Source organism: Hyperoodon ampullatus, assembly GCF_949752795.1.
Source record: "Hyperoodon ampullatus genome assembly, chromosome: 1".
NCBI classification, from domain to species: Eukaryota; Metazoa; Chordata; class Mammalia; order Artiodactyla; family Ziphiidae; genus Hyperoodon; species Hyperoodon ampullatus.
The window spans coordinates 57679945-57741969 of record NC_136914.1 but is presented as its reverse complement, the minus strand read 5'-3'; the positions used below and the strand labels follow the sequence as shown (position 1 = coordinate 57741969).

Genomic DNA, 62025 nt, shown 5'->3' with positions numbered 1-62025 from the left:
ATGGCATTTTTTACGGAACTAGAACAAAAAATCTTAAAATTTGTATGGAGACACAAAAGACCCCGAATAGCCAAAGCAATCTGGAGGGAAAAAAACAGAGCTGGAGGAATCAGACTCCCTGACTTCAGACCATAGTATAAAGCTACAGTAATCAAGACAATATGGTACTGGCACAAAAACAGAAACATAGATCAATGGAAAAAGATAGAAAGCCCAGAGATAAACCCATGCACCTATGGTCAACTAATCTATGACAAAGGAGGCAGGGATATACAATGGAGAAAAGACACTCTCTTCAATAAGTGGTGCTGGGAAAACTGGACAGCTACATGTAAAAGAATGAAATTAGAACACTCCCTAACACCATACACAAAAATAAACTCAAAATGGATTAGAGACCTAAATATAAGACCAGACACTATAAAACTCTTGGAGGAAAACATAGGAAGAACACTCTTTGACATAAATCACAACAAGATCTTTTTTGATCCATCTCCTAGAGTAATGGAAATAAAAACAAAAATAAACAAATGGGACCTAATGAAACTTCAAAGCTTTTGCACAGCAAAGGAAACCATAAACAAGACGAAAAAACAACTCTCAGAATGGGAGAAAATATTTGCAAACGAATCAATGAACAAAGGATTAATCTCCAAAATACATAAACAGCTCATGCAGCTCAATATTAAAGAAACAAACAACCCAATCCAAAAATGGGCGGAAGACATAAACAGAGATTTCTCCAAAGAAGACATACAGATGGCCAAGAAGCACATGAAAAGCTGCTCAACATCACTAATTATTAGAGAAATGCAAATCAAAGCTACAGTGAGGTATCACCTCATGCCAGTTAGAATGGGCATCATCAGGGCTTCCCTGGTGGCTCAGTGGTTGAGAGTCTGCCTGCCGATGCAGGCGACATGGGTTCGTGCTCTGGTCTAGGAACATCCCACATGCCATGGAGCGGCTGGGCCCGTGAGCCATGGCCGCTGAGCCTGCGCGTCTGGAGCCTGTGCTCCGCAATGGGAGAGGCCAAAACAGTGAGAGGCCTGCGTACCGCAAAAAGAAAAAAAAAAAAAAAAAGAATGGGCATCATCAGAAAATCTACAAACAACAAATGCTGGAGAGGGTGTGGAGAAAAGGGAACCCTCTTACACTATTGGTGGGAATGTAAATTGATACAGCCGCTATGGAGAACAGTATGGAGGTTCCTTAAAAAACTAGAAATAGAATTACCATATGATCCAGCAACTCCACTACTGAGCATATACCCAGAGAAAACCATAATTCAAAAAGACACATGCACCCCAATGTTCATTTCAGCACTATTTACAATAGCCAGGTCATGGAAGCAACCTAGATGCCCATCGACAGATGAATGGATAAAGAAGAAGTGGTACATATATACAATGGAATATTACTCAGCCATAAAAAGGAATGAAATTGGGTCATTTGTTGAGACGTGAATGGATCTAGAGACTGTCATATAGAGTGAAGTAAGTCAGAAAGAGAAAAACAAATATCGTATATTAATGCATATATGTAGAACTTAGAAAAATGGTACAGATGAACCGGTTTTCAGGGCAGAAATTGAGACACAGATGTAGAGAACAAACGTATGGACACCAAGGGGGGAAGGCGGCGGGTGGTGGGTGTGGTGGTGTGATGAATTGGGAGATTGGGATTGACATGGATACACTGATGTGTATAAAATAGAAGACTAATAAGAACCTGCTGTATAAAAAAATAAATAAAATAAAATTCAAAAATTCAAAAAAATAAAAATAAAAAAGAGCGACCGTATAACATGGGAAGTTTACTCAACACTCTGTAATAACCTACATGGGAAGAGGATCTGTAGATGAAGAGATATGTATATGTACAAATGAATCAGATTGTATACTCCTAGAACAAGCAATATTGTAATCAAATTACTCTGATAAAAAATTAAAAATAAAAAAAGTGAAAAATAAGTCATGAGACATTAAAAAAAAAAAGAATTGCAGGTGTATTAGTGAGGGTTCTCCAGAGAAATAGAACCAATAAGATTTGTGTGTGGATAGAGACAGAGATAGATATAGAGATAGGTAGAGAGAGAAAGAAAGAGAGAGAGAGAGAGAGAGAGAGAAATATATATATATATATACATATATATATATATATATATATAGAGAGAGAGAGAGAGAGAGAGAGAGAGAGAGAGAGAACAAAAAAAATTTTGTTCTATGTGTATGTAGTGCCCATTAAAAAAATAAAATTTAAAATAAAATTTAAATTCAAATTCAGGGTTAAACCACATTTGTCATTGTTTTCCAGTGTTTCCTTCCTTCAAATGCACACAGCCACCAGATTTAATCTTCATAAAACTTCACTTTTAACATGTCACATGCTTGAGAAACTACAGCAGTTCCCTGTTACCTCCACACTCGCTCAGGGTTCTTGGCCTGATCATCAAGGCTCTCCACATTCTGGCCCAGGTCTCATCTTCAACACTAGTCTTAAAGGCTTTTCTATTCAACACATTCTGCTGTAAAGTTGTTTTCCTCACCTTTCCCTGAACATGCTATGGACATTTTCATCTCTCTTCGACAGCTTTTGCATTTTTCCCCTACCTCCTTTTTTCCATGTAATTTGTGAATGCGTCTATGAATTTCTTTTAAATTTTCCCTCAAAACCACACAATTTAGCATTTGATTATGTAATGTGCTAAAGCTTAATTTGAGTTAATCTTGCGTTCTCAATGAAATTAATTTTCTGGTATGTGAGGTGTGGTGATTAAAGCATAGTCCTATTCAAGGAATAAGGAGCAGGGTTCAGCATTGTTTCCATTGCACTGTGATTCCTGTAAGCAAGGGATCGCTCAGAAGAGACAACAATTGGACCTGCCAGTGGCCAAGACCCCTGTGAGAGGGGAAGCTCTGCGATGGCAGGATTCATTTCGTTCTTCTTTGTCCAACCCACTGCACAGTGTTAGCTGCTTCGCAGGGTGAATAAATTGGCTTATTACATGCAGTAGAGCATGCAACAAACCAAACCAAACCAACTGAAGAACAAATTCTTGAATAGGGCCCTCTGAATTGTCATCTCTACTAAGTCAGTAAATAGCTATGTGATGTTTGGTGTTTTGTAGTTTTTACTGACTTATTTTTTTATATCTTTATTGGATTATAATTGCTTTACAGTGTTGTTAGTTTCTGCTGTACAACAAAGTGAATCAGCTATATGTATACATATATCCCCATATCACCTCCCTCTTGCGTCTCCCTCCCACCCTCCCTATTCCACCCCTCTAGGGGGTCACAAAGCATCAAGCTGATCTCCCTGTGCTATGCAGCAGCTTCCCACTATCCGTCCATTTTACATTTGGTAGTGTATACATGAACTGACTTGTTTTTTATTGCTTTTTTCTTATTACTCGAATATTATATGTTTATCTTAGCAAATGTAGATAAGCAAAAAGAATGAAATATAAATATAAAAATAGGTGACCCTGTTACCTAGTGACAATTGGTCTAATTTGGTGTATATGCTTTTGCATATTTTATAAATATACATACCATATACAGGTGGTCCCTGACTTACAATGGTTCAATTTAGGATTTTTCAACTTTACAATGGTGTAGAAGAGATAACGCATACAGTAGAAACCGTACTTTGAACTTTGAATTTGGATCTTTTCCCAGGCTAGCGACATGTGGTATGATACTCAATAAGTATTTAATAAGTTACATGAAATATTCAACACTTTATTATAAAATAGGCTTCTGTTAGGTGATTTTTCCCAACTGTAGGCTAATGTAAGTGTTTTGAGCACATTTAAGGTAGGCTAGGCTAAGTTATGTTGTTCAGTAATTTAGGTGGGTTAAAAGCATTTTTGACTTAGGATGGGTTTATCGTGTTGTAACCCCACGGTAAGGGGTCGAGGAAGATCTGTATATTTATAAAACAGGAATCATACCATACTTCTAAAACTTAACTTTTATATTTTTTTCCTTTTTAAATTATACCCAATAATGTGCATAAGTCTCAGTGCTCAGTGAATGTTTACAATAATGCATATTGTTTGTAACCTTTTTTTTATCTGACAATGTGTGAACATTTCCCAGGCATTAAATATTTTTCTATATCATTTTAAATGACTACACGGTGTACTACTGTGGATCATTATTTAAATGATTGTTGGGCATTTAATTTTCCTAAAAAATTTTCATTATTGTAACTGTGTTTTGGTAAAGATAACCAGCTGTATCTTTGTACACATTCTTGATTATTATCTTTGCATAAATTCCTAGGTATGGAATTGCCTAGACAACATTATGTAAAATTCTGACTTTTGAAATGCCAATTTCCATTTCAGAAAGAATGTACCAATTTCTTCTGCTGCCAGCAGATTTTTCTTTTAAATATTCATTTATTTATTTGTCTGTGCCAGTTCTTAGTTGCAGCATGTGTGATCTTCATTTTGGCATGCAGGATCTTAGTTGAGGCATGTGGGTTCTAGCTCCCTGACCAGGGATCAGACCCAGGCTCCCTGCACTGGGAGTGCAGAGACTTAGCTACTGAACCACCAGGGAAGTCCCCTGCTGCCAGCAGTTGTTGAATGTGTCTAGGACTCTTTACTAACTTTAATATGCAGAAGGTGAGAACAATATTGGTCTAGGAAAAGAGACTTCCATTGCATTTAATAAAACATGAGTGGCTGCTTTACCAAAATTCCTTTCTTAATCATCTTTCTTTTTTGTTCTTTAGAACAACATCAAGCATTGTCCTGCCTGTTCTCAGGATAGAGAGAAATGGCAGCAAACTTTTTTTTCCTGGGCAGGGTTGTCTAGCGTTCAAGGGATATAACTTTTCTTTTTGATTGTGGTAAAATATATATAACATAAAATTTACCATTTTAATCATTTTAAGTGTACAGTTCAATGGCATTAAGAACATTCACATTGTTGTGCAACCATCACCACCATCCAACTCCAGGACTTTTTTCATCTTCCCAAACTGAAACTCCATACCCATTAAACAGTAACTCCCCATTTGTCCCTCCCCCCAGCCTCATGGTAATCTCTCTTTTTCTTTCTGTCTCTATGAATTTGACTACTCTAGATATCTCATATAAGTGAAACCATACAGAATTTGTCTTTTGTGATTGGTTTATTTCACTTAGCATGTCTTCAAGGTTCATCCATTAGCATGTGTCAGAATTTCCTTCCCTTTTAAGGCTGAATAATATCCCATTGTATGTATATACCACATTTTGTTTATTCTTCTGTTAATGGACGCTTGGGTTGCTTCTACATCTTGGCTATCGTGAATAGTGATGCTATGATCATGGGTGTACAAATATCTGTTTGAGTTCCTTTTTTCAATTCTTTTGGGTATACCAGAAGTGGAATTGCTGGATCATATGGTAATTCTATGTTGAATTTTTTGAGGAATCACCACTGTTTTTCATAGCCGTAACTTCATATCCTTTTAAGGCCATTTGTTAGTTATTCTGGTCAGGATTTTGTGATGCCCAAATGGGCCTCCAAATACCTCAAGGGTTGTGAAATTTCCAAAACAAGATTTGTACTTCATTTTAAAATTCCACACCAAACTTTCAGCAAGAAATGATATATAATGAAGGATCAGTAAAAATGGTACTTCAGTGATTTCTCTTCAGAAATAAACCTTAAAAAAGATGTATATTGGTGAGCTCAATGAAAAAGTTATTTGCGGAGCACAGGCTCCGGACGCACAAGCTCAGCGGCCATGGTTCACAGGCCCAGCTGCTCCGCGGCACGTGGGATCTTCCCGGACCGGGGCACAAACCCGTGTCCCCTGCATGGCAGGGGGACTCTCAACCACTGCACCACCAGGGAAGCCCTGAAAAAGTATTTTTTTAAGGCAATAGTTTATGGAGGCATTTAAAGGGTTAAGGTAGTTAAAATGTATCCCTGACCACTCACTTTCTTCTCTAAATCCTGCATTTCTTGGGGCCACAGTGAACTGAAATACAGGCACCCTGGACCCACCCTAGGCCAGACACACTCCTGAGTGTGGAGAGAGCCAGCCCAGGAGAAATGGCCCAGTGATCAGACCCCAGTCATCATACAGTTCTCCTTCTCACTGGCATATTTTATTTCCTTTGTGACACAAATCACTATTTTAAATAATCCTCTTTGTTTGCATGTGTCTTGTCTGCCTCCCTCTGTCAGAATGTAAGCTCCCTAAAAACAGAGACTTGTTTACCACACCTTTTTCTACAATTGTGCTGAGCATAAAATAGGTCCTCAATAAATATTTATTGAATGAATAGATTGTCAAATGAATACAAATTTGCTTTCTTAGTCTATTTCTTTCTACTCTTAAACTATTTTAAAACTTATGAAATACTCTAAACACTCATAAAAGCACCTACTACTCATATTTAACAAATCCTAAGATTTTACCATAATGCTTCAATTTTTTTCTATCCCTTAAAAAAAATGGAAAAAGATAAAAATATATAGGATATGAAAAGATGGCCAATTTGGGGAGTGTGTAAAAATGGACAGTCTTTGTCAACTCATGAGAGGAATGGTTCATCTACGTCCCTTACATAAATTCAAACTACAGATCCCAGGCAGCACTGCAACAGTTCTGCTCGTGGGCTATTCTTTTCTCTTGTATAAACAGCCAATGAAAGGTAGAGTTTACAAAGGTCTAGGATGACATCTGGTGTGTTGACTGTGGCCAGACTTAAATCTAGTTATTGTCGTTTGGAACGCGCAGCTGTAAACCAGACCTCATAAGGCTTTTCCTGTTAATTCGCAGTTCATTGTGCCTCTTGTTTCAGAGGGAAGAAAAGCTGATTTAGTAATCTAAATGGACGCGATACTGAATTACAGGTTGGAAGATACTGAAGATTACTACACGTTACTGGGATGTGATGAACTGTCTTCGGTAAGGCAGTGAATAATGCTGTTCTTTTTCACAACAGTATTTCAAGTTTTTATTTAAGGTTTTAATTTGGAACTTACGTTGCCTAAAAATCTAATCTTGTATTATTTTAAAGCACTTTTGGCTCAGAGAAAGTTAAGGACTTAAATATGTGCTGGGTCTTTACTTGAATAGTGCTCTTTTTCAGTTTTATGGAAGCTTCTGATTGAATATGTGTATTCTGTCACATGGTCATAGACTATTTCAAATATACTAAAAATACATATTTGAAATTTAATTGTAATTGCTATTGGTAGTGTTTCATAGTATACATAAGCTATATCTTTATTATGGTAATTTACACTGTAATTGAGATGAGATGTAATTTTCTAGTAATTAGTGATTTTAAAATGTTTTATTAAAATATGTAGTTTTATGTGAGCAGTTAAATTATATAAACCAAGAAACATCCTTTTATGTTAATATTTCAAGTTGTGTGAGAGGAATTACTTCTTTAGAGTCTGGCTTCTGAAACAAAGTGTGTGAAAACTCTGTAATTGTTCACTTGATCTATAATGGAACAATGTTTTTAAAGGTCCCCATAGATAATTATAAAGGTTGTAAAAGATTTTTAAATTATGGAAAGCTCATTTATAATTCTACCTCCCAAGGGTAACACTATTAATGTTTGGTATATTAATCACCAGTCTTTTTCCTATATATGTATTTTTGAAGACAAGTTTGCTTTTTATCTGCTAACATTATAAGAAGGATTTCTCCAGGTTACTAAAGATTCTTCATATATATGTTAATGATTGCATATTTCATTTTACTATTGTACCACAATTGGTTATTCTCTTATTGTTAAACACTTCATTTATTTACAGTTTTTTAATGTTTTAAATATTGAGATGAATATGAAATATATTTCAATTATATTATTAAATATATTCATATTATTTTATATTTATATAACAGGTATTAAAATATTTATTTTATTTTATTACTAAAATATAGCTATTAATATTAAAATATTTTAAAGCAAATTATTTTTCTATTCATCTTTGTTTCATAAGGCTGGAGTTAAGTAATAAAATGTACTTCATTTTGTTTGGAGAATAGAATAATATTGGACACAAAGGATTATCTCTAATTTCGTCACCCTGTGGAAGTTATCTTAGGTACCTTGTAGTTAAACACACTTAGAGCAACTGAGAAAGCTTATTATGTGTTATTCATACTTTGGATTATACTCTTGCCAAATAATTTTTGAAGGAACTATTTGAATCAAAGGAACATAATTTAATTTGAAAAGTTTCACGATTTGGATTTATAAAAAATATTGTCATGCTAGGTTATAAAGTAAAGGTTGTAATATCCCCTTAATAAATCTCTTGACCCTTTAGTCGGTCTTTTGTAGTTATGTTATTGTCTTTTCAATCTTTCTACAAAGAAAGATTAGTCTTGAATAGACTAAAAAAAATGATCCTGTTGTTTATTTATGTTTATAACAGTTTCATTTTGTGGTTACCAGTTATAGTCATACTCTCTGTGTATACCGTAGCATATATTAAAAGGAGAATAAAAGCATTGTCTTGACATTCCTTCTTCCGGATGTTATTTTACTAATTCTGTCAATGGCATAGCATGTGTAGGTAACAGTCATTTATTTAAAATGCAATGACCTGTCACAATTTTGCCGATTCTTTTTATATATATCTTCCCCCCTGCCCCGCCTTTTTTTTGTTTGTTTTGGCCACACCGCTTGGCTTGCAGGATCTTAGTTCCCTGACCAGGGATCAAACCCGTGCCCCCTGTAGTGTAAGGGCGGAGTCCTGACCACTGGACTGCCAGGGAATTCCCCTCTCCCCTCTTTTTATATGTATCCTTCTCACTGAAAAATATTTTAATGCCTTTTTTTGAGTATTACTATGACATTTCCTTTACTTAAATTGTGTTGCATGGATTTTCTTTACTTCAAATATTCCTTGATCTGACGCTCTAAAAAATTAACCAGAACTGTTCCTATCCAAGAGCAATTTAGCAGTTATAATTTCAAAGCAGCTTGATATTTTGATTCCACTTACAACAATTGAGTTAGATACACACATAATTCTTTGCTTTAGTATACAGTTCTTACACTTTAAAGCCTGTGTTGGAAATTAGTTAAATGACATATATGAGGCCACGGGAGGATTTCCATGCTGTTGAGTAGGAAACAAATACCCCCTGTTCAAAAACATTTACTGAAATTTGAGCCCAAATCAGTTATCTTTTTCTCCCTATGTCAGATTTTACATAGATGCATGCTATGAAATCTTCTGAAGTCCTTATTGATGCATATACCACACACTAGTGGTGTAAGGCATCCTCTTGGGTGTGGATCTTAATTGATTTTTTAATATCTGGTCAACATTTCAGTAGTAATAAGACTTCCTCATTTCAAGATTTCATGGACTTGAAAACTGAGCATAAACTCAATAAATAGAAACACCTATTTTTTTCTAGTTCTGTTTCTTATTGACTTCAGACCACCTGGGTTTAAATCTTAACCATTTATTGGCTATGTGACCTTGGGAAAATTATTTAACTTTTCTATGGCTAGGTTTCCTAATCTGCAAATGGGGATAGTAATAGTACTCACCTCATGGAGGTGTCGTTGGGATCAAATGAGACATGATACATAAGGTGCTTAGAATGGTGCCTGGCATATAGTAAGTTGTCGTGGTTTAGGGAGTTGTTTTGGCCTCACAGTAACATCGTACACTTGGAACTTCATAAATTCATTCTATTCTATTTTTTTAAAATCAATTAATTTATTTTTGGCTGCATTGGGTCTTCGTTGCTGCATGTGGGCTCTCTCTAGTTGCTGCAGGAGGGGGCTCCTCTTCCTTGTGGTGCACGAGCTTCTCATTGCAGTGGCTTCACTTGTTGTGGAGCACGGGCTCTAGGTGTGCAGGTTTCAGTAGTTGTAGCTCGCGGGCTCTAGAGCAAAGGCTCAGTAGTTGTGGCGCACGGGCTTAGTTGCTCCGCGGCATGTGGGATCTTCCAGGGCTCGAGCTTGTGTCCCCTGCATTGGCAGGCGGATTCTTAACCACTGCACCACCAGGGAAGTCCCCATTCTATTCTGTAATTCACATTATTTTAAAAATATTTTATTTTGAAATGATTTTTAATAGAATTTTTTGAAGAGCAATTTTAGGTTCATAGCAAAATGGAGGGCAAGATACAGAGGCTTCCCATATACCTGCCCCCTCCACTGATGCATAGCTTCTCCCATTATCCACATTCCCACCAGAGTTACAACTGATGAACCTACATTGACACATCATCATCACCCAAAGTCTATAGTTTACATTATGGTTCACTCTTGGGTTTGTACTTTCTGTGGGTTTGGACAAGTGTATAATGACATTTATCCACCTTATCATAGTGTATCATAGAGAGTACTTTCTCTGCTCTAAAAATCCTCTGTGCTCCATCTATATTGGAATAATTTTTGCCTTACAGAAAAGTTGCAGACATAATAGAGTTCTTGTATACACTTCACCCAGCTTCCTTAATGTTAACATCATATTTAATGGTAGTACAATTATCAAAATCAGAAAATTAACATTGGTACAATAGTATTAACTCAACCAATGGTCATCAAGCATTTTTTGTAAAGAACCAGACAGGGTCAGCACTAGGGTGAGGTAAGCAGAGTGCTTATGATGCAAAATTTAAGGAGGCACTAACTCTCAGGGTTTCTGCAAGTGCAGAGACCTGAGAGAGAGTGAGTACTTCCTTAAACCCAGGTGTCCTGCTTGTCTCATCTTTTTTTTTTTTTTTTTTGCGTGTGCGGCAAGCAGGATCTTAGTTCCCTGACCAGGGATCGAACCCGTGTCCCCTGCATTGGGAACGCAGAGTCTTAACTGCTGGACCGCCATGCAAGTCCCTGTGTGTGTCATCTTGGTGCTGACCCTGAGATAACAAATATTTTAGATTTTGCAGGATTTATGGTCTCTGCCACAACCACTCAATTCGGCCATTGTGAGAAAGTAGCTATAGATAACATGTAAATGAATGACCATGGCTGTCTTCCGATAAAACTTTATTTTAAAAACAGATGGGGGCTTCCCTGGTGGTGCAGTGGTTGAGAGTCCACCTGCCGATGACGCAGGTTCGTGCCCCGGTCCGGGAAGATCCCACATGCCGCAGAGCGGCTGGGCTCGTGAGCCATGGCCGCTGAGCCTGCGCGTCCAGAGCCTGTGCTCCGCAACGAGAGAGGCCGCAACAGTGAGAGGCCCGCGTACCTCAAAAACAAACAAACAAACAAAACAACAACAGGTGGTGGGCCAGATGTGGGCTGTGGGCCAGAGTTAGTCAACCCCTGATCTAAAGTATAGGGCTCCTTCCAATTTCATCAATTTTTCTACTAATGCCCTTTTTCTCCTCCAAGATCCAAGCCAGGATCCTTTATTGTACTTAGTTGTCTGGTTCCTTTATTTTCCTCCAAGATCCAAGCCAGGATCCTTTATTGTACTTAGTTGTCTGGTTCCTTTATTTTCCTCCAAAATGACAATTTTTCATATCTTCCTTATCTTTCAAGACCTGGACACTTTGAAGAGTAGTGGTGAATTGTTTTGTAGAATGTCCTTCAATTTTGGTTTGCTTGATCTTTTCCCATGATTAGAGTGAGTTTAGGTGTTTCTGGAAAGAACACCCCAGAGGTGATGGTGTGCCTTTCTCAGTGCATAATTTCAGGGGTCCCTGATGTAGATATGTCTTATTAACCTTGAACATTTGGTTAAGATGTGTCTGTCAGCTTTCTTCTGCCAGGTTTTTGCAGTGTAGGCTTACTATTTTCCCTTTTGTAGTTGACAAATATATTGGTGACAGTTCTTTGAGACCACAGTGTTTCTCCTCAAACGTTCACCCACTGATTTTAGCATCCTTTAGGGAATCTTGCCTATAAGTTACTGTTATGATGTTTGCCTAATGGTGACTTTCTATTTTCCTCATCCATTTACATTTATTACTTGGAATTCTTCTGTAAAGAAAAGCTACCCCTTCTCCCACATTTACTTACTTATTCAACTATTTTTGTCACTGTGGATTAATAGTTATTGTATTTTATGGATTTTAACCCAGTATTACCATTGTATATTTTATGGCTCAAATCACTTCTATAGCTCATGTTACTTAATTATCATTTCATTAGAATGATGTAAGATGATCTCTCATGAAATCTATTTCAGGGATATTACTAATGTCAGGCATTTTGTGGGAAAAATCCAGTTTCAAACTAAGTAAATCGAAATGATGGATGTTAACCCACTTGTTAAAATGGGTCTTGTCTTTTCTGCAACATATTCTGTAGCATATACATTTCCAGAACATGAATCAATGCATTCTTTTAATGAATAAATCACATTTTCAGAACGCTCCTATTACACTACAGTCATGTTATTTGAAGAATACCTGTCAGTCTGTAATCAAGTATTCATTCAACACTTGGCATTGGTCCAGTACTAGACGTGATGGGGGGAGAACAAAACAAAAAAGTGAGACATGGTGCGAGTGTGTAAGGAAATTGGCATCCAGTCGAAGAATCAAAGCTCATACACAGGAAACAATTCCAGGACAAATAAGTACTGTGCTGTGTGGTACTGTTTATAAGTGCAACAGGAATTAAGGAAAGAATATCTGACAAGACTTCAGAGAAGAGATGGGGCATGAAACAATCTTACTTGGTTAAAATTTAAATACATGGAGGGAGAGTCAGAGGGCATTTGTGTGGCCAGGGAAAAGCTGGAGAAGATCCGTTCAAGTGGGAATCAAATTAGTCCTTATTGCACACGAGTATTTCCTGGCACAGAGCAAAATACTGTGCTATTAGGATATGGAAAAGATAAGTTTTTAAGTTTTAAAATTTAATTTCTAAAATTAATATATGTTCAATAAAGAAATGAGGAGTATGAAGAGAGCACAGAGAAAAATGCTTAATGTTTGGGAGTATGACATAGGCATGCCAATTATGCATGCATATACGCTGTATTTATGTATTATGTAATAAGTACATGTGTATATGTATAAATATTTATATGTATATTTTTGTATGCGTTTGGAGTCAGACTGTCTGAGTTGAAATCCTGGCTTTGCCACTTAGTAGCTCTGTGACTTTGGGAAAATTACTTAACTTTCCTATGTCTTGGTTTCCTAATCTGCAAAATGGGAATAATAATAGCACCCACCTCATAGAGTTGCTGTGGGAATTAAATGAGATGCTATATATAAAGTACTTAGAACAGTGCCTGGCACAGAGTAAGTCTCAATAAATCTTAGCTATTATTATCATTATCTTTATTTTACATATACGCATGTTACATAATTCCTTTTGAGAAAACATTAAAGTTTTATACCATACATAATACTTTGTAGCTTACCTTTTCTCATAGAATGCATTATATAAAATTTCTCAGATTATTGTCTTCTACTAAAAGATGATTTTTTTAATGACTGCAAAATATCCCATCTTATAGCTATATTACAATTAACTTTAACAAATATCCTATTACTAGGCACATAGGTTTTTGTTTAAAATGTATAACTTTTTAATTTAATTAATTACTTAATGAATTTATTTTTGGCTGCATTGGGTCTTTGTTGCTGCATGCGGGCTTTCTCTAGTTGCGGCAAGCGGGGGCTACTCTTCGTTGCGGTGCACAGGCTTCTCACTGCGGTGGCTTCTCTTGTTGCAGAGCATGGGCTCTAGGTGCACAGGTTTCCGTATTTGTGGCACGTGGGCTCAGTAGTTGTGGCTCGCCGGCTCTAGAGTTCAGGCTCAGTAGCTGTGGTGCATGGGCTTAATTGCTCCACGGCATGTGGGATCTTCCCTGACCAGGGCTTGAATCTGTGTCCCCTGCATTGTCAGGTGGATTCTTTTTTTTAATTTTTTTAATTTTTTATTTTTGCGGTACGCGGGCCTCTCACTGCTGTGGCCTCTCCCGTTGTGGAGCACACGCTCCGGACGTGCAGGTTCAGTGGCCATGGCTCACGGGCCCAGCCGCTCTGCGCCATGTGGGATCTTCCCGGACCGGGGCATGAACCCGTGTCCCCTGCATTGGCAGGTGGACTCTCAACCACCGCGCCACCAGGGAAGCCCTGGCAGGTGGATTCTTAACCACTGCGTCACCAGGGAAGCCCTAAAGTGTATAAGTTTTAATTAATTGAACTTTCTTATAACTAAATCCATTTCCTACCTCTGATTATCCTCTTAGCCAGAATTGAAATTGTTGAACCAAAGAGTATGAAAAAAATTACAGGATTAAAAAAATTTTTTTTAATTTATTTTGTTGGCTGTGCTATCTGTCTTGTGGGATCTTAGTTCCCCGACCAGGGATCGAACCTGGGCCCTCGGCAGTGAAAGCGTGGAATCCTAACCACTGGACTGCCAGGGAATTCCCAAGGATTTTTATATATGTGTATATCCCAATTGATTTCCAGAAAATCTACACCATTTACGTCCTCACCGGGAAAGCATGAGAGAGTTCATTTCTTTGCACCCTCAGTGACACTGGTCATGATCATCCCGTGGATGTTTTGATTTATTTAATTATGAGTAAAGTTGAACCTTTTTTGTATGTTTATTGGCCAGTAGGGTAGGCAGCTTTCCATACCATTGGACATTGGGTCTGGAAAGCAAGATTCAGTGGACCTTGACATGGAGGGCCTCACTTGTCCATGGGCCACACTTAGCACCAGGCACGTGGGGTGGTGATGCCAGGAGATAAATAGAACAGGCCCAAGACAAACTAAGCCTCTTTACTGGTTAGTTTACCCAGAACCAGCCATACATAGGAGATTTGTGATGAACTTTGTGACAATAAAACTATGAAAAGTAATAAAAGACAGATATGGATTATTCTTAATTTTTAAAGATGGGATAGGAATTAAAAAATAAAACAACAACAAAAACTCCAAACGTTCTACCTTTGATAGATAGGTACAATTTTATCAATTTGTGTTATTAAATCCCCCCAATATATATATATAAATATGTATATAAGTGTGTAAAAATGTGTCTTGAAGGCTTCTGTTATCTTAGGGGAAAAGGAGTAAAGGTTTTTTAAAAAAAATTCTGTATTGATAGAAATTTTTTTCAAAGAGAGTTCGTGAGTATTCATAAATTACTTGTTAATTAAAAATGCTTACTACTAGGGCTTCCCTGGTGGTGCAGTGGTTGAGAGTCCGCCTGCCGATGCAGGTGACACGGGTTTGTGCCCCGGTCCGGGAAGATCCCACATGCCGCGGAGCGGCTGGGCCCATGAGCCATGGCCGCTGAGACTGTGCATCCGGAGCCTGTGCTCCGCAACAGGAGAGTCCACAACAGTGAGAGGCCCGCGTACCACAAAAAAAAAAAAAAAAAAAAAAAAAAAAATGCTTACTACTAGACTCTTTATAATATTTACAATTTCAAAACAAGTCCCAATCTCAATTTTCTTCATTCTATTAGCAGGTTATGGTGACTAAGGGGTAAAGGGAGCACCCAGGAAGAGGAAACATAATTAATTACAGTTCTTACTAGGAAATCTGTCTCTTCCTGTTATTGCAAGTGTTTCCCAGTACATGCTTAACACGGAAAAGAGTAGAGATATCAGTCTGGGCTTTAAACATACTCATATCTAATACAGCCTGTCTTTGATTTTAAAAGTGAAGATTTTTCTATGAGAATTGATTAAGGATGATGTGGAGCTGATAAAAATGTTTCTCCCATGAATCTTATGACAATACGGAGCTGAACTGCTTGAGAATTCATTTCTCAAAAAAGAGGCAATTTGCTTTCATTAAATCATGTATAGTAAATATAGTACTTGATAATAGGTCCCTAAGTCTGAAGAATTCGGCCACATAAAACAGTGGCTACAATTATTGGGTTTGAATTCCATCTGCTTAGTTAACAAAAAATTCAGCTTTTATAGTAATAAGCTAAATGAGTTCAAGTTACTTAACCACTGACATTTAATAATAGCTACTATTATTGAGTTCTTACTGTGATTGGGCTTTGTGTTAAGTGCTCGACTTATTCATGAAACGTAAAGATGAGGAAACCTAGGCACATAGAAATTACACAACTTGCCTAAAGTCTCAGGGCAGAACTGGGATTTAAAACAAAGTAATCAGAATCCAAGAGCCACATAACCACTGTTGTATCCTGCTGTTGACATTGCAATCATAATTAATGAAGCCAAGTCTTGATAATTCATGATAATAAGGATTAGATGGGTGAGTGAAATCAAATAAAATCATAAATGGCCCTCAAACCTCATTTTAGTTTGGGTTGAAGTTTCTGTTTTCCCAATCAAAATCTCTAACCAATCTGTTTATTGGTAACAAAATTATCAGGTTTATCCTTTTTTTTAAAATTGTGAAACATTTCTCCTTCCAATTTTATTGAGATATAATTGACATATAGCACTGTATAAGTTTGAAGTATACAGCATAATGATTTGACTTACATACATCATGAAACGATTACCACAATAAATTTATTGAACACCCATCATCTACATAAATATGAAATTAAAGAAATAGAAATTTTTTTCCTTCTGATGAGAACTCTTAGGATTTACTTTCTTAACACCCTTCATATATAACATATAGTAGTGTTAATTATATTTATCATGTTGTACATTGAATCTCTAGTACTTATTTATTTTATAACTGGAAGTTTGTACCTTTTGACTACATTTATCTAACCCCCTAATTCCCAACTGTGAAATTCTTAATAAAAAAGAAAAGGGCCAAAAGACAGACAGAAGGAACTTTATAATGGGTAATTTATAAACTGGATAGTCTTTTTTTAAATTGATTTTTAAAAATTTAATTAAATTTAATTTTTTTGGCCACACCACATGGCATGCAGGATCTTAGTTCCCCGACCAGGGATTGAACCCATGCCCCCTGCAAAGGAAGCTCAGAGTCTTAATCACTGGAATGCCAAGGAAGTCCCTGGATAGTCATCTTGAATAACGGTTGGTGGCTACGCATCCTTAGAAGAACTTGGATGTGTGAACACACCTTTCATATATCCTTAGGATAAACCTATCTGACCATTTTTGACATTTGAACTCATAGGTGTCTTGGGCCATCATCTAAATACAGTAACAAGTTAAATTGTCATCATAGACTACTATTTGAATAGGAACTTTTATTGGATACTTTCTGAATTTTGTTATTGAGAAAATAATTTCTTAGAGTAAAAAGTCAAAATACAAATATAGGGATAAAAATAAAAAGTTGGGTGATCATGGCTTTTTTGGGAAAAACTGACACCCAACTTCCTCCTTCATTCCATTCAAATTGGATTCCTTATTTTAAACATTGATTTTTGTTTTAGGCTGAACAAATCCTGGCAGAATTTAAGGTCAGGGCCCTGGAATGTCACCCCGACAAGCATCCTGAAAACTCCAAAGCTGGTAAGTATTTAATAATGGCTGTTTCTCATGAAAATGTATAGCATAGAGCTCTAAAAAGGTTTTAATAGTAACTTCAGTTTCTTTTATCTGTTTACACTCAACGTTATTCTTTCATTCAATGACAAAGAATGTTTTTGCACTATCAGATAGAAGGTGAGGAGGGAATTGGGTAGGGTCTTTTTTCCAACAGTAGTCATTTGATATTCATTTATCTTTCTGCTATAATGTTCTGCTTCATGGTTTAAAATTTGTCCAGTTTATGCTTTATTTCACCAGTTCTCAAATGTTAACATGACTTAAATAAGTTTGTAACCAGGTGGTTGTCTTGATGAGAACCTTGCTGTGTTTTCTTCATTTTGAAGACCTGAATAGGTCCATATATATTATATAATAATATATTCGTACATTTGTTCTTTCTTTATCATATTTTACATTTCATGATCATAAATTTATACATAAATGCTTTTGTGTATCTCAGCTTGAAAAAATACAAGCAAACCAATAATCCTTCCTTAACCTGTCACCCTCCTGCTCCTTCCCTATCTCTTGCCTTCCCTTTAGAGCCAAAGTTCCTGAAAAAGAAGTCCACAGTTGGTATCTCTACTTCCCTTTTGCCCTTTTCAATTTATCCCAGTCTGACTTCCTCCTCACCTTTCTAGGAAACAGTTCTTGTAATAGTCACCAAGGACTTCCTGGCTGCCAAATTCAATGGTCCACATTGTAGTCCTTACCTTCCCTGAGCTTGCATCAGAATTTGGCACTATTGACCATGCTCACCTTCTTTTTTTTTTTTTCTTTTTTGTGGTACGCGGGCCTCTCACTGTTGTGGCCTCTCCCGTTGCGGAGCACAAGCTCCGGACGCGCAGGCTCAGCGGCCATGGCTCACGGGCCCAGCCGCTCTGCGGCACGTGGGATCTTCCTGAACCGGGGCACGAATCCGTGTCCCCTCCATCAGCAGGCGGACTCTCAACCACTGCCCCACTAGGGAAGCCCCATGCTCACCTTCTTGACACTCCTTTTTCTTAGCTACCAGGATACATACCCCTTATGCTTTTCCTCCTACTTCTTGGGCTGCTCTTTCTGTCTCCTTTGTGACTTCCTTCCCTTCTGTCCTAAGGTTCCCTTCTAAACTCTCTTCTGGGTTTACTCCCCATTTTTTCTCTGGAGTTTTGTCCAAGTCTGTGGTTTCAATCATCAGCTATTTGTTGATGGCTCTCCAATCTATCCTTAACTCAGTTCTCATTCCTCAGTTTCAGACTGTAGCTTCAACTGCTTCTTGGAAATCTCCTTTTGGAGACAATTCAAAGTCACTCTGTCAAAAACTGGACTCGTTATTCATCCTCCTCTCACCTCTTAAAATCATGCTCATTTTTCTCTGTTTCCCCATCTCAATAAATGGCACCACCATTCATTCAGTTGGTCAGGCAAAACTGTCTCTTTCCTCTGCCTCACATCTACTTCTGATTGACTACCAAATGCTGGTGAGTTGCCTTCCGCATCTCTCTCCTGTAGGACCTCTTCCCTCCATCCTCAGAGCCACTGCAGTAGGTAAGCCACTATCATGTCATGCCTGAATCCTTACAGGACTCCTTTAATTGCTTCACACTGCAAATAGTGGTCTTTCTTTCTAGTTATGGAAAGAAATAAAAGATTTAATATGTACAAAACAGTACAAAGAATACTATAACAAATGTCCATGTATGTATCACACAGCTTAAAACTTTACCAGTGCAGTTGAAATCTCCTGTGTATTCCTACCCTGATTTTACCCTCAGGGTAGGTTGTACTATCTTAAGTTTGATGACTATGTTTACTATATGTGTATACTATAGGTGTGTGTATAGTATGTGTATACATATGATTTTTCTATAAGGAAAATATGATTAAGACCTGTCTATAACTCCATATTTCACAAATGGTATGACCCAACCCCTCTTAAAAAAATTTTTCCCTTATCGTAAATCTCTGAATTAATTTTCTCTAGAAATCATTGATCCCTTTGATTTCTATAAACAAGTCATTTTCCAATGTATGAAGTCATCTTTTGTTAGATACTTAACTATTATTTCTGCTCATTTGACCCTCCTCCTTTTTCTTGGCCACGACACATGGCTTTCAGGATCTTAGTTCCCTGACCAGGGATTGAAGCTGGGCCCCCTGCAGTGGAAGCATGGAATCCTAATCACTGGACCACCAGGGAAGTCCCTCCCCTTTTTTATTAAGGCAATGTGAACAAATCATAAGTGTAAACCTGATAAATGTTTGTCCACATATAACCAGTTTAACCACTGCCCAGATGAAGATGTAGAACATTTCCACCACCCCAGGGAAAGTCCCTTTTCATGCCCTGTTCAATGTCAGCACCTTCTCCCATTTTTGGATCTTTATCACCATTGATTAGTTTTGCCTAGTTTTGAATTTCATGTAAATGGAATCATACAGTATGTATTCTTCTGCATGTAGCTTCTTTCTCTTTACCTTATGTCTGTGATATTTACCCATATTGTACGTGTAGCGATAGTTCATTCTTTGCCATTGCTGGGCCTTTAGGTACAAGCCCCTTCATGCTGTGCTCCCCCACTTATCTCTCTATCCTCATTTTCTCTCCACCACCATGCTTACAACCCCATGTTTCAGCCACTCACAACTACCTTGGTTCCTTGATGTGCCCTGCTCTCCACTCTTTAGACCTTTATACCTATTGCTTTCTCTGCCTGGAACATCCCCGAGGCCTGCCCACCTCCCTGCCCTGCTTTTGATTGGTTGGGTCGTACTGCTGAGTCAGGTCTCAGCTTAGTCATCACTTCCTCTGGGATTTATGTGTGCTCCAGCTACCCGGAGCACCCTACATATACGTCAGGTGGCCAACTGTGTATCATATTGTCCTCTTGTTGACAATTTGCTTATTAGTCATACTGGAAGCTCAGTGAGCCTGGCTTCCTGCTTATCTCATTCAAAGTGATATGCCTTGCACCTAGCACAGCACCTGCATTGGAGGACAGCTACTTTGTGCATATAATTTCTTGAATGAGTGAAAGAATGAATTCTTGAACATTTCAGTAGGAGACAAATGAATTACCTCTCTAAACCAGAGTTAATATTAAGATAGATGCCCTAGCAAAAAGTATAAAAAGGTATAAAAATTTGATAAACACTTAAAAAAACCCACCACCACAGATTATTCTTTAACTGGGTTCCTCTCCAGTGAAGCATGGCTTTGAGTTGTTTTTCTGTCCCCAGCAAACAATTTCTATTCAGGATGCATGATGAATCATTGTGCAATCACTGCCATTCTAGTTGCCATAGTGTTGAGTTTTCATGTACGGACTACCACAAGGCTTCTTGTTCAGAGAGACACTGGACTGTGTAAATATTGTTTAAAATGAAAAGGTACACAGACATCAATATCTTCCCTTGTAAGGCTTGCAGTAGATGATTCAACCTTTGGGTAGAAATTGCTTTGAAATCTGTTTAAGCATCTATTTACTTAATTTGGATTAATATGGCTTTCTGAAAATTTAAGTGGTTCTTTTCACACTTGGAGAAGGGTTAAGGTTACTGATAAAAATATTTTAAAATGTGAAACAAAAATTCACCTTAATGCTGATTTTAGCTTGACTGAAATCCAGAATATATTGGACAGATTTTGAAACATATTTCATTAAGGTGAAAGGTTAAGCCTTTAGAACAACTGCAGGTAGAAGAAATTAAACTTGTATATACACTTTTTTGGTTTGCTAAATGTAGTCTCAACCGTTGCCACTGAAATGACTGATTTGGTAGCATGATGGAGTAGTAGATATGAACACAGGTTTGTCTGTCTGGATTGCTCCTAGCTCCTACTTATGAGCTAGTTGATTTTGGGCAACCTCTTTGAGCCTCAACATACTCCTAGGTAGAATGGGTAGACTAATAGCATATTATTACTTCATGTGTCTGCTGTGAGGATTAAATGATGTATCTTGAATGTAGGAAGAGCTCAATGAATGTTGGCAATTATGAGTCAGTGGACTTTCTTTTCTTGTTTTTATGCAGCATTCCAGGATAAAAATTTAACAAAATGGGATAGTTTTCTTTTTGTAAGTAAACATTAGATCGTTCTCACTCTCATTAAAAAAAATCTAAATCTAAGGCTTTTAGAGATCCTTGCTCTGCAGTTGTGGGTGATGTAGGCAGGACTGGTTGTGCTATAGAAATTGTGTCACTGAGATCAAAAGCCTCTGGCTGGTACTCATGCCAGTCCTATGTGCACATAACAGTAATGGTTTCAGGCCAATGCTTTATTAACTTCTCTTTGAGCCTGAAGAAAGGGATTTCAAACTAAATTAAGGACCCGTGAAATGGTATTTTTGTTATTGATTTGCAGGCTTCAAAGACATTTGAATATTTGAAGAAGGGGAACTCTTTGTCTCTTACTGACTGAAATATTTCAATGTTTCAATGTTTTCCTACTTTAAAATCTCTTTATTGCTTTTTCCCCCTTGGAATAAAAATAACATATAGTGTTAAATAATGTTGAAAGTGAAAGTTTGCTCTTATCTCTTTTTGCTAGAGAACCACTATTAACAGTTGGTGTATTTTCCTCCAGATTGTTTTCAAAGCATGTCCTGATATCATATTATTATTATTATTTCTCAAGTAATTGTAAGTGGACTTTAAATGTAAATTTAAATTTACATTTAAATTGTGGCTATATTAATAACTATTAAAATTATTAATTTAATTATTATTAATAATTATTATTTATAAATTATAATAAATAATTAATATTTATATAATAAAATAATTATATATTATTTATAAATAAATTATTTATAATTTATTTATAAATAATAGAATAATTATATAATAATTATTTAATTATTATTAATAAAATAGTATTAAAAATAATATATTAATAAAAATTATACTATGAAATATGAATTAAAAGAACCTCTGTATTTTCAAAGTAGACCTAGGACTTAAATCAGAATGTCTTTTAAATGTTCCATCATCATTTGCTTGTATAAGCTTATAAAATGAGATCTCTCTTCCCAGAACTGGTATATGTTTATCTTGTATGATTCATTTGATTAGCGGATATATTAAAGGACAAATATAAATCCAAACTCATTTTTATTAAATGTGGTGAAGGGTATGGAACAAGGAAAAGGCCATCTAACAGGAAAGGTAAGGTCTCTTTTGCTTTCTGCTTATCAACTGCTGTTGAGGGATTGATATTAGAATAATTCTTTCATTTTGGAAACTCTGGAAAATGAGGCCAACAATAATGTGCAAACAGAAGGTGAATCATAGATAAAAATGTAAACCTTTACAGCCTCTGCTCTAGTAGTAACTGGAATGTGCATCCATGGTGATAATTTAATGAGCTTTTTATCCTGTTGGAAAAAGTGACACCTCATTTATACATTGGGACATTTACACTGTTGTCAGCAGCAGGAAGGATCACTCACTGGAGCTAGCAGCTATTGCAAGATGTTTTTTATGTGTTTGTTTTCCTTAGCTTTTTGTTTTTTTTGCGGTACACGGGCCTCTCACTGCTGTGGCCTCTCCCGTTGCGGAGCACAGGCTCCGGACGCGCAGGCTCAGTGGCCATGGCTCATGGGCCCAGCCGCTCCGCGGCATGTGGGATCTTCCCGGACCGGGGCGAACCCGCGTCCCCTGCATCGGCAGGCAGACTCTCAACCACTGCGCCACCAGGGAAGCCCTTCCTTAGCTTTTAATATAACCCCATCTTTAGTGTCTTCCCTTTAATCTATTAATTGCTACTACCTCCAGCAGTGATATTAAATATTTAATGACCTATTACGTACCTGTGTTGCCCAGCTTTGGACAGGTTCCTGGAGGTGCCCTGCCATGGTTGGCAGTATCTCTGGCTGCTGGAGGAACACTTGAAGTGGTGGTGTTTGGGGGATTAAAGCTCAGGAACAGCAGGTCTGTACCAACTGAGGTACAGAAGTATTTCAGTAGCTTCACAATTGGTATGGTGGTACCATCAGTATTGACCATACATTTGCCCTAACATCTTCTGTATCAGAGGATATTGACTTCCCATGAGGTATTTTTAAGCACCATCAGGATAATTTAAATTATTTTTCCCATTGATACTATTAAAATGTGCCTAATTCACAAAATGTTTTAAGGGCATGTGTCATTTCTTTGGTGCTTAGAGCTCAGGGAATAGCATTATATGAATATCTTTATATTCACATCCAAATTGGAAGCATTCACTCATTCATTCATTGAACAAATACTTTTTGAGCACCTATGACACTGCTCTAGTACAAGGGATGCTGCAGAAACAAAACAAAGTCTCTGCCTTCATGGGGTTTGTATTCTCATGGAGGAGATAGATCATAAACAAATAACTATATATAATGTCAGGGGTAATATGAAGAAAAGTAAAGCAGGGCAAGGGAGATAAATGAATGGGGGCTGATGGAGTGGGCAGTTATTTTATGTAGCATGGTCAGAGAAAACTCCATCGACAAGATATCTGACCTGACATCTGGAGGAAGTAAGTCATGTGAGTGCTTGGGGTGAAAGTGTTCTTGGTAGAAAGGACAGCAAGTGCCAAGTCCTGCAGCTGGAGTGTGCCTGGTGTACTCAAGGAACATCAGGGAACCTACTATGGCTGTAGCAAGGGAGATGGGAAAAATAGGAGGAATAGGAGGGGACTTCCCTGGTGGTCCAGTGGTTAAGAATCTGCCTTCCAATGCAGGGGACGTGGGTTAGATCCCTGGTTGGGGAACTAAGATCCCACATGCTGTGGGGCAACTAAGCCCACGTGCCACAACCACTGAGCCCGGGCACCAAAACTAGAGAGCCTGAGTGCCACAACTACTGAGCCCATGTGCCACAATTAGAGAGAAGCCTGAGCACTGCAATGAAGAGCCCGTGTGCTGCAATGAAAGATCCTGCATGCTGCAACTAAGACCCGACACAGCCAAAAATAAATAAATAAATAAATATTAAAAAAACTGAGGTCAGAGAAGGAAGAGAGGGGCAGAGGGCAGGCAGAGCATGTCAGACCTAGTAGCCATGGTAAGAATTTTCAATTTAATTCTAAGAGAAATGAAAAGTCAAAATGGAAGTAATTTTGAGCAGAGGAGTGACATTATGTGACTTTTTTTTTTCTTTTTTGGGCCATTCAGCTTGTGGGATCTTAGTTCCCCGACCAGGGATTGAACCCGCACCCCCCCACAGTGAAAGTAGAGTCCTAACCACTGGACCGCTAGGGAATTCCCTATGTGACTTATTTTTAAAAAGATCACTCTGACTGCTGTGTAGAACACAGACTGAGGCAAAGGTAGGGAGATCAGTTGAGAAGCTAGTATAATAATCCAGCCAAGAGAGGATGGTGGCTTGGACCAGAGTGATGGCAGTGGAGGCGGGGACAAGAGGTCAGATCTTGGATACATTTTAAAGTAGAGCCAACAGGACTTGCTAATGAATTAGAAATGAAATGTAAGAGAAAGAGAAGAGTCAAGGATGACTCCAAGTGTTTAGAAAACTAGGACAGTATGTCCTGACTCCCCATGCAGAACCAGTCTTGCTTCTATATTTCTCTTTATCACACTGTACTGAAATGATTTGCTTATATGTCTGCTTCCTTACTAGACTCTGAGTTTCTCAAGGGTACAACCTGGATCTAAGTGATGAATAAGGAAGATTTTTATTATCCCTGGAGATTAAGGAGAAAGTGGAGATTAGAGGGTCATATGTATTGCAGGAAAATGGAAGGGGCAGGAAGGCAGTCAAGTGTAGCCTTCCCAGCTGGGGAGCCTGGCAGGCTTGGGTTTGAATTGTGGCTCCATCCCTTGTAGCTTAGGGACTTGGGGCAAGTTTTATGAACCTCCTTCAGCCTTAGACTATGTAAAATGTGAATAATACTAATAATATCCACCTCATAAAATTGTTGTGAACACAAAAGAAACTCTATATTCATTAGCAATCACTTCCCATTTCCCCCTGCCCAGCCCCTGGCAATCACAAAACTAATTACTGTATAGATTTGTCTATTCTGACTATTTCATATAAATGGCATCACACAGTAAGTGGCCTTTTGTGACTATCTATCTTCTTTCATTTAGCATAATGTTTTCAAGGTTCATCCATGTTGTAGCATGTACCACATTTTGTTTATCCACCTGTTGCTTGACAGACATTTGAGTTGTTTCCACTTTTTACCTAGTATGAATAAAGCTGCTATGGGCATTCATATACAAGTTTTTATATGTATGGACATATGGTTTCAGTTCTCTTGAGTATATACTTAGGGTTGAAATTCTTGGGTCAAATGGTAATTCTATGTTTAACATTTTGAGGAACTACCAAACTGTAGTTCAAAGCAGGAACATTGTTTTACAATCCCACCTGTATGAGGCTTCCAATTTCTCCACATCCTCACCAACACTTGTTATTATCTATCTTTTTTTAAAAAATCAAAAAAAAAATAAAAAATAAAAAAAATCATTCTGGTAGGTGTGAAGTGGTATCTCACTGTGGTTCCGATTTGTACTCCCCCAGTGACTAATGATGTTGAGCAGCTTCCCATGTGCTTATTGGCCATTTGTATATCTTTGGAGAAATGTCTATTCAAGTCCCTTGCCAAGTTTTAAAAGAAGGTATCGGTCTTCTTATTAAGTTGTAAGAGTTTTTTATACATTTTAGATACAACTCCTTCATCAGATCTATGATTTGCAAATATTTTCTCCCAGTCTATGGCTTGTCTTTTCACTTTCTTGATGGTGTTCTTTGAAGCACAAACATTTCGGTTTTGATGAAGTACAATTTTTCATTTTTTCTTTTGCTTCTGTGCTTGTGATTTTGGCATTATATCTAAGGAGCCATTGCCTAATCCAAGGTCACAAAGATTTACTTCTATATTTTTTCTTATAACTTTAGCTCTTACATTTTGATCGTTTTGAGCTAATATTTTTATATGGGATTTAGCTTCATTTTTTAAAAAAATTATTTTTATTTTTGGCTGTGTTGGGTCTTTGTTGCTGCGTGCGGGCTTTCTTTAGTTGCAGCGAGTGGGGGCTACTCTTCATAGCAGTGCGTGGGCTACTCATTGCGGTGGCTTCTCTTGTTGTGGAGCATGGGCTCTAGGCACGTGGGCTTCAGTAGTTGTGGCACGCAGGCTTCAGTAGTTGTGGCACATGAGCTCAGTAGTTGTGGCACATGGGCTTAGTTGCTCCACAGCATGTGGGATCTTCCTGGACCAGGGATTGAACCTGTGTCCCCTGCATTGGCAGGCAGATTCTTAACCAGTGCCCCACCAGGGAAGCCCCAACTTCATTCTTTTGCATGTGGATATCCAGTTGTCCCAGCCTATTTGCAGAAAAGACTGCTCTTTCCCAGTCGAATTGTCTTGGTAGAATTGTAAAAAAACCAATTGACTGTAAATGTGAGGGTTTATTTCTGGACTCTTAATATCCCATTTGTCTACATTTGTCCTTATGGCAATACCACCACACTGTTTTCATTACTATAGCTTTGTAGAAAGTTTTTGATTGGGAAGTGTGAGTTCTTCCACTTTTGTTCTTATTTTTCAAGCCTGTTTTGACTATTCTGGGTCCCTTGTATTTGCATATGGATTGTCAATTTCTGCAAAAAAAGGCAGCTGGGATTTTGATAGAGACTGTGGTGAATCTGTAGATCAGTTTGGGAAATATTATCATCTTAGCAATATTAGATCTTCTGATCCATGAACATGGATGTCTCTCCATTTATTTAGATATTTAATTTCTTTCAACAATGTTTTATAGTTTTCAGTGAACTTTCATTAACATTTCTTAAGTATTTTATTTTTTTGATGCTATTGTAAATGGAATTGTTTCCTTAATTTCATTTTCAGATTGTTCATTGCTAATGTATAGAAACACAATTGATTTTTGTATATTGATCTTGTATCCTGCTCTATAGAAAGTTTTAACTTCACTGAGGAGCAGAAGACATATTGGAAGTGTTTCCAACAGGTCTTGAAAAGTTTCTATTATATGCCATCTGGTCAAATAGATCAGTGACAAAGCTACCATTTATCAACCACCTACCATGTTATTTCCTCCCAGGAGCTTCCCATTGCTCTTACAAGAAAAAACAGACCAGAATCCTTAGCATAACCTCTAAGGTCCTGGGTGACCGGGCCCTTGTCTACTCTACAGGCCCACCCCTCATTGTTCTTCCCCTGACCCGTGTCTTCCTGCCAAATTGGCATCCTCTACTTCCTCTAAATAAACATGCATTTTTTTTTGTCTTAGAGTCTTCATTTACACTGTTCCTCTAGCCTGCTTATCACCCTCTATCACACTACCACTAGAAAAGGTAGTTTTCTTCCTAGTAGACAAGATTGTAATTTTTCCAATGTTTATAAATGTCTATCCTCTGAGGTAGATTATGTCTATTGTTCACATCTGTGTCATCAGCACCGGGGAGAGCACCTGGCACATCACTGGAGCTCAGTAAAGGGAGTGGATAAACAGTGAGCCAGGTACATTACGTACAAAATCTCACTTGTCCTGATGATGCACTTTACAAATGAGGAAACTAAAGCTTCATGAAGTGAACTGGCCCAAGGTTACACAGCTGGTAAATAACAGAGACATATTTCAGTGAGATCAGTTTGATTGTATGGGAGTTTAAAAATAACTCCTCCAGGAAAGTAGTGCTCATTTTAAAATTTGTTTTCTAGTGGAGACTTTTCAGAAACTGCAGAAGGCAAAGGAGATTTTGACTAATGGAGCAAGTCGAGCCCGCTATGACCACTGGCGAAGGAGCCAGATATCGATGCCATTCCAGCAGTGGGAAGCTTTGAGTGACTCGGTGAAAACGGTAGGTTTCTCTCTGGGATTAACTGAATTTATGAAGCTCAGGTTGCCCCTGGATTAGACTCACATAGTAGCTTAAAGAGTCAGCAGACAAGAGGAGAGAGAAGACCAAGAGGTTGGTAGTATCTAGATATAACACTGTGCCCACAAAATCCTGTGAAGGGAAAGTCAGTACATCAGGGCCAGAAGAGCCTCTGACTACAGTTGTCAGTGTCTTTGGCTGTTTGATTCAGTACATGTATATGCTCCCCGTTATCATTTACTGTTTTATACATTCTGATAACTGTGCTTCTCAAGTTGCTCATATAATACTGCCGAATCTTGAACCATTGCAAATTCATATTCTCCATCTTTTCAGTTCATATGAGCCTGTTCTCGTCTCAAGGCTTAATAAAAATTCAATAAAAAATAGGACCTGGGCTTCCCTGGTGGCGCAGTGGTTGGGAGTCCGCCTGCCGATGAAGGGGACGCGGGTTCGTGCCCCGGTCTGGGAAGATCCCACATGCCGCGGAGCGGCTGGGCCCGTGAGCCATGGCCGCTGGGCCTGCACGTCCGGAGCCTGTGCTCCGCAACGGGAGAGGCCACAACAGTGAGAGGCCCGCGTACCGCAAAAAAAAAAAAAAGGACCTAATTAATCAAAGAAAGCTGTAAATTATTTGTAAATTATTCCCATTATTAATTCTGGTGAAAGAATTGTTGGATAGATGCAGAGAGACTTTTTAAACCATTGTGTTATTTTCCTTCATGACATTAAAAAAACTAAATACAAAATAATCTCTGTAATTACTGTGTTATGTATTTATTTTGTTCTTCCATGGACCTTTGTAGATTGTAGAGAAAATGTAATTTTAAAGGTTTTTACATTCTTTTTGCGGTACGCGGCCTTTCACTGTTGTAGCCTCTCCTGCTGCGGAGCACAGGCTCCAGACGCGCAGGCTCAGCGGCCATGGCTCACGGGCCTAGCCGCTCCACGGCACGTGGATCTTCCTCGATCGGGGAATGAACCTGCGTCCCCTGCACCGGCAGGCGGACTCTCAACCACTGCGCCACCAGGGAAGCCCGGTTTTTACATTCTTAGACATGATTTATTATCTGGCTTTTTTTTTTTTTACAGGGACATTTTTCAATAACATGAGACTTAGAATGCATAAGTTACCTTATAAGGAAGTCTTCAGGGACATATTAGAATTAGTGTATAAAGTGATTCACATCTCTTGAATTACAGCCCTTCAAGGTTACATTTAGATTCCTTCTGGATAATTTTTATTTTAAGGAGACTTGAGCAAATTGTTTTGTCACTGATAAAAGACCTGTAACAATGAGGGAGGGTCTTTGAAGTAATGGGGAAGAACAATGAAAAACTCTCAAAGTATGTAGTTAAAGCCACTCTACATAACATGTAAACTGTTTCTTCATCTCATTTTGGAATGCAGTGTATATTCATATGGTTTAAGGTGGGTTAAGTATTTATGAAGGACTAACCATAAGACTGTTGAATATATACACAAAATAACTAGAGAGAATCTCTAAAAAAATAGTGACAGCTTCACATACACAAAAATAAGATTTTTTTCTTTTACATTGTGTATATCCAAAATTCCTTGTTAACCCTGACTAAATAAACATTGTTCTGCCACCTCTACATAACTATATTTCTAGTCTCTTTAGTGTTACACACTGTAACTGCTACTGAATTAGTGACCCTTGTTATTTTAATGCCTTTTGATTTATAGTTCATTTTTCTTGATGATCGACTGGACTCTATTACTTAACTTTAACTGCTAATATCAAGTTAGCTGTGGATTTTTCAAATACTCTTCTCCAAGTCCCTGCTCTAATTTATATTGCAGACGTCTTTCCATTAAATACTAATGTCCTGTCTCCAAACACATCATTTCTGCTTAGAATTTAGCTTAACTATGACCTCTTTGAGGTCTTACAATAATTACATATCAGATCTTACTGGCTGCATCATTAGTCTTGTCAGCAAAGTTGAAATATTATGCTGGGCTAGCATTTCGTTCAGGATTTATTTTTATTAGTGGTACAAAAATGATGAGATGCATATCCTTCTACTTTAAATCAGCAGTGATATTTTTCCTTGCACAGTCTTCTTTGGGCTCAACCTTGTCGTTTCTGACTTACTTTTGTTCTATTCCTCAGTGAACTCTGAAACCCCTATACCAAATTTCATGTGTTTTGTACCTCATTCGATAGACTTTCTGTAACTTCCTTTCATTCCTTTCTGTTCTAATCCTCACAGTGACTTCTGCATGTGAAAACCTCACCTCTCTCTATAACATTTTAGTTGTTTTTTTGTGTGTGTGCATTTCATTTGTCCATCCTTTCACACTCACTACTCTAGAGAAATTAATAACAATTGCCACACCTAGTATTGTTCATCACCTATTAGATCACCATCTTTTTGTAGATAAACATCACCATTAGGGTGTTTGGATTAGGTATATTACATAGGTCATTCTGACAATAAAATGGTTATAATTTAGGATTATAGGTGAAATTTTAGGTGACGTTTATCTAAAACACATCTGCATGTTTGCTTGCCCTAAAAGTGCAGGACAAATCACAATGCACTTTTGCAGCGTCACACAGGTTCGTATTTCAGGAATCTCCTTGGGAGAATTCCTCAATTGAACCATAGCTTCAGGGTGGACACATTTCTATCATCCAAGAGTGATGAAACTCTAACTGGTATTTTTTTTCCCTCACATAAGTCCCTGTCACTTCACTAGCTATTAAGTTTTCTTTTCCATTTTAGAAGTTCCTCCTGATAGTCTAATTTGTAAAAATATTTTAAGAATTCATTCAGGTCAGTGAATATGCTGGAAATTTAAGTCTAGATATGTGATGTTGGTTTAAAAAAAGGGACTATGAAGTGAGGACTTCAGTAACTGTGGCCTTTGGGATCTTGGAATAACTTGAAAACAGACACCTTTCCAGCTCAAAGAATCTTAGAGAAATCATCGTTGTCTTGCTAAATTGTTTTACCCCAAGGGATCCAGGGTATGAATAGCTCTCCCTCTTGCTCCAAAATATATGGCTTTAGGATGGTTGTGGGAAAATGGTTGCAGTCAATATAAAATTCTGAGAAAAAGTTCTCATAAGCCGTTAAAAATGTCCCATGCTGTTCCAATTGCTACAAATGCTTTCAAAGTATTTACTATAGGTCAGTCATTAACCCTCACCACCCATCTAAGGCAGACTGTAGGCACTTTTATCCCAAGAGAAAAGTACTGAGGCAAGAGTTGATACATTGTATACAGGCCACCTAGCTGACCTGTGATACATACATCTAAGGTTTTCAGCTCTCTGGGTCCTGAATTCTTGAATTACTTCCTCTCAGTTTTTCACTAACTTTCTCAATATCTTTACCCCTCCACAAACGAAACCACTGGCCAGCCTCCTCTATTCCGCTCACATGCAAAAAACCCAAGAAACCAAGCAAACAAAACAACAAACCAAACCAAACTAGGTTATATTTTACACCAGCTGAGGCCATTGCCTCTTTTTAAAATTAACATATTTATTTTGATATAAAACCTACAAAAAAAAAGGCTTAAAACCTGCATTTACAGTTTAGCAAGTGGCTGTGAAGTGTATACTCTGTAACCACCCCTCACCCCAGCACACATATTACTGGCACCGAGAAGCTCCTCCTTATATTGATATACTTTGGCAACCATAACTCAATCTAATTTTTAAACTCTAGTTGTACATATATATAATCTTGTCATAGAAAATTTAGAACACACCAAAAAATAAAAAGAAAGAAAAAAGAAAAGAAAAAATAACTTCACAATGCTGCCACGCAATGATAACCCCATTTGTATTTTGGTGCATTTCCTTCCAGTGTTTTCTGCCCTTCATTTGTTAGTGTGAGAGCCGGTTACACTGAATGGTGGCAGTAACTGCTTTATGGGGTCTTTTTTGGGGGAAGAGGATTCAGGATGACGCTCCTTTGCTGTTGGGGAGAGATAGGTTGAATGTGGGAAGAAGTGAGTTCTCAGGTTGGATTAGGGCAGAAGGCTTGAATATACTTAAGGTCTTAGGCTGTGTACAGGCTATATTGCCCTCCAGTCTGTATTTTTTTTTTTTTTTTTTTTTGTGGTACACGGGCCTCTCACTGCTGTGGCCTCTCCCGTTGCGGAGCACAGGCTCCGGACGCGCAGGCTCAGCGGCCATGGCTCACGGGCCCAGCCGCTCCACGGCATGCGGGATCTTCCCGGACCGGGGCACGAACCCATGTCCCCTGCATCGGCAGGCGGACTCCCAACCACTGCGCCACCAGGGAAGCCCCAGTCTGTATATTTTATGTATATGTATCTATCTATATATTTATATATCTATATTTGAATATATCTTTCCAGCTTTTAATTTAGTTGAGATCATGCTATTTGTGATCATATTGGCTATTATTTATAAACACCATGTCATTAACATTTCCCAATTCTCTTAAAAAATGATGATGAAGAGATTTATTTAAAGGAGTCCAAGAAGGCATTTTACCCCTTTGTACTTTCCCTTTCTTCATGGTGAGGTGCTTCTCCTGGCTTCTGCCTGTGCGGCCAGTGTTAATGCTCCTGAGACAGGTGGTAAGAAATTGTGGTATCTCTCTAAGCTCTTTAGATGCTAGTGATCTCTGCCCCTTCCCCGTCGCCCCCCACTTCCCACCTCCCTCCGCCCCACATAGTGAACTTGGCCAAATACACACGTAATGGGCCATCGCCTGCCTACGTTGATTTGTTTAAACTAGCAAATAAAGTGGTGCTCTGGGGAGAAGTTGGCAACCGCAGTATTTTGAGATAGTTCAGACCTCAGTGCGCTAAAGATGAAAAGCCTGATGCCCCTTGCAACATGGGGCATGTGTGTAGCAGAGGCAGTGGCCCTTGCCATGGTTTGTGGCACAGTTTTTCTTTTTTTGTGTGGCACAGTTGTTAAATGTCACAACTTCTGAGCTTATTCGCTAAGCCTTGGACTTTAGAAAAATCAATGTTTTATTTGATTTGGTTTCTTTGCTTTGCTTTTATTCTGTTTTTTTGCAGCACAGGAAAAGAATATCCTGGATATTAGGAGAATAATATATTCTGGGTTTTAAAGTTGCCCAAATATGTGGCTTATGGGTTTTTCTTGGGTTTCTGAGTAACAGAGGTAGTATGCTACTGTTCAGCAGTGCTTCAGAAATAGCATCCCACAATATCCAGATGAGGTTTCAAGAAACAGTTATGTTTATTATTTTGGTTGATGTCAGGGCTAATTATTCTACTTGAAATATTCTTGACACAGCAAACTCTCACTCTTTCTTACTCTGTATTCATCTATTTGTCTTTTCATTTATCTACCCATCCATCCAATTTTAAACATTTTAATAGGAAACACAGGGAGTTTCCTGATGGTCCAGTGGTTAGGAGTGGTGCTTTCACTGTCATGGCCCAGGTTCAATCCCTGGTCGGGGAACTAAGATTCCGCAAGCTGCACAGTGCAGCCAAAAAAAAAAAAAAAAAAAAAAAAAGACAAAGGAAATACATATACAGGACACACGTGAAAAAGGTACAAAAGGATGTATGGGGAAAAGTAATTGTCTTGTGCTTTTGTTCCATTTTGAAGATCCATTTTTCATTTTTTCCTCACTCCTGACACTACCATCAGAAGCCAGAGCTAGGCTGGAAAAATTACACCGTTAAGTTACTTGGCAAAGGACCACCACCCAAGTATATTGGATGCAGTTCTAGTATGTCAGGTTTCTGGGGGACGTTTTCAAGTGTTTTGGATCTTGTGTTTGTCTAAAAATACAGAAGTTTTACCAGAAGTTAGTGGGCAATGCCCAACACTTGATTCATGGTCCCTGATTTTTAAAAATTGTAAATAAAAAAATATAACACTACACTTTTGTTTAAAAAAATCAAAATAGTACAATAGGTTATGTAATAAAAAGTGAGTCCATCCTTATTCCAGACTCCAGTTCTACTCCCCTCTCTCAGAAAGCCACCATTGCAGTTTCTTGTGTTTCCTTCCAGAAACCTTCCATACAGTATACACATACACATTCATATTATTATTTAAAAAAATGGAAAGATATTTAGAAAGTTCTCGTTATTTTGATGATAACTGGACTTTAAGTGAATCCACTTAAAATTAGGACAAATATTTCACAGTAAATATTTATTGACTTTCTGCTTTGTGCCATGAGTTTTCTTAAAGAGATGATGTATAACCCAGAATTCTAATATTTGCCAACTCTTCATTGATCATGGCTGGATGGAAGGTCGTAATAGTAGAGTGGGGATAGTAGTTACAACAGTAGTAGGTTTAATCTCTGGCATGGCTCAAGGTACACAGCCCAATTGTCTGTTTTTTGATAGTAAAATACACATAAAACTTACCATTTTAACCATTTTAAAGTGTGCATTTCAGTGGCATTAAGTACATTCCCAATGTTGTTTACCCATCATCACTATCTAGTTCCAGAACTTTTTCATCACCCCAAAAGGTAACCCTGTACCTGTTAGCAATCACTCCCTATTCCCCTCTCTCTAGCTTCCGGTAACCACTAATCTGCTTTCTATCTGTATGGATTTGTTTATTCTGGAACTATACAATATATGCATTTTATTTCTGGCTCCTTTTACTAAGCATAATGTTTTCAAGGTTTATCCACTTTGTAGTACTTTCCTCCTTTTTTATGGCCAAATAATATTCCATTGTATGAATATGCCACATTTTTATTTACTCATTCATGAATTGATGGACATTTGGATTGTTTCCACCTTTTGGCTCTTGTGACTAGTGCTGCTATGAACACTTGTGTTTAAGTTTTTCTTTGAACACTTGTTTTCAATTCTTTTGTGTCTAGGAATTGAATTGCTGGGTCATATGGTAATTTTATGCCTAATTTTCTAAGAAAACATCTCATTGTTTGAATCTCTCTGATGCTGGTCCCTTTGCTTTCTAAGGATATGGATTTCTCCTTATATCATTAGTTTTCCAAATCAGTGAGGATTAATTGATTAACATCTGAATTAATTAATATCTGGCTAATAGTCGAGTCTAACATTTTGTTACCACATATTGAACTTTAAATATAGAAACTATATAATATTGATTTTATATTATACATCTGCTTTCAATTAATGTAGTCAATGCACTGGGCTGCCAGAGGTAAAAAAGATCTGATGTTGGAAGAATCTGACCAGACTCATACCGATAAAATTGAAAATGAGGAACGGAATGAGCAAAAAGAGATAAAGAATGAGGAGTTTGGTCCAACCACAGAGAAAATGGAGCAAAAAGAATCCAAATCCATGGAGAAGTCATTCTCCTCACAAAATCCAGATTCTCCAGGTAAGTCATGTCATGTAGCTTTGCAGAACAGAGAAGGTGTGAAATTAAAAGGCTCATTTTATATTGTATTTATTCTCAACCTTTCCAGCTACATAGTAGTGCCAAATATAAGGGTTAGTGTAGCACCTTAAAAGATACTTACCTAGCATTGACACAGAAACTAGAAGATATATTCCTTAATACACTCCTTGCAAGGGAAAACTTGAGACATTTCTGGGATCGTCATCTGCTTTACTAAAATAGTACTAGCTAACATGTGTTGGCAATTTACCATATGTAGTTCTTTACATATATTACTTTACATCTATTATCTTGTTTAATATTAATTTTTACATTAATTTTACATATATTAATTTATTTAATCCTCATTACAAGTTTGTGATGTTGGTACCAATATTATAAATTTATTTATTTATTTGTTTGTATTTTTGGCTGTGTTGGGTCTTCGTTGCCGTGCGCGGGCCCTCTCCAGTTGCGGCCAGTGGGGGCCACTCTTCGTTGTGGTGAGTGGGCCCCTCATTGCGGTGGCCTCTCTTGTTGCGGAGCACGGGCTCTAGGCGTGCGGGCCTCAGCAGTTGTGGCACGCAGGTTCTAGAGCGCAGGCTCAGTAGCCATAGTGCACGGGCCCAGTTGCTCCGTGGCATGCGGGATCATCCTGGGCCAGGGATCAAACCCATGTCCCCCACATTGGCAGGCAGACTCCCAACCACTGCACCAGCAGGGAAGCCCAGGTTAGTACCAATATTATTCTCATTGTATAGATGAGAAAACTGAGGCCTAGAGAGGTTGAATAATTTTCTCAAGGTTATCCAGCTTGTACGTGGCAGGGAAGGGGTCTGAACTGAGGCAGTTTGGTTGCAGAGTCTGCATTCTAAGGTATTGCACTATCCTGAGAAGATACCTTATGTGTAAGTAGATGTATAGACATCTGACCCATGTATATATCCACTGAAGCAGGGTATTACAGAGGTTAAACTCTCGGCTCCCCAGCTATACTACCTGGGTTCACATCCTAGCTCTACCATTTATTATCTGTATTACTTGGTAAAAGTTACTTAACTTCTCTACACTTCCGTTTTCTCATCTACAAAATAGAGATCAGAATGGTACCTTCTCATAAAGTTACCATGAGGATTAAATGAAACGATCCATGCAAAATGCTTAGCACAGTTATTTGCCTACAGCAGGCCCTGGATAATAGTTAGCTATTGTTATCATTTCTTTGTCTATCTGGCCATCCCACTGTATTTATCTTGTACAGGTGTGTTATGTACACACACTTTAACTGTCCTCCAAATTCTTGATTCTCATGGTTGTGATACAATACCCCACTAGAATTTAGCCTTTAAGTAAAAGGTTCCTGAATGTTCTCGCACACTTCTTACAAAAAAAAGATAATTCGATAGTTTGTGGTGAACTATAGTCTTTCTAGAGATAGTCACTTCAAAACTCTCTTTGGGGAGAACTTTTACATGCTCACTACTTGTTGGGAATAAAGATTCTTAGAGCTTCATTCAGGTGGCTCTGCTGGTTACCCAAGAGATCCTTTCATAGAGCCTGCAGTTGACTGCATCAGCCGTATAACTAGCAGTGGTTATAACAAACCAATCAAAGCAGAAGCTCGAATGTCCTAAAAACAGTGTTTTAGGCAAACATACACATACAAACACCCACCCACAGGCATCCACAGGCAAACACGTGAATGTTTCTCCATTTAGCCTTGGAATGTTCAGATCTGGGCTTCCGGAACCCTTGGGGCCTCCCTGTGACTTTATGTTTCAGATTCAGACCTATTCTGAGTTCACCAGAGTTGAGGGGGTTTATCACGTCAGATTCTCACACTGAGGCCCCACTTAAATCCCTTTAATAAAATTCTATAAAATTTTCTCTTTCTTTTCAAAAATAGTTTAGATACTTAAAAACCCCAAAGTAATATGAGCTTATCATTAAAAATTCAAAGAATCACATATAGACAACAATTTAGTGTCTACCCTAGTCTCATCCTTCTCTGCTTCTACTTCCTGAAGTAACCAATGCAGATGCCCAGGTGTGTCTCCTTCCATAGCCTTTGTTTGTCTATGCTAACAAAGGCATGTATAAGCATATATTCGTTTGTGAGGGCTTTACAAATAAAGAATGGGGTTATACTGTGCACATTCCTCTCTGTTATACAGTAGCTAAGAGCACAGACTCTGGAACCAGAGTCTAGCTTTTCCCACTGATGAGTTGTGTGACCTTGCGCAAGTGAGATAACCTCTCTGTATTTGCATTTTCTTATCTCTATATAATAGTTAAAATGTTTGTGTCTACCTCTACCTTGTAAGGTCTTTTTTTTTTTTGGCTGCGCTGGATCTTTGTTGCTGCGCGTAGGCTTTCTCTGGTAGCAGTGCACGGGCTTCTCATTGCGGTGGCTTCTCTTGTTGCAGAGCACGACCTCTAGGCGTGCTGGCTTCAGTAGTTGTGGTGTGCGGGCTTCAGTAGTTGTGGCTCACGGGCTCTAGAGCGCAGTCTCACTAGTTGTGGCGCACGGGATTATTTGCTTGGTGGCATGTGGGATCTTCCCGGACCAGGGATCGAACCCGTATGCCCAGCATTGGCAGGCGGATTCTTAACCACTGCGCCACCAGGGAAGCCTTTTTTTTGGTAAGGTCTTTTTGAGAAGTAAATAACATATGTAAAATATTTAGACCTGGTACATGGCCATTGCTTTTTTAATGTTAGCTTTTATTACTATGGGACTCCTCCTTAGACCCTTATATTTAGAACGAACTCATTAGAATGAACAGCTGATAAATATTCCACAGTGTAGATATATTGTAATTTACTCAGAACAAATTGTGATGCCAGTTTTGATACCCTCACATTGTGAAATGTATTCTCTTACTGTGGTTGAGGAATGAAGCACAGGGGGTGAGAGGAGGGAGGATCACTGTTTTGAAAGCTGTTGTTGGAGAATAAGAATTATGCAATTTTGCTGAAGGCTGCATTTACCAGTATTTTCTTAATGTTGTTTAAGAGATTATTGGCTGTTCTGAGTAGTGCCTTAAAGTTGGAGTTTCATATGCCAAAGCACAGTTGCCTGATTATTTATAATTTCATTTGACTGCAGTGTAAATTTTTATAACATCAGCATTTAAGAAATATTATTCATGTCAGCTTTACCAAGCCCTGAGTGGCTTTCCACATAACTTTTCAGCATTTTTGTTAATTTCCTCAAGCAGTGCTTGATATTTACTTTGAAGTTTGCCTTTTGATGCCTCTTCTGTGATGAGCTTCTATCAAATAGTCCCCATGATTTTCTGATTCTTCATTGCAACCAGGAAAATAAGGAGCACGGCATCTGAAAACCCATGTGCGAGACAATCTTACTTTTACTTTCTTTTCATTTAAATATGCAATAGGGCTTCCCTGGTGGCGCAGTGGTTGAGAGTCCGCCTGCCGATGCAGGGAACACGGGTTTGTGCCCCAGTCCGGGAGTATCTCACATGCCGCGGAGTGGCTGGGCCCGTGAGCCATGGCTGCTGGGCCTGCGCGTCCGGAGCCTGTGCTCCGCAACGGGAGAGGCCACAACAGTGAGAGGCCCGCGTACTGCAAAAAAAAAAAAAAAAAAAAAAAGAAGCAATAAATGTGCCTTCTGATGAATACAATTCTAGAATAAAACATCCTGGAGTTAAAAAAAAAAAACAAATGTAGCAGATGCTGTTGATGTGCTAACATATCCTCTGGGCATTGCCAACCCTACGGCTCCCACCAGAGTGCTTTCTCTGGCAGTGGGTCCGGCTTGGCAGCAGTGAGCGGGCAGTTAAGTACCAGGGAGTAAACACGCTGTGGGTGTAGCCATCAGATGATAATGAATGGGAGTGGGAGGCTAAATTCCCCAGTGCCTTCACCCCTCAAGTGGAATAACTCTCAGGGGTCTTTGTAGACTTGGTTCCTTTCCCTACCAGTGTCTCCTGGGATCACCTCCCCAAGTTAGCCACTTGCATTCAAGTTCTTGTCTGGGGTCTACTTCTAGGGGGACTCAAACTTGAAAACATCTTTTCAAACTACAGAAATAACATGTATTTAGTGTAGAAATGTGAGAAAATATGGTCAAGCAAAAGGAAGAAAATACAATAACTTGTAGTCTTACCACTTAGGGAAATATTTATTATTGTTATTTTGGTATATTTTAAGATATGTTAGCATACCTAAAATGAAAAGGATATTACTGTACATATTTTGTGTGTGTGTTTCAGTTACAGGTTATCAGAAACAATTTCCTTTTTGCTTTTTCCCCAAATGGCAATTCTTTAGATTTTTTTCTCTGATAATTCTAAAGAAAGTGCAGATCCTATTTTCCTGGGATAATCACTGTCAACTATTCTGTGTATATTTTTCCTACTACATATTTAGATAATATTTTAAATATCAATGGAGGCATATTTAATATATTATTCTGTAACCTGCTTTTTCATTAGCAATATTATAAAAGTAAAAAATGATAGAAGGCATACTTGTTCATCACAGAAAAATGAGAAAATACAGATAAACAAAAAAAGAGTATAAAAAATGAAAATCATATCTATTCCAACTCTTCAGGAATAGTTACTGTTAACATTTAGGGGTAATTCCTTATAGACTTAAAAAAATTTTATATAAATACCCATGTAAATATGAATTTATGAATGAGATCATGCTGTCTAAACTGTTTCCTAACTACCAGTTACTTAGCAATATGTTATGAACATTTTTCTATGATGATAAATATTAAAACATTGCTAATGACTATATCAAAGCCTTTAAACCAATTTTCTATTACTGAAGATTTAGACTGTTTCTTGATTTTTTAAACATTTACAAATGGTACCATAATAAACATCCTTAGAGTTAAGCCCTTGAGCACATCATGATTATTTCATTAGGATAAATTTCTAGAAGTAGAATTATTGGCTTAAAGGTTTATACATTTTAATGAGTTTGATAAATATTGCCAAATTGCCTGCTAGAAGATTTTTGCCAGTTTACATTTCCTCCAGTAGAGAATGAAAATGACCTTTTCTCTAGTTTTCAACTAAGTTGTTTATTAGAATAAAAAAAAAATCTTACTACTGTGGAATACATTATTTGTATTTCCAGGGATCCTTTCCATTGACCTTTTACTTTTGACAGCTGTTTGAAAGTAGTTTCCAGTTTGCTTGCAGATGAATTGTCAAAATTCCCACCACTGGAAGTATCTATAAATATCCTTTTATTAATAAGCATTTAAACACGTAAGGCCCTCTCATCCATATAAACCAATTCCTGTTCATAAGGATTCAAAAGTTTGCTTATCCATTTCTGTAAGATATTAATAATTCACACCAAAGACTTACCCTTACGTTTCACTTATTGCAATGAAATCTAATCAACAAGCTGTTTTACTATTATAAATAAGCTTGACTTTTCCTACCTCTGATTTTAAAGTATTCTCTTCTCTCTTCTACAGGTTTTTCAGATGTGAACTGTTGGCACCTTCATTTCCGCTGGTCTGGGGATGCTCCTTCAGAACTCCTGAGGAAATTCAGAAACTATGAAATATGAAATGTCCCTGCTCCATAGGGGGGAGAGGGGGAGGGAGAGGGAGGGAGGGAGGGAGGGAGGGGGAGAGAGAGAGAGAGAGAGAGAGAGAGAGAGAGATCATTCCTTGCGCTGCCAACATAGTCTCTGTTCAAATCTTAACAATGTCATGTTTGTGAATTGCTGAGTACCAATTCATTCCTCCATCCTTGATCCTGTTCTCTCAATATGTTTTCTAAACAAGAAAATTTTCAGACTAGCTTCTTTCAATATTTGAGTAAATTACGGCTCTTAGATCCAGAGTAGATTGTATTATGTGCGTTTTCCTGTTAATGTTATTTATAGAAATCCATTAAAAATCGATCACTATATTTAAATATTTCATTGATATACCATGATCTTTATGAGTGCTAGATGTATAAGAAATGTTTTCTGACTCTGGATTTAAAATGAAATGTGAAATTACTTGTCTAAACTCCATTGAATGAAATAAATAATTTTCCCAACCTTCATAATGAATCTATAATTCAACTGTATTTTGAAAATAATTTGAATAAGTATTTCTACTTCAATCTTAATAATTATAAATTTAAAAGGTTATTATTCATTTGAGAAAATGTTTTTACAAGATTTCTTTTATTATATAGCAGGTGATAAACTTATAAACTATGTTCTAACTATGAAAATGGGCCTGTTAGGTAACATATCCTTTTTAACATATCTACACATATCATGTGTAGTCTATGGTTATTTTTTGTTTGGAAACAAGTGAATGAAAAAATAAGAAGAAAGATGATTTTAGAGCAGGGGTTCCTTGGTCAAAACAGAGTTTTCACTGGTCTATAGCAAAATGAAAAAAATAAAAATATAGTAAGTTTTTTTTTTAAAATAAATCTATTTATTTATTTATTGGCTGCATTGGGTCTTCGTTGCTGTGCGTGGGCTTTCTCTAGTTGCGGCGAGCGTGGGCTACTCTTTGTTGTGGTGCCCGGGCTTCTCATTGCGGTGGCTTCTTTTGTTGCAGAGCATGGGCTCTAGGCGCGCAGGCGTCAGTAGTTGTGGCGCACAGGCTTAGTTGCTCCACGGCATGTGGGATCTTCCTGGATTAGGGCTCGAACTCGCATCCCCTGCACTGGCAGGTGGATTCTCAACCACTGCACTGCCAGGGAAGTTCCAGGAAGTTTCTTTAAAAAGCAAAATTATTCAGAAATTATGTCCTTCCTACCTTTGTGGTTTAAAATGTGCTTTTTTAAAAAAAAATTAATTAATTAATTTATTATTTATTTTTGGCTGTGTTGGGTCTGTTGCTGTGCGCAGGCTTTCTTTAGTTGCGGTGAGCGGGGTCTACTCTTTGTTGTGGTGCGCAGGCTTCTCATTGCAGTGGCCTCTCTTGTTGTGGAGCACGGGCTCTAGGCACATGGGCTTCAGTAGTTGTGGCTTGCGGGCTCAGTAGTTGTGGTTCATGGGCTCTAGAGCATAGACTCAGTAGTTGTGGCGCACGGGCTTAGTTGCTTCACGACATGTGGGATCTTCCCGAACCAGGGCTCAAACTCGTGTCCCCTGCATTGGCAGGCAGATTCTTAACCTTTGCACCACCAGGGAAGTCCCTTTAAAAAAAAACAACTATTTATTTTTGGCTTTGTCGGGTCTTCATTGCTGCGTGAGGGCTTTCTCTAGTTGCAGTGAGCAGGGGCTACTCTTCATTGCAGTGCGTGTGTTTCTCATTGCAGTGGCTTCTCTTGTTGCAGAGCACAGGCTCTAGGTGCGTGGGCTTCAATAGTGTGGCACATGGGCTCAGTAGTTGTGGCTCACGGGCTCTAGAGCACAGGCTCAGTAGTTGTGACGCACGGGCTTAGCCACCCTGTGGCATGTGGGATCTTCCTGGACCAGGGCTCGAACCTGTGTTCCCTGCACTGGCAGGCAGATTCTTAACCACTTCGCCACCAGGGAAGTCCCCCAAAATGTGCTTCCTTTTATGAAATAGTATCATAGTAGATTGTATTGGTTTGTTGGGCTGCCATAACAAAATACCACAGACTGGGTGCCTTAAACAATATTTCTCATGGTTCTGGAGGCTAGAAGTCCAAGATCAAGGTGTGTGCACATTTGGTTTCTTTTGAGGCCTCTCTCCTTGCTTTGCAGATGGCGACTTTTTCCTCACAAAGTCCCTTCTTCTTATAAGGACATCAGTCATATTGGATTAGGGCCCCACCCTAAAAGCCTCCTTTAACTTCATCTCTTTAAAGATCTTATCTCCAAATAAGGTTACATTCTGAGGTACTGGGAGTTGGGACTTCAATAAATGAATTTTGGGGGAACACAATTCAGTCCATAAAATAGATGAAAACTTTTTTTTTTTTAAACAAATACAACCCTCTATTGGTTCCCTTAATATTATTTGAAGTTCTACTGTTTTGTCAAATCCAAAAGTCAGGGCCAGACATTTAGAGAATTTTTCTACCACCATTTTACTACTTCAATAAAATGGGATTTGTTACTATATCTGCAAATTTTATTTCAAAAATAGAAAGTAAATGCAAAAGAGATAGCACATTAAATTAATAAAATGAGCTTTAGGACTACGGTTGCCTGTCATAATGCCTGCCTGGCCCAAGTGGGCACTCAAATAAATGCCAGATTGAATAAGTGAATTTTTGAATCTAAGAATCAAGGTTTTAATTTTTTTCTCTTTTTTCCCCCAGTCTGTCTGATTTACAGCACTCATGACTTTTAATGACTTGTCAAGGGGAAAAACACTCCCGCTCCCATGATCTGCTCTGCTTTTGTCGCAGACATATTTCCCAATTGTTGACAAGACTGAGCACTAGCTCTTGTTTACTTTCCTCTCCCATGTTTGAAGACTCCACATAAGAAATGAGAAATAGTGTCACTTGAATAGGGGTTTCTAATGGGTCAGGCTTGTGCTAAGCACTTTATTTACTTGATCCCATCTAACTTAGTGGACCTTTCATTCTTAAATACTCTCCTGAACTCAAAGTTTAAAAAGGGAGGGGACTGTGCTTTGATAATAGTGTTTCTCTTTGAATGAAAAGTAAGAAGAAAACTGGACAACTTTTCCTCAGTAATTTGTTTGAATGCCCCAGTGTGTCCAGCACAACCACAATTGTATGTATATGTGATAGCACATTTTCAAAGCCATTTATTTTTGGATTATGGCTTGACTTCATGTCATAGCAAACTGATTATGAAAAGATAATTTTATATAAAGGTGATTAAGCTCTTGAGTCAGCTCTACATGGTAAAGATAATTAGTTTCTCTCATATTTGATATTCAATGAGTGAATGAATGAAGCATATATTTCTTGAGAACATTATTGTTATATATATCATACCAGTGTTTGTGTAGGATATAAAAAATGCTTAAGTTTATGCTCTCAATTAGTTGATAATTTAGTGAAATAAGACAGGTATCTGAACATCTTATAGTTTAAAAGGAGCACTTTGCATTAGTTTAAGTATGTAATGTGCTTAGAACATGCTGGGCACATAGTAAGCACTATGTGTACTAGTTACTATTCTTATGTGTTAAACCTTGTGATAATCAATTAACAGAATTGTGGCCTCTCTCCCTCCTCAATCCCTTTCCTCCAGTTCTTCATCTCAGAGCCACTGTTTCTTGCCTATCCTTCCATAGATATCCTGTGTTTTACACACGTACATGTGTTTCTGTTCTTTTCTTTACCCAAATGGGAACACTACCCTGCTGCACATCGCCCATTTATTCAGTTACTATGTACTGGAGATTCTTCCATTTTTAATATGGAAGTGCTACCTTGTTCTTTTTATCTGCTACATGGCTTTCCATTGTGTGGATGAACCATAATTCACTTAATTTGTCTTCTATTGAAGCCTTTCCAGGTTATTTACAGGCATTTTTTTTTTCAAACACAAATAGCAATGTAGTGAATAGCTTTACACACAGTATTCTTATATGTGAAGTATACCTGTAAGATAAATACCTCTTACTGGAATGAATCAAAGAGCATGTATGTACATTTAGAATTTGATTACCATATTCTTAAGCAAACAACAGATGCAATTCGGCAAGTTTCAGAGATCTTAGGGCCATTGGATTGGAAAACCCAGAAAACAGTGTGTGTTCATTGGGATTCTTGTCTTTAGTCTTTTTCACTCTAGGATAGACTCCGTTGAGTGGCTCAGTTTGAAGCACTATATGCTTATGGAAAAATTTACCCAGCTGGCCCCCCATCGTCCCCTTCCCAGGGAGTGCCCAAGATATAAAGTAATAACAAAATCAGAGTATACTTTTCTTCTGGTACCTTCCACAGAGACAGGTCGAGATCAGGGTGTTTTTTCAGTGTTATGGCTTCTTGCCTTCTGGGTGTCCCGAAATGTTGAAACACAATTCTAAAACAGTTTTTGCTCTTTTAAGTTAAGGGCAACTCAGCAGAGCAACTCTGGAAAACCCAGGCAGAATTCACAATTTCCTATGATCCCAAACAGTTTCCAGTCTCCCATGGACATATACCAGCCTGTCAAAAACATGTCCTCTGATGAGCAAATTAGAAACGCAAAAAAGACTTTGCAGATATTTCTTGTAAAGAGAGAGCTGCATCAGGGGAAGATAAGGTTGTTTTCCCGCTTGTGAATTTTCATATCCTTTCCGTGCCCAGATCTGATGGTGGTTACAAGATCGATCACAGCGGCAAGTGTCAATGACTAATGCAGTTATTGAGAGGGGTATTTAATTTCCTGGAGGCAAACACCATCACCCGCCACGTCCACCTCACAGACGAGAAGATGCCAGGTCTACTGGGGAGTCAGTGATGGAAGAAATTACAAAACTGATGCAATTACTGAGAAAATGATGAAATGTCTCCCAAAGAAAGGCTTCAATTTCCTTCAATTTCAGGTTTTGTGATATGCATCAGTGTGGCTGTGTCTTTAGTATTATTCTCAGCTCCCTGTGTCTTCTTACCCTCATGGTGGGAGAACATTTTGTATCGGGAAGATCATCCTCACCCTTTCTCCTCCCACCCTGGCTCTTTCATTTCTTCCAATGTTTTTTTGCTATGATGATTTCTTTTATTAATTAGCAGCCAAGAGTAAATGTTTTCACAGTGGAATCTAGGTTAGGTTTATGGAGAACTAGATTTTTTCTGTTTTTTTTTTTTTTTCCGTTCTAACTGACAGTGGGATTTAGGGCAAATCACTTGAATTCTCTGATTCACTTTCTTGTACCTGTGGCTGAAATTAAGAATCTTCTCTTCATAGAACATAGGCTCTTGGCTCAGGACCAGGTCCAGAGTTGGCCTGTTTAGGGCCTTGGGTGGGAGCCAGGAGAGCGTGGAAACTGATAAGGAGTGTGTAGTCCAGAAGTAGAAGTCAAGGATTAGTGATGACAGAGAAGGCAGAGAAAGAAGACGTGTATTTTCCCATCATTCTTTCTAATAACTCTTCCTTTCTTACTGTTCTTTTAAGTAAAAGGGCTGAGATAGAAAACGAGAGATTACAATTAAGTATGTATACCTAGATGCACAGCCTTAAACACCTCAATTATCTTTTTTACATTCAGCTGAGTTCGATACCATTCTTGATAGCATCCCACTTCTGAAGACAATGGTGATTTGTTTTCGGAGTATAGTACAATATTTAAATATTTTCCAGCTTGTTAGACTATCAGGGGAGGCTCTAAAACAGGGATAATAAATAATAATAACAACAACAACTCCTACCTTTACCAGTTTCCAAAGCATTTCCTCATGTATCTTGTTTAAACTTCACAACTAACTCCATTTTCTTGAGGAATTTGTACCTTTTGTTACATCCTAAAACCCACAATAGAATGGAAAACAGATTTTAAAATTTAATTAAAAATTTTTTTTTAAAACCAGTGCTCTCAATCTTGGAATCCACCTGGGGAACATGAAACCCCTGATACCTGGGTCCCAAACCCAGAGGTTCTGATTTAATTGGCCTCTGTGTCAACCCCAAGGGCGTTGCGTTTTCACAGCTCCAGGTAACACTAAAGTGCCACGTGGTTGAGGGCCACGTGGCTTAAACAAATAGGTTATACGTGAAACGGTTAACGTCTTGATGTCTCTACCTGTATACAGGAGACCAGAGGTCTCCCTTCCGTGCCACCAGTTATTTCTGGGGCTCCCCACGGCCCCAGAAGAACTTCATTTGGGCTCCCAAACAGGTCTATGAGTGGCAGCCACCGCCTTGCCTTCGCCAGGGTTCTCTCTGGTTCTCATCTACAGCCCACGAGGCCGCTTGGAGCGCCCCCTGTTGCCGCTGACGGGCGCTGAGCATCTGTCGGCGGGAAGAAAGGCCTCCTCCGGGTCCTGTTTCCGAGGCTGGTTCTCACGGTTTTCAACAGTTCCCCAGCGGCTAGGACTCGCCCCCTAACCGAGTGGTCAAAGATCCTGACTTCCCGGCTTGACTGGGAGTACCGATCTGGCTCTCTCCTCCCGTCCTCCTCCTCTCTCACTTTGGCCTCACCCCAACGCCTTTCTTCTGCCAACTGGGGGCGGGTTGGAGGGGCGGGGCGGCGGAGGAACACCTGGACTGATGACGCACAGGATTATGGGGGTTGTGTGTGTGGAGGGGAGGGTGATGTGTCTCCACCAGTAGCGACTGGCTAAAAGTGCTCAGTTTTTGTTTGTTTGTTTGTTTGTGGTACGCAGGCCTCTCACTGTTGTGGCCTCTCCCGTTGCGGAGCACAGGCTCCGGACACGCAGGCTCAGCGGCCATGGCTCACGGGCCCAGCCGCTGCGCGGCATGTGGGATCTTCCCAGACCGAGGCACGAACCCGGGTCCCGTGCATCGGCAGGTGGACTCTCAACCACTGCGCCACCAGGGAAGCCCGAAAGTGCTCAGTTTTAGGAATTCCATCTGTGTTAAAGCAATAGAAATGTGGTATAGAGACGTTTAGAAATAGAAGCCCAGCAGTGGGCTCCGAGGTCCCGCGGATGTGTCGCTTGCTTCAACAGTGTTTGGACTGAACTGACCCAGTGACTCCCCTTGCTCCAACCACCCTCTAAACTTTTTTCCAGTTGCTACCTTCAGAATCAGCCCTCGGCTATCCTCGGCCACCGGGACTGGCCAACACCATTTTTTGAGTTTAACTTCTTATTACTGATCAACCATGAGTGCCCATATTCTTCAGAATTATTCCGCGGAGGTAGAGGCTGTCGTCAACCGCCTGGTCAACGTGCATCTGCGTGCCTCCTACACCTACCTCTCTCTGGGCTTCTATTTCCACCTCCGCCATGTGGCTCTGGAGAGCGTGGGGCACCTTTTCCAGGAATTGGCTGAAGAGAAGCACGAGGTGTCAAGCCTGTCTTGAAAACACAAAACTAGTGCAGCTGCCGCAAGCCCTTCCAGGATGTGCAGAAGCCATCTCAAGATGAGTGGGGTAAAACCCAGGACGCTATGGAAGCCACCGTACTCATGGTCTGCCCGCACAGACTTCCACCTCTGTGACTTCCTGGAGAGCCGCCTCCTAGATGGGCAAGTGAAACTCATCAAGAAGATGGGCGACCACCTGACCAACCTCCGCAGGGTGGCTGGTCCCCAGGAGGGGCTGGGCGAGTATCTCTCCCAAAGGCTCACCCTCAGGCACCACTAGGAGCCTCGGAAGCCCAGCGACCTTTGAGGAGTCCCTCTGGTGTCAGGGCTTCTCTCTGAAGCCCCTCTCTGCAACCACTAGGCAGCTTTTTAAACACCCTGGAGCCCTCTCCCAAGCCTTCGATCAAATGGAAACAATAAAGCTTTTTGCAGGGGGGGGGGGAAAAAAGAAGCCCACGTGAAGGTCGTTTATCAGATAATACTTAAAGTGAAATGATTAGCTATGTGGCCTCAGGCAAGTCCTTTACTTCCACTTCTCTGAACCCCTTTCCTACCTTGAAAAATGGGGAGATGTGAAACGAAAGCAGGAAAATTGGGAATCAAAAGCAGACTGGTCTGGATTTGATTCTTCTCTTCTGGTTTAAATTCAAGGAATTAGGGAGTCTTTGCATCAAGGCAAGGACAGTACACTGGCAGACATCCATGGTGACATCTTCCATGGTGTGAAGTGTGTGGTTAAGAAGGTGGCTCTGGAGACAGCAATTACCATCAGGGTAACCTTAGGTAAGTTCATTAATCTCCCTGTGCCTCAGTTTCCTCATCAGTAAAATGGGATAGTAACTGCCTTTATTATAGGACACAAATATTAACTATTAATAGTAACGATTGGGAAAGAAAATCAGAGAGTGAATAAAAAGATTTTTTTCCAACACCATCCCATTCTCTAAAATGGTACTCCAGCATCACCCAGGTTCTTGTTACAAATGCAAATTATTGGACCCCACCCCAAACCTACTCAATCAGAAACTATGAGGGTCAAGGCCCAGGAATCTGTTTTGGAATCTTTCTGGAATCTCTAGGGCATTCTTATGCATGCTAAAGTTTGAGCAGCACCGTTCTAGAATCTTCCTCCCCAAAGTGTGGTCCAAACCCCAGAATCATCAGCATCTCCTGGGAATTTGTTAGACATTCAGAATCTTGGGCCTCACTCTGGATGTGCTAAATTGTAATCTGTGTTTTAACAAGATCCCCAGGTATTTCTATGTACATTAAATCTTGAGAAGCACTGCCCTAGACCTGCATCTTTAATTTAGTAGCCACTAGCCATGTGTGGCTATTAAAATTAAAATTAAATTAATTAAAATGAAATAACATTAGAAATTCAGTTCTTCAGTCACACTAGCCATATTTCAAGTGCTCAAGAGCCACATGTGGCTAGTGGTTACAGTATTGGACACTGCAGATTATAGAACATTTCTACCATCTCAGAAGGTTCTATTGGACAGTACAGCTCTAGAATAATTATTACTATAATTATTTTTTTGTGACCACAGAGCATCTAGATGAAGCAGATCACCTGGGACAAGGTTGACAGACTCTAATGTTTAAATGAGCCAAGCAGGTGAAGTAAGTGAATGAAGTAGACCAATTATAAGAGAATCAAAAGCACAAGAGCAATGGTAAATGGCCAGTGATACTCCACATCCATGCTGGGACTACAACTGGGAGTGCTGGTGACTGTGGTAATCTGAGAAAAGCATGCATAGATACAGCCAATGTTACCATGGAGGAGGCTAAGCCCAGGCTAGGATAGATTGTTCTATTTTTGTTTAAGAAGCTAGACATCTGGATTTTTATGTGATTCTTAAATTTTGATTACTAAGTCAAAATTAAAAAAATGCTGTGCTAGCCAAGGAAACATTCATGAAAGCCTCGTTTGGCCTTGATGTTGTGACCTTGAAATCAAGCTGTCTGGTTCTGCTTTGCAAGGTCAGTTGTTTGCCTTGTGCATGTCCTCCTTTCTTGCCTCTGTTTCTTCTTTCTTCTCTTCTTTTGATCTTTTCTTTGCTTTCCCTTCCCTTTTTTCTTTTTTCTCTCCTCCTTTAATTTTTCTTTCATTCAGTAAGCATTTATTGAATGCCGTCTTTGTGCCAGGCATGGTGCTAGAGACTCAGGATACAAAGATGAATCAACATTGCCAGTCCACTCAAAGAGCCCATAGTTTAGTGGGAGACTCAGCTATGAGCATAGATAATGAGAGTGCAATTTGAGGAGTGCTGTAGTAGAGGTATGTCCAAAGCCTTATGGAGTGGTAAATAATGGAGTAAGCCAACTTTGAGGGGGAGGGATCAGAGAGGTCTTCACACATGTGGGATATCTGAGCTGAGTGTTGAAGGATGTGCAGGAGTTTTCCAGGTTGAAGGGCTGGGATAGAAGTGGGAGAGGGTATTTTTAGTGGAAGGAACAGCTTGGAGGCTTGACAGTACTTTGTGTGTTTAGCAAGAAAATTTCTGGGTGGCTGATGTGTAAAGTGTTATATATAAAGTGATTTACTAGACCTCCTTGTTCTTAAAAGTTTGTCTGCTAGCCACTCTCTGCCACTATTTGAGCCACTTCCTCCTACCCCCAGGCTCCTTTCACCCCAGCCTTGTACCCCTGAATCTACAACCTGCTTCTAGAACCTCACCTTCCACCTTTCCCCTCCCCTGCTGTCTTTCTACTCCCTTCTCCCTCCTGCCAAGATCTTGCTCCATCCACTTAAAATTCAGAGTGCCCTTTACATATTCAAAACCATCTGGTGCTCAACCAACCAGAGGGAGAATAAAGATGCTGAGATTGTTAACCCATTTAAATGTCAATGACTCTGAGGTTTTTATTTGGATCCTGATTAAACAAAGTGTTAGAAACCTAAGACAATTTTTTTGAAGTATAGCTGATTTACGATGTTGAGTTAATTTCTGCTGTATAGAAAATTGACTCAATTATACACACACACACACACATATATATATATATATACGTTCTTTTTTATATTCTTTTCCATTATGGTTTATCTCAGGATATTGAATATAGTTCCCTGTGCTGTACAGTAGGACCTTGTTGCTTATCCAACCTGAGACAATTTATGAGATGGTTGGAAATTTGAACACTAACTGGATATTAATGATTGACATTTTTAGGTGTAATAATGGTATTGTGGTCATGTTAAAATGAAAGTCTTAATCTTTAGAGATGCATCGGATATTTATAGATGAATTGATGTGAAGTCTGGGATTTGCTTCAAAATTACATAGGAGTGAGGGGAATTGAGGTACAGATGAAACAAGATTGGCTATGAATTTGTTATTGTTGAACCTGGGTGATAGGTACATAAGGGTTCATTATGTTAGACTCTCTAATTCTCTGTATGCTTGCATATATATAATATTCAAAATACTCCATGCTATTTGTTGAATTGTGCCTTTCAAAAAGATATGTTGAAGTCCTAACTCCTGGTACCTCTGAATGTGACCTTATTTGGAAATAGGGTCTTTTCAAATGTAATCAAGTTAAGATGAGTTTATTAGGGTGGGCCCTAATCCAGTATGACTGGTGTTTTTATAAGAAGGGGGAAATTTAAACAGTCAACTAATATTTGACAAGGGAGCCAAGAATACTCAACAGGGAAAGGATAGTCTTATCTATTGAAATAAATCGTGTTGGGGAAACTAGCTAACCACATGCAGAATACAGTTGGACCTGTATTTTATACTGCTTAAATGATTAACTCAAAATGGATTAAAGACTAAAACATAAGACCTGAAACCATAAAACTCCTAGAAGAAAACATAGGTGGTAAGCTCCTTGACATTGGTCTTGGCAATAATTTTTTGAATATGACACCAAAAGAACAAGCAACAAAAGCAAATATTAGTAAGTGGGACAACAACAAACTAAAAAGCTTATGCACAGCAAAAGAAACAATCAACAAGATTAAAAGGCAACCTATGGAGTGGGTGAAAAATATTTGTAAATAATATACCTGATAAGGGGCTAATATCTAAAATATATAAAAAATTCATACAACTCAATAGCAAAAAACCAAATAATCCCATTAAAAAATGGTCAGATGATCATAATAGACATTTTTCCAAAGAAGACATAAAGATGGCCAACTGGTACATGAAAAGATGCTCAACATCACTAATCATCAGGGAAATGCAAATCAAAACCACAATGAGATATCACCTTACACCTCTTAGAATGAGTATCATCAAAAAACAAACAAAACCCCGAGATAACAAGTGTTGGTGAAGATGCAGAGAAAAGGGAACCCTTGTGCACTGTAAATGGAATGCAAGTTTGTGCAGCCACTATGGAAAACAGTATGGGGTTCCTCAAAAAATTAAAAATAGAACTGCCATATAATCTAGCAATCTCACTTCTGGGTATATATCCAAAGGAAATGAAAACAGATCTTGAAGGATCTGCACTCCCATGTTCATTACCTCTTTATTCATAATAGCCAAGATGTGGAAACAACCTAAGTGTCTGTCAACAGATGAACGGATAAAGTAGATGTGGTACATATACACAGTGGAATACTGTTCAGCCACGAGAAAGAAGGAAATCCTGTTCTTTGTGTCAACATGGATGAATCTTGAGGGCATTATGCTAAGCGAAATAAATCAGACAGAGGAAGACAACTGCTGTATGGTATCACTTTTACATGGAATCCCCAAAAGCCAAAAATCATAGAACAGAGAATAGAATAGTGGTTTACCAGGATAGGGGAAATAGGGAAATGTTGGTCAAAGGGTACAAACTTCCAGCTATACGACAAATAAGTTCTGAGGACCCAAGGTACAGCGTGGTGATTATAGTTAATAATACTGTATTATATACTTGAAAGTATATAAAAGTAGATCTTAAATGTTCTCACCACAAAAAAGAAATGGCAAGGATGTGAGGCAATGGAGGTATCAATATTAGCTAATAGTGTGGTGGTAATCATTTTGCAGCATATAAGTGTATCAAATCAACATGTTGTACACCTTAAACTTTCATAGTGTTATATGTCAGTTATATATCACTGAAGGTGGAAAAAAACAGGAAAGGGGGAATATGGACAGAGACACACAGGGGAAGTTCCATGTGACTGGCGGAGGCAGTGACTAGAGTGGTTAGCTGCCAAGAAACCCAAGGATTGATGGCTACCACCAGACTAGTAAGAGGCAAGGAAGGATTCTCCTCTTGAGTCTTCACAGGGAGCATGATCCTAACAAGACCTTGATTTCTAGCCTCCGGAACTGTGGGGCAATAAATGTTTGTTGGTCAAGTTACCCGGGTTGTGGTTCTTTGTTTTGGCAGCCCTAGGAAACTAATGCACTCCATAATAAAAAGTTAAAATCGTAACTACATAACTTAAACTCTTCTTTTTTTCTTTGCTTGCTCTTCTACCACATCATAATCTAAACATCTTCAGATAGGTCCATCTTGGACATGATATTCTGTTACTTTGAATAAGGACAATGACAGAGAACTGAAAATCTAAATAAGAGGGAGAGGTTGAGGTAGAGGTAAGGAAGGTGGGATTAGAAGAAAACTAGACAAATGCATAAACCACTGCACACAACTACACAGCCCCACAAGACCCCTAGAATTTCCTGAATAAGCCAAGTTCCTCTGGGCCTCTGTTAGTTCCTTCCTGGGGTCACAGACTTAGCTTTTGGTCTTGGATCTGCCATTTTCTAACTCAGAGATATTGGGCAAGCCATTCAATACAAAAGATTTCTCCTCAGTAAAGTGAGGGGGTTGGGTTACACCAGGAAGCCTTCCTTGCCTGCCCTACATTGGCTCAGGTGCTCCTACATCATCTGAACCAATCTGTGCCTACTGTAGCGTGCATCACCTGCTTGTTATTGGTTACTGTCTATCGCTACTACAAGACTGTGAACTTCTTGAAACAGGACCTGTCTTGTTCACCACTGGATCCCCTCACTGAGTCCCTGACCTCGTGCACAGCAGACCAACAAAAGTAGCTTGGTACAACAACACTGTATTTGTGATAATCTTATACAAATCTATGATAAAAATTCTCTTTCAGAGAGCTAGAGAAAAAGCCATTTGTTTGCATGTAAGTCTTTAACTCTTTACTCTGAGTTCTGCTAGGGACTGATCTTCTATTTTCTATTTGGCAGTCAGTCTCTGAGAGCCTCCCTCCCCACCAGGGCTTCCACCTCACTGAGCTCTGACATTGCTTGTGCATTTGGTACAATGCCCAAAACTGTGCTGAGGACAACTAAAGTGCTTGCCCAGGGTAGATTTTTATTTTTTATTTTTAATTTTTGGTTGTGCTGGGTCTTTGTTGCTACATGCGGGCTTTCTCTACTTGTGGCGAGCGGGGGCTGCTCTTCGCTGCGGTGCGCGGGCTTCTCATTACGGTGGCTTCTCTTGTTGCGGAGCACAGGTTCTAGGCGCGCAGGCTCAGTAGCTGTGGCGCACGGGCTTAGTTGCTCCGCGGCATGTTGGATCTTCCCGGACCAGGGATCGAACCCGTGTCCTCTGCATTGCAGGCAGATTCTTAACCACTGTGTCACCAGGGTAGATATTTTTTGTGTGGTTGAAGTTTTGTGCTTTACAATGATGAGAGTTAAGCCTTACAACTAGTTTCATAAAGGAAACAAGAAAGTGACACAGTACTGTAGGTGTTTAACAAGGGCTTGGAAAGAAGGATTTTTGTTTGCTTAAGGGAAGACATCAGAACTGCAGATATGCATGTATTGTTGAAGCCCTGAAGAAAAATGAGTCAGGGAGAGCACTTCAAACACAGGCAGGTTGGTTTCTGCAATGAGTATCAAATGAGATCTTTCTTTAGGAGTGGTTTCATTTTAGGATAAAGGGGAATTTCACAGTGCACAGTTACTGTGTGAAAAATGTGTAATCTGGTATCTAGCAATTTTGGCAGAGTGGTAGATACGTTAAGACTTTGGCATTTTGGTGAACTAGTTTTACAAAAAGTGTGGCTATTTCTTTATAAGGTGATTTCTAAGATCTTTTCTATTCTAAATTTCTGTGCGTCTCTGAGTAGAATTTTTTTCTATTCTATTTTCAAAATTATCCAAATTAAGTTCTATCTAAGCTAAAAATTGATGGAAGGTATGACAAGAAAATGTTAAGACTTTTCTTCCAGCAATATATTCACATGGTCCCCTAAAAAAAAAGTTCTTAAATTCTGTAAGCTTGTGTCACCATTCCTCAGATGGCCACAAGATGGCAGCCTTGGGCCAGTAGTAGGAGAAGGGTTTCCCCGCCCCCCCCGCCCCCCCCCAAAAGCACTTGTTAGTTGCTGTGATGTTGCAAAAAGAATCCAGATCTGGTTGTTTCTTTTCCTCTTCACCTCTACAGTGTGGTCGGCTGGTATCATTGTCCACCACAGACATTTCATGAATAAAACCTAGAAGAAATATTAAGCAATCCAGCAATTCTGAAAGTTGCTCAGGCCAGTATGCTGATGTCAATGCTGTGTGGAAGAGAAATACTTTGTTCACAAAGGGAATGTGTGTGTGTGTGTGTGTGTGTGTGTGTGTGCGCGCGCGCGCGCGCCAAGGACCACTGGTTATCTGAAACTTTGTGGTCATATGTAGGATTCATGCAGAAGCTTAGAGACACATTTTAGCATGTTAGGAAATAGGGTGTAGGGAGGAGTAATACTGAAAATATAATTAAATATCATTAAATGATGTTAATAATGAATTAAGTGTCACTGTATGGTAACCTTCAATAGGATAGGGACAGGTTGTTTTGTTGACCACTGAATCCCTTGAATATAAAAAAGTTGCCACACTTTGACTACCTTCTCCACCCAATTCTGGTCTTATTTGAACTGCTTCCTCCACAATGACACTTTTGGAGAATGGACCCAGAAGGACCTCTTACTGGACTACATTCCCCCTCCTCCCCATTCCCAGCCTATTTTCTGCCTCTATCTTGACTATTTTCAGTACAGATATACTTCCTATCCCAAGGATCTATACCAGTGTTTTATTTACAAAGTGTGGTCATTAGACACCCTGCATCTCAATCATTTAAAAAAGTGTAGATTCCTGGGCTCACTTCATATTTATTGAATCTGAATCTCCAACATTGAGGTGTAGGGATTGTGTTTTTAATGATCTGTCATAGGTGATTCTTCTAATGTTTGAGAATCTCTGACATAAAAAGAACCCCTCACTGCCCTGGATTCTGGTGGGTCAAGGAGGATACTTCCTCAAATAGCCTGTAAAGTAAGGAAAGAGAGAAGATGATGATGATTGATTATGATGATGGTCTATACCATAATAGACCCACATGTACCTCAGAATCAGTCAGTCAAGGCCAGCTACCCCCAATATCTCCCAGGACAGATGCTGGATCATCATATTGCCAATAAAAATGAAAATAACATGATTAATTACTGCAATCATTCAGGCTGAATTTAGTTTTGCAAAAGTTCTTTTAAATGCTGGAACACGGGGCAAGGAGGATACTAGGGGAGGGGTGGATAAATCTTATAATCTAATAGAGTTACCCCAAAAGTAGATGTTAAGACGATAACCCTTAGCTTGAAATTCATTAGCCTCTATCCTTTGAAATTGCTGTCTTTTCACCATGACGCGCAATTGTTTTCAGTGGGGATTCCCCCAAGGGTCAGTTTCAGCAGCAGTTTTAGGGACCAGTAGCTGATGCACTAGAAAGTCAGAAATTGAGCAGCAAGTACAACTAGTAAACAAATGTGTGGTAAAACACAGAAACTGTAATAGTAATCAAAGAAAAACAAATCAAATAAAAATGAGGAGTGTGCTTACCTGTTAAATTAGCAAAAAAAAGTTGCAAGTGAGAATATTCAATGTATATAAGGGTTTCGTGATTCCAGCTTGCTTATTCATTATTGGTGGCACTATACATTGGCACAGCTCTTTAGCAATGCAGTTTAGGAATATGTATTTAGAGACACAAAAATGTTCATATCCTTTGCCTCAATATTCTCATTCTTGGGATGTAGATCCTAAAGAAATAACATAAAACATGGAAAAAAGCTTATATCTCAGAGATGTACATCACATCATTACTTAACATTATTGTTTAGCAAAAAAAAAAAAGAAAGCAGCCTCAGTGTGCAACAATTGTTTCGTTAAATTTGATGTAGTTACTGTTTAGTTTGTTAGAGAGACATTAAAAATCATGATTATGAAGACAAACAAGAGCAAAAACCTTATGAAATAATTTTAATGAAAAATATAAAATATACTATATACGATTGTTAAAAAAAGAGGCAACAGGCCACAAATTGAGTCACCTGTGCTAAGCCTACATCATCAAACTGAAACTTAATACCTAACCTAGTTGCAGATTCAATTTCTCCCCAGAATGTAGTTTTAACTAGTCTGTTCGGAATTCTCTGGTCAGCAAGAATGAGGTAATCTGCCACATAACCCTTTTCCATCCCCCAAAGGAAGATGAGGTCATCCACTCTTTCCTCATCCCTTCTCCCTTTGCCTATAAAAACCTTCCATTTTGTACAGCTCCTCAGAGCTCCTTTCTACTTGCTAGATGAGGTGCTGCCCAATTCATGAATTGTGCAATAAAGCCAATTAGATCTTTAAAATCTACTCAGTTGAATTTTTTTTTTTTAATGTTGAGCCTTCTTTTAATTTATTTATTTTTATTTTTGGCTGTGTTGGGTCTTCGTTTCTGTGCAAGGGCTTTCTCTAGTTGTGGCAAGTGGGGGCCACTCTTCATCGCGGTGCGCGGGCCTCTCATTGTCGCGGCCTCTCTTGTTGCGGAGCACAGGCTCCAGACGCGCGGGCTCAGTAGTTGTGGCTCACGGGCCTAGTTGCTCCGCGGCATGTGGGATCTTCCCAGACCAGGGCTCGAACCCGTGTCCCCTGAATTAGCAGGCAGATTCTCAACCACTGCGCCACCAGGGAAGCCCTGAATTTTGTTTTTTAATACTATATTATTTCCTGTGTATCTCTCTGTGTTTGAAATAGTGATTTAATTTTAAATGCAACTATGTATTAAACTATATACATATAGAACAGGAAAGAAATAGATAAAGTGATAAAGTTGGTGTGTTAAGGTGCTCAGTTATGAATAATTATTTTTATTTTCTGTTTTCCAAGTTTTATGTAAGGCAGGGTCCTGGCTATCTCCTTTTCCCCCTTCAGACCCACTCTCTGCCCTGTTTTCAGCTTCAGAGACTGATGAGTGGCGTTTGGCTGATGGGGAGGCCCAGTCAGAGAGTAGAGGGAGGGAGAAGAGTGAGCAGGTGCAGCCCTCTCCCTGCAGGGTCACCGTGCATGACTCCTCTGGAGCAGCCCTCTCCCTGCGGGGTCACTGTGCACGAAGCCCTCTCCTCAGAATTCTCTTCTGGGTTCTGGTGGCCACTCCGTCTCCTTATAAAAGGCACAACGTGAGAGCTGTGAGTTTCAGTTTTACTTGGGGACTTGCTGAGGACTACAGCCTGGGGGCCAACCTCTCAGAGAGCTCTGAGGAACTTCTCTGAAGAGGGAAGAGGAGAGGCCAGTATATATGTGATTTTGGCTAAGGAGGAGGTACAACCCAGCGCACATCTCAGTAGAAGGTTGCTGCTAGTCATAGGAACAGATATCTCAGTTAATTATTTTTGTGCTTTTCTAAGTATGGGAAGATGCAAGAATCCGGGTTCATAAAATTTTTTTCCTGAAATATCACTATCTAAGGGCCTGTTTTCCCAAAGCACAGAGTGCCTCATCCTGTCCTTAGTCCTGAATTCCTTTCAGGGTGTATTGTAGGTCAGTGACTGCAGTGGCTACTGACTTAATCCTTGTAGAACTGGATGGCAAGGGACATTCTTTATTTGCACCACTTTGCTGTCCTTTGTGGTTTTTCTATACTCTCTCCATACCTTTGAAAATAGTCTTTTTTACTAAACCCATATAGAATTGCCATAAATTGAGTGTGCCTTCTGTTTCTTGCTGAGGTACTTACTGATACTCTATTAAGCATGCCCTTTTATTTTCTGTATTTCTGAGGCTTTGACATCTAGGGCCTTACTAACCCTGGAGAGACTGTCCCTCCCAGGCTAGCCAATTCCTGGAGACAGTAAACATCTCACCTACAGGCATGCCTCTCACCTGCAGTTCATGCAAATGAACCAACCCTGAGCCCACACCCCTACCACCTCAGGGCCACTATTCCCAGGTCCTCATCACTCCAGGGCCAGATACCAGGTAACTAGGAACAACCCTTATATACCCAAGAGCCTGCTGAAATCATTCAAACTGGCCAATCCTAAACCTATTTACCCTGCCTCACCAGCTCCTTCTCACAGAAACCAAAGTAGAGACTAGCCCACATTTCCCCCTTGCTTCCTCTACTCTGGACAGACCCAGAGCTTCCCAGCATTGCCCCACCCCCATCCCCAATGGCTTGGCATGACTCCTCCCTTTGGTAACTGTTGCCAACTAAAAATTGTCACTTGCCATCTGCCTTTACAAGGATTAGGTCACAAGCCACTGCAGTTGCTGAGCTTCAACACACCCTGAAAGGAGTTCAGGAATGAGGCCCTCTGTGCTCTGGGAAAAACTGGCAGAACAGGCATTCAGATAGTTAGATATTTTCAGGAGATTTTATGAGCCCAATTTCTTGCATCTTCTCATATCTAGAAAAGCACTAAAGTCATTAATGGAGACATTTGTTCCTCATAACTAGCAGCAACCTTCTGCTTAGATGTGTGCTTGACTACACGTATCTCCCTTCACTAAACTCATATATAATACTGATCTTCCCCTTGACCTCTTCGGAGCAGTATCTCAGAGCTCTCTGACAGGCTGTCTCCCAGGCTATAGTCCTCATTTTGCCCCCAATAAAACTTAATTCACAACTCTCACCTTGTGCATTTCTTTTCAGCCAACACTGCGAATAACAAATTATCTTTTCAGTGGTAATCCCGGGATCTGTTGTCCTCACCATACCTGAATAATAAAACCTACATTTTAGAACAGATATAAGCATTTTGATACTTTTATCATTTTTTTCAAATATAATTCCCACCAGAACCTGTGACATTGCAGAAGAGTCATAACTGGGAAGTGTTATAGCTGTGTGGTGGGCTTTAGCAGAAAAGATGTGTTAAAAAAAAGAGGCCCCAAATGAAGTCATTTGTCCCTGAAACAGCAAGACTTAGTTGCAGTTTCAACTCCTCCCAGAAATGTGTCCTTTTAAACAGTCAATCTGCAATTTCTTCATCAGCCCTACTGAGGTAAACTGTGTGACAAAGACTCCTACCGTTCCCTTCCCCTCAGAGAAGTCGGCCTGGCCTGAAACAATCTTTTCTTTTGCTATTACCTTTTTGTCTCACCCCATTCTGCCTGTAAAAATCTTCCATTTTTGTACAACGCCTCAGAGCCTTTCTATTTACTAGATGGGATGCCGCCTGATTCAAGAATTGTTGAAGAAAGCCACTTAGATCTTCAAATTTACACAGTTGAATTTTGGTTTTTGACAGATGAAAACCTCTCCTTATTTCCTCAATAGCCAAATATTCCCCTCAATGAGAATGCTACAGTAATAGTAACAGATAATAAAAAAGAGGAACTAAAAAATTGAAATATGAAGATATAGCCTAGTCAGTGGCAGGTTGGGTGTTTTATAGAGATAATCTTGAGAAAAATGGTTAGAGGTTTATTTTTTTAATGAAGCTTAAAAAGTATTGGGGATAAAAACAAAGAATAATTTAGAAAGATGTACTACTCAAAGGTGGTGCTGATGTATTAATACATGTTAGAAACGAGTGGCCGGGAAGCATCAATCTGCCTGAGCTGTGGTCATTTTTCAAGCCTGGATGAATGTGAAGCAAAATCAAATTGTCACAAGTAGATCTGAACGATATATTGGCTAATTTTCATGGCCAAAGCAAGAACAGGAAAAGCAATAGATAAGAGTGTCTCTGAACCTCTTTGCCAGCATTTAAGAAATAAATTTGTTTCTACAGTGAATCCACCCTCAAGTCAGTCTTGCAAAGTAGTTGGGACTGTGCCATGATATTAATGTAGGTACTGAAAAAAATTCATCAAGTCATCCATCTTACCCCTGAAAGTTTCTACAAGTAGAAACAGGAACTGAGAGTGGGTCTGGTGGACCTCTCGTCACTCCCTTGCCTTACAAATAACCATTGTCATTCTGCAGGGAAGGTTCAGACCTGCATTCTTTGTAACTCCAGACTTTGTTGTCCTTTTTATGAGCCAGAGGCAGTGAGCACTATCCCCAGAGAGCACTGAGTTAGCAGAGGCTGTGGTCATAGAAATTACTCTTGGAGCATCTTGAATTGTTAATAAAAATTCCAGGAAGCCCAGTAATTACTGGGTACAATATGGAGCTAAGCAGAGGAGAGGGGAAACAGAATGGGGAAGGGAAGGGAAAATTTCCAAGAATTGACTCATTTGAGATGTCAGAAGATAAATGAGTACTTTTACTTCTAGCCCTTCCTTTCCCCTGGAAATGGAATAGATTAGCAGAGTGGAGGCTTCCCCTTTCTTTCTAGGGTATTTGTGTGGACTATACCTTTTTTATTTTATTTATTTTTCAGCTTTATTGAGGTT

General features: G+C 39.1%; 1 protein-coding gene and 1 pseudogene across 2 annotated transcripts; both read left to right on the top strand.

The window, feature by feature from the left end:
• Positions 1 to 6846: 6846 nt before the first annotated feature.
• DNAJC12 (DnaJ heat shock protein family (Hsp40) member C12) lies at positions 6847 to 41113 on the top strand (the record flags this gene model as incomplete). Its single annotated transcript, XM_079718600.1, has 5 exons — positions 6847 to 6924; positions 17282 to 17360; positions 28057 to 28196; positions 35347 to 35551; positions 41019 to 41113. 5 exons carry the CDS (start codon positions 6847 to 6849, stop codon positions 41111 to 41113), a joined length of 597 nt encoding a protein of 198 aa, XP_079574726.1.
• Positions 41114 to 48221: 7108 nt separating this feature from the next.
• LOC307060335 (ferritin light chain-like) lies at positions 48222 to 48704 on the top strand (annotated as a pseudogene). Its single transcript has one exon. The product of its transcript is annotated as a ferritin light chain-like (transcript).
• Positions 48705 to 62025: the final 13321 nt, after the last annotated feature.